This window comes from Camellia sinensis, chromosome 1, assembly GCF_055761805.1.
Source record: "Camellia sinensis isolate YWXY chromosome 1, ASM5576180v1, whole genome shotgun sequence".
Lineage (NCBI taxonomy): Eukaryota > Viridiplantae > Streptophyta > Magnoliopsida > Ericales > Theaceae > Camellia > Camellia sinensis.
This window is the reverse complement of record NC_138961.1, coordinates 201,906,251-201,978,339: the sequence shown is the minus strand read 5'-3', so window position 1 is coordinate 201,978,339 and position 72,089 is coordinate 201,906,251. Positions and strand designations below refer to the sequence as shown.

The following is a 72,089-nucleotide window of genomic DNA, read 5'->3' as shown; positions in this document are numbered from 1 at the left end:
GTGTTCTTGAAGAAAAATCTTGTTTTGATCCGAAAGTTTGCATCTAGAACCATGTTTTTGTGTTTGCTCTCACAAGACCTTTGAATATGGGTGCCCAGGTCCATGTTTTCGAACTCATAGCACGAAATCTCAGACTTTGTGATAACAAGTTATGATTTTAGCATGCATCTTCTCCATCTTCTCCATCTTCATGTTCTTCATATTCCTCAAAGGGAAACCCAGATTTTCCCGACTTCGTTTTTGAATGTGGTCGTCGGAACCACACCTCGGCGAGAAGGTGTGGGACCTCGGCCAAGACCTGGTTGATGCCCAGCATATTTCCCCGAGATGAAAAACAGTGTTTTGTTTTGATTTAACTTGGTTTTGATGAACACCGAGATCATCCGTTTGCATGTGAATCTTGTTTGAAAGTACGTTCAATAGACTTTGCCATGTGTTTGTAGGACTCAGACTTTTTCCTTGACCCCAACGTTTGAAGAACTATGTGAGTGGTATTTCTAATAAAGCTATGTTATCAATGTTTTGATGAGCTTTGCTTTGCTTTGTTTTGAAAAGTATTTGTTAAGCATGAATGATTGTCCCTATTTTGTATATCAAGCATTATCTTGTTTTGATGACATTCTCAGAAAGTCCTTAGTGCCAGGGGACTATAATGTAACTGCACATCTTGTTTTGAAAGTCCTTAGTGCCAGGGGACTATAATGTAACTGCACATCTTGTTTTGAAAGTCCCTTGTGCTGGAGGACTCTAAACTTTCGCAGTACTCTCGTGTTAGGGGGCTACGGGCCTTTGTAACATAGGTCCTTTGTGCTAGAGGACTCTAAACTTTTGTAGCACTCTTGTTTGAGATATCTCCCTTGCTTTGTCTTGTTTTGCCACTGACGGTATTACCGTGTGGGTTTGTTTGTTCGGGATGTCATCATTTGTAATATGTTGATGCTAGTAAGCATCCCTTGAAGCTTTGAAGATTTGTTAGATGGACGAGGTCCATCCCTTGTTATATAAAGTTTTTATATGTATTTGTTTTGAAAAGACTTCGGCTATTATTCATGCAAACCCCTTATTATTTATATCATTCACTGAGTATCCAAGCTCACCCTCTCTATCTATATGCAGGTGATGAGCAAGAAGGCGATGACGCCTAGATGTGATTCGCGAGCTTGTTTTGGATTTTTGTTATGTCGGCTTGACTTGTATTTACGTCGGCAGTCTTGAAAATCATGCTTCTCGACTTGTAATACTTGTATTTTGCAATCGTCGGCTTGAGAAGCCTTTTGATCAGGATGTAATAAGCACTTTACTTCATTTATACTAAGTTGTAACCCATGTGAAGATGTTTGCCATTTCATTTCACTTACGCACAGCGCTTATGGACTAATCTGATTTGTATGTATTGCTTCCGTACTTGTAAGCCCCATATATTTATACTCTGTTGTGTGTGGATTTTGAAAATTGGCCTTCGGTAATCTCGGATTACTGGCCATCACGGCGCCATCCTACTAGGGGCGGTTTGGGGTCGTGACAATAGGCGTATTGCTCATAGCGCCGGATGATTCCCATATCCCCTTAGCTTTCAAACTTTGATTTAGAGTATCCAACAACTAAGCAGAGTATGAGGCGTGCATTGCCAGATTGGAAGTAGCCCTGGAACTAGGGGCAATAAGGTTGGATGTGATCGGGGTCTCGAACTTGGTCGTCTCTCAGGCCAACGGAGATTAGAAAGTTACAAAGGAAAAAATGAAAGTCGATCATCAGACCTTGGACATGTTGATCCCGAGGTTCGAAAAATCGACTTTTATACACCTGGTAAGAGAGAAAAATCAATTTGTTGATGTGTTGGCAACCATGGCATCAATGATAGACATACCGGTCAGGGTCAAGATACGCTCAATCCTTATAGAACAAAGGTACGCCCCCGCGTATAAAATGATAACCGCAACGGAAGAAGTTCAAGCCTTGGTACTTTGATATTTGGTATTTTCTGGAAAGTGGTGCATACCCACAAGGGGCAAACGCTAAAGACAAAAAGGGGATACGGCATCTGGCACTTAGTTCATCATTTATGGAGATAAGCTATACAAAAGAGGGCATCTGGGAATGCATAAGCTATGTGTAGAGGAAAAAGAGACAAAGCGTGTTATAGAAGCCATCCATGGAGAAGAGTGTGGAGCCAATATGAACGGTATAATGCTAGCCAAGCCAAAACAATCCTTAGACAAGGATACTACTGGTTAACCATGAAGAGTGATTATATCAACTTTGTTGGCGATGCCACAAATGTCACATCCACGCTAATCACATGAACATCCCGCCATTCAAACTCTACAACGTGACTTCGCCTTGGCCTTTCTTAGTTTGGGGCATAGATGTCATCAGGGCAATCACACCGAAGGGTTCAAATGGGCATCAATTCATCTTGGTTACCATTGACTATTTTACCATGTGGGTTGAAGCACAGTCGTATTCAGTGTTGAAAGCATCACACGTAGCCAAATTCTAGGAACAACATCATTTACAGATATGAAATACCAAACGAAATAATTTCAGACAATAGCTCACACTTCAGAGGAGAAATGGTAGTTCTACTTGAAAAATATAATGTGGCTTTTCACAAGTCATCAACATACAGGCCACAAACCAATGGAGCCGTTGAAGCTGCAAACAAGAACATCAAAACCATTTTACGTAAGATGGTGGAAACCTACAGAGATTGGCCAGACAAACTGCCTTTTGCACTTTGGGGATACAAGACATCAATCCGAACGTCTACAGGGGCAACCCCTTACTCTTTGGTATATAGAATGGAGGCTGTTTTGCTGATTGAGTTGGAAGTGCCTTCATTGAGGATTATGGCTGAATGTCAGATAGTAGAAGCTGATTGGCAACAAAATCGATTTGAGGAACTGATGCTATTTGATGAGCGAAGATTGAAGGCATTATACCACATTCAGGGGTATCAACACAGGATTTCTAGAGTATTTAACAAAAAGGTCAGATCTAGGAATTTGAAGGAAGGAGACTTAGTGTTGAAGGAAAATTGAGCACCTATCCATGACTCTAGGGGTAAGTTCAAACCTAATTGGACGAGTCCCTACATCATCAAGTCAATTTGGTAAGAAGGAGCAATCATTCTCATGGATTTGGATGGTTTAAAATTCTCACAACCAATCAACATGGACAAGTTGAATAAGTATTATCCTTGAGAGGCTCGTTGGGCTGAAAACCTGAAAAGGCGACCCAGGCAAAAGTTAGAGCAAAAATATAAAAAAAAAAACAAAATAAAAATGAAAAAATATATATAAAAATGAAAAGCTTGCAAGGCTGAAAACCCAAAAGGACAGCTTTAGCAAAAGTTAGAGTACAAAAGAAAAGTGTCAATACCCAAGTGAACCTTAACCGGAACTATGTATGGCCTGATTCCTATCTTTGGGATACGTAAGCAACTTCATCTTGAAGTTCGGCCCTAATCATTTTTTAACTCACTCAACTCGTCCATGTTTGATTGGCGTATCTTTATTCGAATTGGCTATCCATATTTGATTGGCTCGTTCCCATTTGTTTCGGTTGCCCTATTTCTCTTTCATGGCGGGTTCAGATGCAAGATAAATTCAATTGTACATCTCAAGGGTTGATTTCATGTTGATCGGGTAGTGGTCATTGGCGAAAATAGATTTTGAGGACTTTTAATGAAGTTGACTAATTTTCTCAAAAAATTATTCCATTTTTGCAAAACTCAGACCATTCTTTGGACCAAAAAGAGAAAATTTTCAATGCTCATAATTTGGTTCACATGATTTCAAGACAGAAAATAGAACAAGTGTGCTAATTTACCTCTCATGTTGATCAAAATTGCTTTAGCAGAAAGGAAAAACAAAAAATGGGGGGCAAAGTGATGAATTAGGGGCACAGTCGAGTCAAGTTTTCTGTTCGTCACCCGCACTTCAAGTTCTCATCACCTTAATCAAGCAATTGTCGAAAAATGCACAGTAGTTGTCGCCGGCGATGCTTTTCTGTCGGGCAGTTGACAGATATTGCTTTGTTTTGCGTTCATTTTGCTCCAACAAGCGCAAAGGGGTGTGTTTTAGGATGGTTTTTGCTTCATTTTCATCTCATTAAGTTGTGTTTTGTGTTTTGGTCAGTGATAGGCTCAATATTCAGTTCAGAATTCACTAAAATGCAGCCATTTTCAAGTTCAAAATTCAAAGCAAAATGATTTTGATACTCAATGTTGTGCCATTCATGCCATCCGAATTTGCAAAAAAACTCGTTTTATTAAAGTCAGGGATCAACCTCGATCAAAGTTGTACAAAAGAGAGTCAAAAAGAAAAAAAAACCAACAAAAAAAAACAAAACAAAAAAAAAGAAAGAGAAAAAAGAGAAAACGAAAAAGGAAAAACAGAGGAGGCAACTTTTTTTTCTTAGTTTTCCGGCAGCAGCCCAGCGACGAAAATTGCAACCGGATTCATTTGTATGCAGTTTCTTTGCCCAACTTTACCATCAGCTGTCTCACTTCATATTTACTCTCAAGGAGTCCGTGAAGACTCTATCTCAGCATTGGCAGAACTTCTGAAAGAAATTACTCCTCGCCAGCCATCAAATTAGTTGTGCAAAGAAACTCTAAATTAAGCCACGGAGGTGGCCTGTCGTATCAGCTCTTTGTTATGCTTTTTCAGTGCACTAATTTCTACTTGAGCGTCTTTGTACATACATTGGAGCAAGGAGAATTATGCATTTAACTGATGTATATCAAACGTCCTATTCTGCAGCCGACAGGACATGTTGGAGGCCGCAGTCACAATCTCCACATATGACCTCAACGTATATGAGTTAGCTTCGATGTCAGACTGTGCTGCCATTATTTGCTCAACTGACATCACTGGAAAGCTAAAAATAGGGAAAGGAGGAGGAGCACACGGTTGAGGTTTAGGGGAGTTGGAATCAGTCATCTCTATCGTGGACTCGTTGAGGTCTGGAAAAAGAGTAAAAAAACCACGGGAAGAGCCCATGTCAAAGGAGAGTGATGCAAAAAGAAAGGGGTTACAGAGTGGTGGCAGAGAAAGTTTGCAGCCTTTTGCTCTGCCTCTCTCATAGGCCTCAACTTAAGAAAAGAGCGAAGAAAAAGAAAAAGACAAAGAGGAGAAACATTGGGATAAGGTGTTAAAGAATTGAGGCCTTGTCAATTAAGCGCTACGATTGTTGAAATCGCGTGCCAGACACGACGCTCGAAGAAGATGAAGGAAGAGAGAGAAACAAAAACAAGAGATGAGAGAGAGATGTGTATATGTATATGTATATGTATGTATGTATGTGTGTGTATATTTATATACATATATGTCTGTGTACATATAACTATGTATATTTTGTCTGTATATCTATATGTGTGTATCTATATACGTATATAGTTTGCCTGTGTGTATATGTATATGTATGTAATACGCATTTTGTATATCTTTCATGTGTATATGTAACATTCCCCCTCTCTGTATGAGATACGATTAGGTACGCCTACTGGTTACACCAAATTTTTTCCTTTCACGTGAAACGTGTTAGGATTTGAAGTTTACCCGATTAAAACCTTCCCCCTCTCCGTATGAAATATGGTTAGGTACGCCAGTTGGTTATACCACCTTTCCTCATTTCACGTAAAACGTGTTAGGATTTTCAAGTTTACTCGGTTAAAACCTTCCCCCTCCCCGTATGAAATACGGTTAGGTACGCCTGTTGGTTATACTACCTTTTCTCATTTCGCATGAAACGCTTTAGGATTTTCAAGTTTACTCGGTGAAAACATTCACCCTTTCCATATGAGATTTGGCTAGGTATGCTTATTGGTTACACCACTTTTGCTCATTTCATGTAAAACGTGTTAGCATTAGAAGTTTAACCGGTTAAAACCTTCCCCCTCTCCATATGAGATATGGTTAGGTACGCATGTTGGTTACACAATGTTTGCTCCTTTCACGTGAAACGTGTTAAGATTATATGTTTACCTAGTTAAAACCTTCCCCCTTTCCGTATGAGATACGGTTAGATATGCTTGTTGGTTACGCCACATTTTCACATTTCACGTGAAACGTGTTAGGATTGAATGTTTATCCGGTTAAAACCTTCCCCCTCTCCGTATGAAATACGGCTAGGAACGTTTGTTGATTACACCACTATACATCCTCCTGTGTGAAATGCGTTTGGATTTGGAGTTCATTATTTTCTCTTCTCGTATGAAACGTGTTTGGATCTCAAGTTCACTATTTCTCCTCTTACGTGAGACATGTTTGGATTTTGAGTTCACCTTTCTTCTATCAACTAAGTTGTGGCACATTTAATGCAATGATATGACACATTTGTATGCAATGCACTCTCTCTATTGTTTTTGTTGTGGCACATTTATATGCATTATACCCTTTGTTATGCTTTATATCATTTGCACGAGGCTTGTCTCATATGTTACTATCTTCATACCTTTATCATCATTCCATGACAATGCATCCCATTACATAATCATGAATTTTCAAAACAAATGGCTACGCGAAGCGTGTAAGTCTAACTTTGAAGTGGCATTTCGAGCATATCATTTGCATTCTACCCCTGAACTACGCTGGTTTGATTCCTTGCAAGGGGATATGTAGGCAACCTTCGGGGTTCAACCATTCCATCTGCATCTTGTATGTTTGCCCAAGTCTTACGGCCTTATCAAAAGAGTCATCTTTAGGCTTTGACATTCAGTCATGTCATGAAATGAATTCGAGCTCTGTCAAAGATAGACAACTGTAGACACCCCATTTTGACCGACCCTAAGATTTGGGCGCTTTCTTTTGATTACCCTATGATGACAAAACAATAAAGTGTTTCTCACAGAATCCTCAATAAGAAAACTTAGAATTTGAGCCTTATTTCTAACCCCAAACAGCTAGAAATTACCTTTCCAAAGGAATATTCTCCCGAAATTTGAGTTACAGCACAAATATTTGAAACTTCTGGGCCAAATTATAATTTTCAAAACTCAGGGAATATTCTGTTAAAGTAAGGAAATATTCCGTCCATATGCAGAATATTCTGTCAATGCTGATGTGGCGTGACTTGATTGGCCCTTGCTAATGATGTGGCACTGACATGTCTTTACTTAAAAAAATGAATTTAAGGAATGCTTAGAAGGGGGTTTGAACACCCAACCTACTACTCAGCACCCAACACCTTAACCACTCTACTAAAGCTTTGCCTTATGTTATATTTCTCCTCAAATAATATTTGACCATTCCAAACCAACAAGCAAAGAAGGTTTTCTTTTGCATTTTTTTTTTTTTTTTTTGTGTGTATGGGACACTCCCCTACCCCATTGGCTGACCCATATATCACCAAAACATACGTAATCATCCCCCATTGTCAAAAAGAGGTTTTGTTTGCATCCATAAAGGAGTATCCCATCCAACCACCTTGAAAATTTGCCCTCCTATCACATTCTTGTCTCATACCTTCTTTTTGACCTTAACTCTCCCTCATTACCTATATAGAATGATCAAATGGTAAGAGAGAAGGAGGACCACGAAATTGAAGAGAAAAAAAGAGAAAAAAGAGAGAAAATTCAAGTTTTTAGCCAAAAACACTTTCATCTTCCATGTAAACATTCCATGGCTTATACACACTGAAATTCCACCTTTTATACATCCAAAACAACTCCAAAAATTTTGAAATAGCTAAATCTCAGTAGTGATTGATCAAAGGAAAGAGTGTGTATTGTTGAAAGTGAGGAAAAATAAAGGAGTTAGCCACTTTTCCACCACACATACCTAGAGCACCATTCTAGTTTCAAATTGAGGATTGATAACATACTTCCTAAACTTGAGGGTGATCAAGAGGAAGTTTGGAAATCAAGAAATTCAATCTTTCGTTAGAAGGTGAATTTTTAGTCTTTCATTTTCTTATATTTTTTATCTCATATTTATTTTCTTACTTTATATTTCATAGTGTTTTATTATAATCCAAGTTGTTTGTTTATCTCATATTTATTTTCTTACTTTATATTTCATAGTGTTTTGTAATTATCCAACTCATATTTATTTTATTTATTTTTTTGTTTCTTATTTCATAGTGTTTTGTTATAATCCAAGTGGTTTGTTTATCTCATATGTATTTTGTTACTTTATATTTCATAGTGTGTTGTTATAATTCAAGTGGTTTGTTTAGCTCATTATTATTATTATTATTATTTACTTATTTGCTTGCTTTTGTTTTATATTAGTTGTGTTGTTAGCTAACCGGCAGTGGTTAGTTGAGCCACCTACATATTTCTTATTTGTTCATTTTCTTGATTTTGCAACAAGACAGGTTTTGCTTAGCCTAGTTAGTCGGCCGGCCTATTTGGCCAGCCGGCTAGCTTCTTTTGGACAAGATGGCATAATCTCCCAATGTTGACCAATCTCCCTCAACGATTCCAAGGAACATGAAGCTTTTATTTTATTTATTTTTATTTTAAGTGTTTTGTGAGGTTATGTTTTATTTTATTGTAATATTCCCTCATTTCTCTCTCATTTGGTTTGTAATAATTTATTCAAAGTGTTGTAATAATTTTCCATCCCACTTCTTTCTATCCCGTTCTTTTACTTGCTTTCCTTATTTGTGGATATGTATCATTTTTATTTTATTTTATTTTATTTTTTTCATTATATCCATGCTTTGCATCCATGTTTCATGCATCTTGATTCAGTAAGTTTGTATTTGTGGATTTAATCAATTCCTATGTAATTTTGTGCGCTATCTCATGTTCTTGAGATGATTCACGTGTCATGTCTTAGAAGTTGAATCATTAGTTGCATCTCATAAGTGAGTTACATTAGGATTTTGTATATAAGATCATCCATGTTTTACTAACTTTGTTTTGTAGCTGTTCACGGGACGTCGGTAAATATGTAAGTTTTTATGCTTTAGCATCCCGTTTGTATGTGTTTTTCTTCTTATGTTTAAGCATCCTATCGTGTGGCTACTTGCTTACCTGATATAATTGTATGAATGCTAGTGGATGGAGGTTGTGTCGCTTAATCTGGAATAATGTTAATTTTTCATGTTTGTAAACTCAATTTATTTAGGTTGTACATTTTCAAAACTCTTTCAAAATACATGAAATCAAATTATTCCAAAATAAATGACATAGTCTATACTTGTATGCTTCACATAGTAATTTTTACGATTTATTAAATAATCAAAATATGAACATATAAAGTAAATAAATTCATATCATGGTTTAGTAAATGCCGATCTGCTGATCGGGTGAGCGGATGTGCTCAATTAATGACCTTCCCCTCTCATACCTAAGGTTCCGAACCGAGACAACTTTGATTATAACGAACAGTGGCTTTGGTACGAGTCATGGGTTTCCTAATTTCCCAAATTATTAGGTGGCGACTCTAAGATCTGATGATGCAGTCCATTTCTGACAAAATGATTTGCAATAAAATGGATTTTCTAAAAGTTGCCAAATTTGGACTCTCATCTATGTTTCACATTGCACTAGTGAGACTAGATCAAAGAGACCGAAGGTCCAAACTGTTTAATGCGCACGGGTACCCTTCGGGCATGTTACATATGCCCTTACCAATTAAAAATTTGCACAAAATTATTAATACACACCTCACTAAAATCATCCATCAGCTCAATGCGCAAATTAAATTATTTTATCGAGTTGCTTGTGTAAAATTGCTCTTTACTGAGTGTGACCAATTTACAGAGGTATGTATGCAATTGACCAATTTAAAGAGGTACATAAAGCTAAACACTAAAAAATGCAGACATGTTGGGAACTTCTCTCTCTCAAGTACAATGGAGAAAGAAAATGGAAAAAGCTTAAAAAGCATGAGGAATTACAATTTACAAGCAGTCCTAGTCATTACAATTCAATAGTGTAGACATCCCATTTTGACCGGCTCTAAGACTTGGGCGCTTTCTTTTGATTACCCGATGATGAAAATAAGAATATGCTATCTCATAAAATTCTCAGTGAAAAGATGGAATGAAAACTTTAATCCTAGCCTTACATCTATTTTTGCCAAATTATTTTAAATCCATTCTCCATTTTTCTTTTCCTTTATTATGTATGATATATATATATATATATATATTATGTTATATTATTATATAATATTTTATTAAATTTATTCGGTGTCGTGGTTTCACCCACACACCATACTTTTGTATATAAAAAATTCACCACACTCCCACCGTTTGCTTTTTTGTCTTCTTTTGCTTTAGACCTGCTTTAGTCAAATTATGTTAAATTTTGGCCTACTAAAATATATTTTATTAGTCCATGCATTTTGTTATTTTACATATATTTGTGTGTTTTTATATATATTTTTCGGTATTTGTACATATATTTATGCTAACAATACCTTTTATATATTATTATCTTGTAAAGTGCATAGTAATTTTACTGTGCAGTGCACAGTAAAATCACTGTGCACCTTTTGAAATTAGCTCCTTTCACCGTTTGTTCTTTTGTCATGTTCTTGATTTTCTTTGCTATAAAAGGGGATTGGGAGAAGAATTGAACGGGAGGGTTTAGAAAGAGAGAATTAAGAGGAAAAAAGATCAAAAAGAATTGGGAGAAGAATTGAGACAGAGAATTAAGAGAAAAAAAAAAGATTAGAAGATTGAGAGGAAAAAAAAAAGAAAAGAAAAGAGAGAAAATTAGGTTTTGAGAGAAAGAGAAAATAAAATATTTTCTTAGATACTTTATTTTTCTAAACCAAACTTTTATTTTCATTTCATCAATACACCATTCAAAAGCCAACCACTAAAGCTGTAATTCCAAATTTTGAACTGAGAATTGAGAACACATTCTATAACCTTGAGGGTGATCAGAAGAAAGTTTGTGAATTAGAAAATTCATCATTTCCCAAAAAGGTGAATTTTTGCAGACTTTCATTTAATTTAAAATATGATATAACTTGTTTAAATACTTCATTTATATCTTTTTATAACTGTTTTATTGCTTTAACAAGAAGGCTGCACCACCCACATATCTGTTGTAATTTACTGTTTTTTTTATATAATTATTTTATTGCTTTAACGGGAAGGCTGCACCACCCACATATCTACTGTAATTTAGTATTTTGTTTATATAATTATTTTATTGCTTTAACGGGAAGGCTGCACCATCCACATATCTGCTATAATTTACTATTGTAATTTATTGCTTTAAATAAAATGTTGTATTTTACTACTTATAAATTGTTGTAATTTTACAACTTTAAATGGTCAGTCGAACCATCTAATTTGTTAAAGATGTGACCCCACTGGATGAATAGTGATCGGCGGTGAATAGTAACCTCCGAAGGTGAATAGTAACCCTGACGATGAATAGTACCTCCGGCGATGAATAGTAACCTCCGAAGGAAAAAATGTGTAGTAAGATGAATAACGACCAAGAGTGGTGAATAGTACTGTCGACGGTAAATAGTGCCCCGAGATAAATAGTGCTCCTGCAAAATAAGTTTTCCCAGACAAAACAAAGCAGTCTTCCTGCTTCAAGTGGAAAAGTTTCTGGTGGTTTCCAAGGCATATAAAGCTTTTCCTTTTGTTTATTTTATTTTGAGTGTTTTGTGAGGTTTTTATTTTGTTGTAATATTCTCCCCATCCCTCTCTAATTTGGTTTGTAACTATTCTTTCAAGTGTTGTAATAATTCTCTGCCCCACTTCTTTCTATCCCGTTCTTTTACTTGCTTTCTTTATCTATGAATATGCATCATATTTCGTCTTTCATTATATCCATGCTTTGCATCCATGTTTCATGCATCTTGATTTGGCTAAGATTGCATTTGTGGATTTAATCAATCCTATGTAATTATGTGCCCTACCTCATGTCCTTGAGATGATTCACATGTTAATATCTTAAAAGCCAAATCTTTAGTTGCATCTCATGAGTGAATTGCATTAGGATTTTGTATATAAAATTATGCATGATTTACTAACTTTGTTTTGTAGCTTGTTTGCGGGACGTTAACCATGTACGTTGTTATGTTTTAGCATCCCGCTTGTGTGTGTTTTTCTTATTATGTTTAAGCATCCTGCCATTTGGCTACTTGCTTGCTTCATATAACTGTATGAATGCCAGTGGATGGAGGTTATGTCGCTTAAATTGGAATGATATTGATTTTTCATGTTTGTAAAACTTAATTTATTTGGGTTATACATTAAAACTCTTTCAAAATGCATGAAATCAAATGGTTCCAAAATGAATGGCACAATCTATACTTGTATGTTTCACATAGTAAATTTTAGGATTTATTAAATAATCAGAACATGAACATATAAAGAAAATAAAATTCATATCATGGTTAGTAAAGGCCAATCTTTTGATCGGGTGAGCGGGGGTGCTCAATTAATGACCTTTCCCTCTCATACCTAAGGTTCCAAACTGAGACAACTTTGGTTACGATGAACAGTGGCCTTGGCACGAGTCAGGGGTTTCCTAATTTTCCCAAAATAAATATTATGTGGCGACTCTAAGATCTGCTGATGTAGTCTATTTGTAGCAATAATTTTGTAATAAAATAGATTTTCTATAAAGTTGCCAAATTTGGACTTTCATCTATGTTTTACATTACACTCGTGAGACTAGATCAAAGAGATCTCAGGAGTCCGAACTGTTTAATGCGCGCCGGTACCTCCTGGGCATGTTACAGTTTCTGGCAACTCTGCTAGGGATTTTATGAAACCTTGACTCGAACTCCATGATATGACTTTTTTTTTTTTTCAATTATATGTTCATTGCATTGCATTCATTGGTGCACTTCAAGTCCCTGTGTTGCCTAGATACTGGTGGGAGCACAGGCATACTTTTTGTGACACCACACCTATCTCTACGTTACTTTGGAGGCCTTGTATTGTAATCTTTTGAGATCTGAAGGTTCTCAGACTTTGAAGAGAGGCTATATTAACTCTTTTGATTTCCTAAGATCTTCATTGGTTATGACCCAAAGGACTCTTTGGTAATGTCACCTTGACTTCAACCCCTAAAGTAGAGCCAACCTTGTGCATATAATGAGCTATAGTACCTTTCAAAATGTTTTCCTATTTCTAGGATGTATGATGCCGCTTGTTTGAATAGTGAACCCTAGATCTTTTCAAAGCTAGGACATGATAACCCTAGCCCTCATAGGGGTGTTTGTTCTCTTTTCTATTATGTGTTATGTGCAATGTATTGATTCTATACAAGGGTTCTCAAATTTGAATGAGTGGTTTAGGCATTTTAGTTTGTGAGGTTGAGTTTAGCTACCAGAATTCTAATTTGAGGTCCTATTTTTGTTTTTGCAAGCTGGTTGTAGCACTATAGCTTCGGAGTAGTCTATTATCCCCCAAGTTATGTAAGACTCGCATCGGTAAACTGTTCAAAGTACCCTTCCTTCGCCAACTAGATCATCCCCAATCAACTCCCTAGAATCAGTAATGGCTCAAATTCTAAGAATATAGCAAACATGTTTTTATCCCTCCAAAGAAGCATAGATGTTATCGCCAATACAGTTGCCACTCACAGTGATGCTCTCGCTAAATTGTAACACCAATCAAGGATGTTCACTGTCCAACCACCTCTGGTGACTCAATCCAATCCACCTCCACTTGCTAATGCCAACTCCTCAAAAACCAACACAATCGTTGCCGCCACTACCACCATTGCCAACCCCTTTGGCAATACTGGTCCACAAATAGTCGAGTCAACCTGACCCCCAAATAAACCCTTTCATCCACTCCACATGTCCCTAACTCATGCCATGGAAATCCTCGTAGAAAAGGGGCACCTCAAGCTCCTTGATCCCCGACCTCTCTCTGATATCTTACTAACCAGACATGACCCCAATAAATACTCTGCCTTTCACCAATAACATGGTCATGAGACTGATCGTTATTTTCGCTTACGCCATGAGATTCAACATATCATCAACAGTAAAGCCATAGCTCTGCCTCAACCCCAAAGACCCAAGGTCATCACCCCACCCAAAAACCCACAAAATCTATCGATAATGGATCAATAAACTTGGGGGATAATGCAACTAGCTCTGTGATCGATGGATGAACCACCTGCTGATTGCACACATTTCGTTCCAGACGTGGTAGATGACATGCACTATTTTAGCAATTTGAGAATGATTTCATTTTACTTTATGAATTGAGTGTTGAGTCTAAGTTTGATTCCACCAAGTTTGTAGAGTTGGGATCAGGCTCGAGTCATTCTAGTGAGTCAGAGTCTGTTGATTTCAGGGATGCTAACCTAGACATTTTTGTCCTGTCTAGGTCTTCTTTGTCATTTTCTTTTGAGTCTATTGTCATCGTTGAGTCATAGTTTCTTTTCAATAAAAGTTCCATAGATTCTGCCTATTTCTCTATGCCTTTAATTCATTGCATTGACCAAAAATTACAAAAAAAATTTCCAAAACTCTGATAAAAATAAAAAGGAAGAAATTCCTCTGGGATTTGTAAATTTTGATCGACTGAGAGGAAGAGAGGTGTGCTGAGCCCTTAATGACTGAGATCATTTCTATTAATGTGGGTACTAAGAAGGATCCTGGCTTGGTCTAGATTGGTTTTATATTGTCTTCGTAAGAGCACGAGCGATTAGTCACTTTGTGAAAAGATTTCAAAAAATGTTTTTGCATTAGGATTTTGTATATAAGATCATGCATGATTTACTAACTTTGTTTTGTAGCTTGTTCGCGGGACATTAACCATGTAAGTTTTTATGCTTTAGCATCCCGCTTGTGTGTGTTTTCCTTATTATGTTTAAGCATCCTACTATGTGGCTACTTGCTTGCTTGATATAACTATATGAATGCAAGTGGATGGAGGTTGTGTCGCTTAAATTGGAATGATATTGATTTTTCATGTTTGTAAAACTCAATTTATTTGGGTTATACATCAAAACTTTTTCAAAATGCATGAAATCAAATGGTTCCAAAATGAATGGCACAGTCTATACTTGTATGTTTCACATAGTAAATTTTAGGATTTATTAAATAATCAGAATATGAACATATAACGAAAATAAAATTCATATCATGGTTAGTAAAGGTCGATCTTTTGATCGGGTGAGCGGGGGTGCTCAATTAATGACCTTCCCCTCTTATATCTAAAGTTTCGAACTGAGACAACTTTGGTTACGACAAACAGCGGCCTTGGCACGAGTCACGGGTTTCCTAATTTTTCCCAAATAAATATTAGGTAGTGACTCTAAGATCTGGTGATGTAGTCCATTTGTGGCAATAATTTTGTAATACAATAGATTTTCTATAAAGTTGTCAAACCTGGACTCTCATCTATGTTTCACATTGCACTCGTGAGATTAGATCAAAAAGATCTCGGCAGTCCGAACTATTTAACGCGCGCGGGTACCTCCCGGGCGTGTTACAAATAGTACCCTCCCCAAAAAATTTAAATCTAGATAAAGAAAGCTTTTTTCTTTCAATAGCAGGTACACATAGAGAATATGCACAAAATGAAATTAAGAGGTCAATAGAAATTTAGACACATGAAACTAGCAAGCCAAAAAAGGGGTGATTGAAATTTTAGTGTTGACAAGAAGGGGAAAAATGGACTATCTAGAACCAGAATGCACCAATGTGATCAAACTTAGAATACTTACCGTCGTGTATGTATTCAGCCTTATGACCTTGAATCCAAGATTAGACAGGCTTTCTTCTGGAGAAAGAAAAAAAAAATATGACAAATATCAAAGGTAACTGTTAGGTCCCTAAGTCTTGTCAATCCCGCGAACAAACTTGTGTAATCAAATTGTAATTTCTGTGTTGTTTTGTGTTGTTCGCTGAGCGACGAAGTCCTCGCTTGAGCGAAGGACTACGTCTGGCTTAAAACCTAAAAGAGGTCATTGTGCGCTCGAGCAAAGCATTGGTGGCTCGAGCGAAGGCACTTATGGAAGTCACGCCAGATAAGCTTCTCGCTCGAGCGAGAGAAGCTTCGCTCGAGCGAGCTTCAAAATCCGGATTTCTATAAGTAGTTGGTTTTCTCCAAACTTTAGGATTACTTTTTTAGATCTACTTTGAGGTTTTCTAAGGTTTTCTTATAGAGAGATTTTTGTGAGTTTTCCTTGATGTTTTGAGAGAGTTCTTCACTCATGATTTAAGGTACATACATCAAGGAGTTTGTTACTTTATAATTCAAGAGAGTTCTCTTCGGTGGATTCCGGAGATTCAAACGTGGAGTTTCAAAGGAGTTTGATTCTGTACGTAGTCGTTTATTCGACAAACAAAGTTGCGGATTCAACTTCAGATCAATTAGTTCCGAGACGAAGGCATGGTGAAAGAGTTACAGAAGGTGTGAAGACAAATTGACTGTGTTGGGTAATTTGTGTATTATCTTTGTAATCTTTCTTTCTTCAGTAGTGGATTGATTAATAGCGGTTCGCCCGTGGTTTTTTATTACAATTGAAGGTTCTTCAATTGTGATTTTTTCCACGTAAAAATCGTTTGTGTCGATTTATTGTTTATTCAGAAAAACAACAATCTAAATCACTTTCGTAAGTGCTTGATGATTTAGATTGCGTGTTTTGAATAATTGGGATTTGAAATATTTTAATCTTGATCTAATCACGAATCACTTAGGATTTTGAATTGGTATCAAAGCAGGTCACTCTTTGTTTTTATCAAAACTATAGGAGTGTGATTTTGTGTGGCTAGTGATATGGATTCTATTCGTGAAGGTAACTCGATTCATAGACCTCCTTTACTCGATGGTACAAACTATTCTTATTGGAAAGCTCATATGAGAGCGTTTTTAAAATCCATCGATGAGAAAGTTTGGCACTGCGTGATCTATGGGTGGAGTGAACCTACTGTCACCATTGATGGTGTTGATATTCCTAAACCCCTTGATAAATGGGACACAACTGATTACCAAAACTCGAGTTGGAACAGTAAGGCTCTCAATTCCCTATTTTGCTCTGTCACACCTGAAGAATTTCGTCAGATCTGCACGTGTGAGGTAGCAAAAGAGGCTTGGGACATTCTTGAAACGATTCACGAAGGTACTACCTCTGTCAGAAGGTCAAAACTTCAACGTCTCACCTCCGCCTTTAAAACCCTTTTTATGCGGGATGATGAGACGTTTGATGATTTCTACGCAAAACTTAGTGATATCGTAAATTCCTGTTTCACGCACGGTGAAAAAATCCCAGAAGCTAAAGTGGTTGGAAAAATTTTGAGGTCTTTACTCGAGAGGTTCCAATCAAAAGTGACAGCCATTGAGGAGGCTCAGAATGTTGATACCCTCAAGCTTGATCAATTGGTTAGAAACTTGCAGACTTATGAAGCCCACCAGATTTCTAAGAAAAAACAAAAAGATAGTGTGGCTTTCACTAGTGCTCATGAGACTGCAAAAACTCCAGAGACTGAATTTGATTTAGAGTCTGAGACGACGGCTATGTGTACTAAACAATTTTAAAAAAAAATTGAAGAAAAAGAAGCCTAATTTCAGAGACCCTATTTCAAAAGACAAGAGTAATGAAAAACCCAAAACTTTTCCACCAAAATTTGCTCCTAAAAGGGGCCAAGTGCTATGAATGTCAAGGGTTTGATCATATTGCCCTTGAATGCCCTTCGAAAAAGAATCGAAATAAAGTCTACACTGTGACTTGGGATGATGAAAGCGGGTCGGAACAAGAACCCGAAGAACCTGAATCCGGAGAAGACGGGGATAGTGCTTTCATGGCATTTTGGTCCACTTTCACTCAACCTCTTCCAAAGCCAGCGGAATTAGCTCGTGGTCAGAACCTGCATCATGCTCCCACCTTTGATGGGAGTAACTACCTGTATTGGAAGATCAGAATGAGAGCTTTTCTGAGAGCTTTTGACTCAGAAGGTTGGCAAGCCATTGAAGAAGATACAGAAAGTGCAAACAATCCGGGCAATCAGAGAGCCCTGATTACTATTCGTGGAGCAATTTCTGATGAAGAACAACAACGAGTTGTTCACTGCACAAAGGCTAAAGATGCATGGGAAATTCTGAGCCAATTCCATGAAAAAGGAGATTCACCTTCCCCACCATCCAGCAACTTCCCTGTCTTAGTTGCTAGACTGGATGAGGTCAAGGAGAATGAAGAGCAAAAAGAGGATGATGAAACATCTGAAGACAATGATGAGATCAATGGCGATAAACTACAACATGCTTACGAAAAGCTGTACGAGGAATCTCTAAATTTGTCCAAAATCAACGACAAACTCTCTCTCAAGCTCAAAACATGTGAGAGTGAGAATGTCAAGCTAAAAGGAGAACTTGTAGTAGCAAAACAGAATGTCATCAAGATCTCAAGTGACAGGCAAGACTTATGTGGAAAACTTCTATCCTATGAAACTGAAAGGAATGAACTTCTGAAAGTGTATTCCACATATGAAGAAAAGCTTGAAAGCTTTGAGATGTCACAAGCTGCATTGGAAGAGATAGTCTGTCAGAAAGATGGAGAACTCCGTATTGCTAGAGCAACAATTGCTGTGTGGAACAAAGGTTCCAAATCTCTAGAAAACATCCTCGGGTCTCAACAAATGGGTTGTGACAAAAGTGGGCTAGGCTATGGTTGGACAGCTCACAAGGGACAGGCCTCTACCTCACATAACCTAAAGACCCAAGCAAAGGGAAACTTGAAGGTAAACCAGGATGATTCCTCTCTTCATCTACCAAAAGTGGGTAAGATCAACAAAAATGAGGTAAAACCTGTTTTTATTTGTCATCACTGTGGTAGGTATGGCAACATTCGTCCTTATTGCTATGAATTGTTTGGTAAAGTGTCTCAAAAGGGTAGAAATTCGAATACTTTTTGGGTTAGGAGACAACCTTACATGTCTAGGCGGAATACCAAGATTCATGAGGGTGTTCACAACGCCAAGACATTGACCAAGACCAAAAAGATTTGGGTAAGAAATGATGATTTGACTTGTTTAGTTGTTCACACTGCCCTAAAAGCACGTGACTCACACATATGGTATCTTGATAGTGGTTGCTCTCGTCACATGTCCGGTAACAAATCCTACTTCACCTCCCTTGAAAAATATGAAGGATGAATTGTTACCTTTGGAGATGGTGGCACTTCTAGAGTCATTAGTAAGGGCTCTATAAGTGTTGCTGGTCTTCCCAAGCTCGAAAATGCTCTTCTTGTTGATGGTCTGAAAGCAAATCTTTTGAGCATTAGTCAAATGTGTGATTCCCATCATGAAGTATTGTTTTCAAAAAATAAATGTGAAATTTTGGATAAAAAGGGAAATATTGTCTTGCATGGGGTTCGCACATCTGATAACTGCTATGGGATTGTTACGACTAATGATCTCACCTGTCACTCTACTATCATAAGTAACATTGAATTGTGGCATCAAAGATTAGGTCACATGAATTTCAAAGACCTAACTAAGACAGCCAACAGAGAGCTTGTGAGAGGAGTACCTAAATTGGGTAAGAATCTGAACCATGTGTATGGACCATGTCAACTTGGAAAGCAAACCCGTGCCCCTCATAAAAAGGTGAACAACTTTACAACCAAGCGTCCTCTTGAATTGGTTCACATGGACTTAATGGGACCCACTCGCACTGAAAGCATCGGAGGTAAAAGATATATTTTTTTAACTGTTGATGATTTTACTCGATTTTCGTGGGTAAATTTTTTAAGGGAAAAATCTGATACGTTCGATGCTTTCTAGGCCTTAGTCCTTAAAATTCAAAATCAACAGGGTGTTTCCATTGGGCGTATCATAAGAATCCGAACTGATCATGGTCGTGAATTTGAAAATAGTTCGTTTTCGGATTTTTGTGATATGCATGGAATTAAGCATGAATTTTCTGCACCTATTACTCCACAACAAAATGGAGTTGTTGAGAGGAAGAACAGGGTTGTTCAAGAAATGGCTAGGGTCATTCTCCTTAGTAAGAAACTTCCTTCAAAATTTTGGGCTGATGCCCTAAATACTGCTGTTTATGTTATAAATCGCGTGTATTTAAGGCTCGATACTTTACAAACTCCATATGAATTGTGGAAGGGATTGAAATCTAACATAAAATACTTCAAAACCTTTGGGAGTAAGTATTACATCTTCAAAGATAGAGAGCCTTTGGACAAATTTGACTCCCGAAGTGATAAAGGTATTTTTCTAAGGTATTCAACCACCAGTAGGGCTTTTCGAGTCTATAACTTGCGAACTTCTTCTTTAATGGAATCTATCAATGTGGTTATAGATGATACAGGTTCCCCTACTCCAGCAACAAATGAGGATAACAATGGTGAGTCTCCAACCTTGGATACTGAACCACAAAGTCAAAGAGAAGCTGAGGTCCAATCACAAGAAACTGTTACAGTACCATCCTCACAGGTAAGTTCAAGTCCAAAGAGTGCTCAAAGGGACATCACTCCTGATGCTTCTATCACCGCAAGTCTTGAGTTCAAACCATCAGCAAGGGTGAAACTGAATCATCCAGCTCAACAGGTGATTGGAAGTGTATCGGATCGAATGAAAACCCGAAGACAGATTCGGGATGAGGTATCACATATGTGTTATGTTTCATTAATTGAACCTAAGAATTTTAAAGAGGTCTTGCTAGATGATAGTTGGGTTAATGCTATGCATGAAGAATTTGGACAATTTGAACGAAACAATGTTTAGACTCTAGTTCCCAGATCTAGAGACATGAATGTGATAGGCACCAAGTGGATCTTTAAAAATAAATCTGACGAGAATGGTACTGTGATTAGGAATAAAGCTAGGTTGGTTGCTCAAGGCTACACACAAGTAGAGGGTGTTGACTATGATGAGACATTTGTCCCAGTTGCACGTCTCGAATCTATTCGTATCTTACTTGGTGTTGCATGTTTCCTTGGTTTCAAATTATTTCAAATGGATGTGAAAAGTGCCTTTCTGAATGGGTACTTGAAATAAGAGACATATATTAAGCAACCAAAAGGGTTTGAGGACCCTAAATATCCGAATCATGTCTACAAGTTAGACAAGGCTTTGTATGGGTTGAAACAAGCTCCTAGGGCTTGGTATGATAGACTTACTACCTTTCTTCTTGATAATGATTTCCAAAGGGGTAGTGTAGCTAAGACCTTATTTGTAAAACATACTAAGTCTCATATTCTTGTTGCTCAGATTTATGTTAATGATATTGTGTTTGGATCCGCTGCTGATCATCTTGTGAAATATTTTTCAGATTGCATGACACATGAGTTTGAGATGAGCATGATGGGAGAGTTGTCCTATTTTTTGGGTCTTCAAATTAAACAGTCTCCTTCTGGAATGTTTGTTTCTCGGACTAAATATGCAAAAAGTCGTGTGTCTAAGTTTGGTCTTGAGTCTGCCAAACATGCTCGTACTCCCATGAGCACCAATCTTCACCTTTCCAAAGATTCCTCTGGTATTGATGTTGATCCGACCCTTTATAGGAGTATGATAGGGAGTCTTCTTTACCTCACAGCCAGTCGTACTGATATTGCCTTCAGTGTAGGTGTTTGTGCCCGTTACCAAGCCAGTCCTAAAGAGTCTCATCTTCTTGCAGTCAAACGCATCATCAAATATGTTAATGGGACATTGGGGTATGGGGTTTGGTTTTCTACTGATACTACAGCTGAAATTACTGGTTTTTCTGATGCCGACTGGCAGGGTGTGCGGATGATAGGAAGAGTACATCCGGGGGTTGTTTTTATCTTGGGAATAATTTGGTTTCCTGGCATAGTAAAAAGAAAAATGCCATCTCTCTTTCGACTGCTGAGGCTGAGTACATTGCTGCAAGGAGTTGTTGTGCACAAATGCTGTGGATGAAGCAAATGCTTCATGATTATGGGATAGAACAGAACACTCTCACTCTTTTCTGTGATAACACAAGTGCCATAAACATTTCAAAAAATCCTGTCCAACACTCTCACACCAAACACATTGACATTCGTCATCATTTTATTCGAGAGTTAGTGGAAGAGGGCCTTGTTATTCTTGAGCATGTTCCCACTGAGCATCAAAAAGCTGATATTTTTACAAAACTCCTTGATCTTCTTCGGTTTGAGTTCCTTAGAAAGACCTTGGGTGTCATGCTCGATCACTAGAGTGTTACTTGTTCCTTGAGTAGGTGTAAGTGTTTGGCCTTATGTGTGCTTGGATGCTATAACCTCATTGTCGTTGATATCTGTTCGTCTTGCATCCAACTTTTTATGTACACTACTCATTCTGCTTACAAGATCTCATTGTTCATTGTTCATAGCTCATTTTGAATGCCCATGCTCATTAACCTCATGACCTCATTCTGTACACATCCTTGAGATAAATTATTGCAGGGGTTTCCGCACAAGTGATCAAAGTTCTCTATGGACCACTAACAGTGTTTCTTGTACTTTTACAGTGGAATTGACCGATACTAGTATATCATGGGTGATGTTGAGTCTCTTAACCGTCTACCATCTATTTTCACTTCCACGGTTTCTCCCTCAGTTCCTTGAAGTCCGGGCATTAGGAAAATGCTACCTCAGAGACACCAACCAAGCCATCATTGTTGATTCCATTCTTCTCTGGTTTGGTTTCCATACTCTTGAGCGTGAATGCCACCAGTGAGTGCCCACAAGAAAGAAAAAGTCTAAAAATAAAAATAAAAAAAAAGGGTGGGGGGGACTAATTGATTGAGGGGGAGCCTCCGCATTTACTCAACAAATACCCCATGATTCCTAGTGGTTTGACTTTTCTCTGTGTTGTTAAGTTCCTCTTGGTGAAGGTCCAGCCATCCGATCACTATGAGGATTAACTCTAGCTCAGTGGACTCTCCTGGATTGCACACACACACTTTATTTTGTGAGATCTCATGTTGAATTTTGAGTTGTCCATTCTCATGTAGCTTATGATCACTGATTATATTTTATTTGCTTTGCTCATGATTTCCAGTGTCATTGTTTTTTTAAAATTTCAAGTTTACAGAATTCATGAATTGCGGATTATTTCATCTTAGTATTCATTTTGGCTACATGTGATCATCTACTTTTGTTTCAGGTCTCATCCCTTGTTTTTTAGTATAATGTTGTTTCAAAAAAAAAAAAAAATTATTTTGGTTTCTGTTTTTCTCTTCTTGGCTCGAGTGACGAGTTCCTCGCTCGAGCGTGCTTCTGCTACTACATTAGACCTGAGAGCGTGTGTTTTTGGCTCAAGCGACAAGTTCTTGGCTCGAGCGAACCCTTGCGCATTATTGACCTCGCTCGAGCGAGAAAGTATTCGCTCGAGCGACTTGTCGAGGTTCATATTCTGAATCTATGTCTTTTCAGTTCATTTTTTCCCACCTCTTCGTTTTTTCCCTTTCTCTCTCCCCTAGGGTTTTCGTGGTCGTCTTTGCTGCAACCTTCAGTTGGTTCTCTCTTGGGATTTGGGCATTTTTCAGTTCCTTCATTCGCATTCTTCGCAACAGGTAAGTTTTTTTTTTTCTTTTTTCTTTGTTTTTTTTCTTCTTCTCATTTTGTTATGTGAATGTGAAGATGCTCTGTTCACATCTAGGGTTCCTTCTTTGTTGTTTTTGGTCCTTCAATCGTGTGTTAGAGTTCTCTCATTGCATCTAGGGTTCGTCCTTTGTTTTTTTTTTTTTTTTTTGCTAGGGTTTAATTCGTGTTTTTTTTTGGGGTTTACATTGGGGATTTTTTTTTCCTACCCTGCCCTGTGAGAATGTGATTTGTTTTCATTCAATTGCTGATTTACTCTCTTCACATACTATAAATGGTTTTCATACATTGTCCCAATACATTGATGTTTTAATTCAGTAATGGCTTTCATATATTGTTTTTTCTCTGTGGCTGCTTATGGTTACTCTAGCATTGATATTTCTTTCATTTCTATTATGCTAATGCTATGACTTTAACTGTTTTTTTTTTTACCCATGTTGGACTAATGTGTTTTGATGGTTTACTTTGGTTTGGATTTGGGGGTTTTCTGATGTTTTTTTGCTGGGTGTCTTGGACTGGGTTTTGTGCCTATCTTGGTGGTTTTGGGTTTGGGTTGTTGGTTTCTTTTGTTATGGGTGGTTTCAGTCATGGTTGAATCTTCCGTTCCTTCCAAGCGTCGTAAATCTACCATGTCTCACCCAAGTTTCAATTAAAAAATTTTAGTCCAAAGAAAAATCCAAACAGTTTAGGGAGTCTTATGTTTCTAGAAAAGTCCATCTTGAGAGAACTATTTTGTCTAGTGTATTTGAGTTACTTCCTATTCGCTCCTTGTTTTACTCTTTAGGAGGTGATCAAGTGTTGGTTTTTTCCGGGCCTCAAAATCTAAGTCTAGTTCGTGAATTCTATTGCAACATACATTCGATTCAGAAAGAAACTCATTACTTTCGTACTTGGGTTAGAAGGAGCCCTATAAAGATCACTGGTGAGGCTTTTCGGTTATTTCTTGGTCTTCCCGAGGTTCTGGATTTTAGGTATCCTCTTCTTACCTGTTCCGGGATTGATTTTGATCAGGTAGCATCTGAACTTTGTGGTTATGACCGGATTTGGATCACCGGGGCACTCATTCAGCAGAATGAGCTTGTTCCTAGGTTTCGTCTCCTTAATCTGATTGTATGTGTGAATATTCATGTCACCTCCCATTCTTCACACATTACCCAGGAGCAAGGGTATGTGTTGTACTGTATTGACCATAGGCTACCCATAAATCTTCCGGCCATGCTCGTTTCGAAAATGATTGCTGTTTAGGAGGGTCGTAAATTTTTGGGTCTTCCTTATGGGTGTTTTCTTACCCGTTTTCTTACTTCTCTTGATATTCCTGTCTCTGATGATGATAAGTTTGCCCATCTTGTCAAACCCATTACCAAGCTCACTGTTTCCCAGAGTCAGGCCCATGTAAGGGGGAGTGTGTCAGGGGTTGGGAGTTCTGGTGCAGGTGATGATGATCCCATTACCGAGGATGAGGAGTTTGAGACAGCCACTGCTGGTGTTCCTGATATACCCAAGATGCGCCCTCGCTCATTTCGTGGCCAGCTGTAGATGTTTGAGCAGTCAGTCACTCGTCGCCTCGATCATTTGAATGCCCACCTTGATACCCTAGACAGCCGACTTGATAAGCAGAGCACCATGTTAGCTCAGATTCTCTCTATGCTTCAGATGCAGCATCCATTATCTCCTCCTTCCTAGTGCTTTTTGCCTATGGTTCCTTGTTGGACAGTTGTATTTACTTGGACAGTTTTTGGTTTATTCTCTTGGCTAGTCTTTTTGCAGGTGTATATGACTGTTTTTTGTCACTTCCGGCCAAAAAGGGGGAGTATGATTTATATGGGATATGATTTGCAGGTTGGATATGTTTGGGATATGTTTTGCTGTATATGGGATATGATTTGCAGGTTGCAGGAGTCTATCATTTGTTTTGATGTTTTGATGTATATGGGATACTTACATGATCTATTTTGATACTCATGATATATTTACATTAATAGTTGTTAGATTTTGACAGGTTATTGGGCTTCTGCTTGTTTTGTTGTCTTGATGGTTTCTTGGTTTGAATAACTATTTTTTCTATGTTTTTTTTTATGCTGACTTTTTTTCCCATCAAGATTGGGTTCATAGTTGGTTTAGCTAGTTCATGTGTTTTAGCTAGATCTTTGAGTTGTAATTGTTTTAGCTCGTGCAGTTGTGTAGGAAATTGTGTTAAAAAGTTTTGTCCGAGTATTGACAAAGGGGGAGATTGTTAGGTCCCTAAGTCTTGTCAATCCCGCGAACAAACTTGTGTGTAATCAAATTGTAATTTCTGTGTTGTTGTGCGTTGCTCGCTCGATCGACCAAGTCCTCGCTCGAGTGAAGGACTGTATCTAGCTTAAAACCTGAAGAGGTCATTGTGCGCTCGAGCAAAGCATTGGTGGCTAGAGCGAAGAACTGCGTCTGCATAAAAACCTGAAAAAGTTTATTCCTTGCTCGAGTGAAGACTTCATGGCTCGAGCGAAGGCACTTATGGAAATCACACGAGATAAGCTTCTCGCTCGAGCAAGCTTCAGAATCCGGATTTCTATAAGTAGTTGGTTTTCTCCAAACTTTAGGATTACTTTTCCAGATCTACTTTGAGGTTTTCTAAGGTTTTCTTGTAGAGAGATTTTTGTGAGTTTTCCTTGATGTTTTGACAGAGTTCTTCACTCATGATCTAAGGTACATACATCAAGGAGCTTGTTACTTTATAATTCAAGAGAGTTCTCTTCGGTGGATTTCGGAGATTCAAACGTGGAATTTCAAAGGAGTTTGATTCTGTACGTAGTCGTTTATTCGACAAACGAAGTTGTGGATTCAACTTCAGATCAATCAGTTTCGAGACGAAAGCGTGGTGAAAGAGTTATAGAAGGTGTGAAGACAAATTGACTGTGTTGGGTAATTTGTGTATTATCTTTATAATCTTTCTTTCTTCAGCAGTGGATTGATTAGTGGCGGTTCGCCTGTGATTTTTTATTACAATTGAAGGTTCTTCAATTGTGGTTTTTTCTACGTAAAAATCGTTTGTGTCGATTTATTGTTTATTCAAAAAAATAACAATCTAAATCACTTTCGTAAGTGCTTGATGATTTAGATTGCGTGTTTTGAATAATTGGGATTTGGAATATTTTAATCTTGATCTAATCATGAATCACTTAGGATTTTCAGTAACAACTGCAAAAAGTAAATAAATTTGGCATCATCGCCAGGTTTTCATATGCATATCCAAGATAAATTTTTAAAGAAATTATTTACTAGTTATAGCTTTAAAAATTAGGGCCCTAATGAATCGCTTTTTTTGTAATTTAGGAAAAAGATTGGCAATGGCATGTCGTTCACAATGATCAGCTACTTTCAATGATATTAAAATAAATTGGAGGAAATCAAACACAATTTGCAAACATGGACCAGTGTGTCCTTAAAAAAAAAAAAATTTGTGACAATAAAGCAAACATGTATTATTGAAAGAAGCAAAAGTACATAAATAGTTAGATGAGTGAGAGGTTACACATCTTTAAAAATTCTCAATAAATTAAAATTGAACTTTCCACAGTTTCACATGTTACAAGCTAAAGAGAACACCCATATGCTAATTGAACAAAAAAACCAAACTGGAATGTTCATATCTTAATACTTCATGCATAACAATACAAAAGAAATCAATATTAAGCCATAGAATACATTTAAAAAAAAAAAAAAAAAAAATCAATTTGAAATGCAAGTCTTGGATTTGTGATGGAAATTTTTTCAAACATAACAACTCAAACCTTGTGTACTAAGGATTCTCCACACAAGATAATGAAATGACCCTTCAACTCTAAAATACACAACAATATGGCAATGTTTCACAGAGGTATTTTATAAAACACAAGAAGGGCTTCTATACCGTCTCCTTTTCCCAACCCTCTTCTGGCTCCCCAACCTCTTCATTCCCCTTAAGAACCCTTATCCCACCTGGTTACAGTTCGCCCCTTGCCATAGCCCCTTCAACCCTCTACTACCATAGATCCATTGCCTCCTTCCCTCTTATCCATAACCACAAGACTACTCTTTTCTCTACCACAAATCTGAAATGCCTGTTCTTTCCCTCCCTATTATAGCACCGCTAGCCCTCCTCCTCTTACACCGCACCTCTGTTACATCATTCTATCCCCACCACAGCGCCACCACGTTACTGAAAACCCTTACCCCACCATTAAACAACTACGAGAGAGAGAGAGAGAGGCCATGCCTTTGTAAGAGAGAAGGGATGCCGAGTTCACTGTGAGGGAGATTGGAAGAGGCTAAAGAGATGTTGACATTGAGCATACAATGAGGTGCTAGGGTTTTATTTGGAAAAAGTTTCAAAACGACGTTTTTTGTCCTCATAAATTCAACCTTCTTTGGAAATGAAGGATCCATGCCTACATAAATTCAACATTCTTTGGAAATGAAGGATCCATGCCTACTGAGAGTCATGGAAGAGAAAAAGTTTGGAATATATTTTTTATATAAAAACAATATATTCAAAAATATGTACAATCACATGTTAATTAAAAGTTGTGATTAAAATATATATATAATCACACTTAATTAAAAAGTGACATAAAAAATAAATAGGGCAAATTACAAACACCCCCCTCGAGATTTGATAAAAATACAGATTCCCCCCTGAGGTTTGAGAAATTATAAATTGCCCCCTGAGGGTCAAATTTTCATAACAAATTAGGGAAAATTAGGAGGGAATCTATATGAAAATAAAAACTACAGGGGGCAATTTGTTATGGAAATAAAACCTCAGGGAGCGGGATGTAATTTTTCAAACCTTAGGGGGAAATCTGTATTTTCACCAAACCTCGAGGGAGTGTTTGTAATTTGCCCAAATAAATATTATCGCACTCAATCAAATTAAATGTGATTAAAATATCAATCTAATTTTTTTTATTACACTTTCAATAAAAGTGAAATATTTTTATTTATTAAAGTGTGATCTTTAACTGTTTTTGTAGTAGTGTGGCTTTGACTATTCATAGAGATCTATGGTCTTTCAAGCGATGTTTGGAAACTTCTGCATGCTTGCAAATTTTTCTTATGTACATTCAATGATGTTAGAATTGTTTCACATAGTCCTAGTTAGTGCTCATACTTTATGAAGACTTATTTCAGCCCTACCCCAGTTTCTGAAACTCTTTCTAGGGGCTGCATATATCATGAAACGTATGGATGTCAGATGAATATTAATGACATGGAGATCGTCTTATCTATTATGAATAAAGTTGGATACAAGGATGTCGTGGAGGTTCCAGAGAGTGCAGAGAATTTTTTATCAATACTTGTGCTATTAGGGACAATGCAGAACACAGGGTGCGGCAGAGGCTTAATTATTTTTGGTTTCTAAAGAGGCACTGGAAGAGCAATGTCTCTATCGGGAGGTCACAATCCCTCCATCCACCAAAAGTTTTTGTGTTGGGGTGCATGGCTGAGAGGTTGAAGGATAAGATATTAGATGCAGATAAGAAGGTTGATGTGGTCTGTGGTCTTGACGCTTACCGAGACTTGCCACGACTATTAGAAGAGGTAGACTATGGTCAGAAGGCGATCAACACTATACTTTCACTTGAAGAAACTTATGCTGCTATCAGTCCTGTGGCCATCTCCAAAAATTCAATCGCTGCTTTTGTCTCTGTAATGAGGGGCTGTAATATGTGTTCATTTTGCATAGTTCCTTTCACTAGAGGCAGATCACGTCCTGTTGCATCAATTGTGAGAGAGGTAGCAGAGCTTTGGAAAGAAGGCATGAAAGAGGTAAGTAACACTCGTTGGTCAGGGTGTAAATAGTTATAATGACGCATCTGGGGCTGAAATAGATGTTGAACCAGGAGCCAATTGGAAGTTTAGTGAAGGTTTTTCCATCACGTGCAAGGTGAAAAAAATGGGTCTACACTTTGTTGATCTCCTGGATCAACTTGCCAGATGTTGGGATAAGCAGTGACTTCATATGTGGTAAGAGGCTCTTGAAATCTTACGCTTTTAGGATTTATGCTTACCATTTTATGGTGCCTAGACCCTACACCATTGATTGGATAATTACAAACATCTTGAAAACATTTTTAGGATATGTTTGGTATTATTTAATTCTTGTTTGCATTTTTCACTTTTGGGCTGTTGGATGTAAGAATGACAAAAAAGTTTGAAAAGGTAATTCTTTGCTAATCATTTTTGTTATCGATGGACCTGAATATTTGAAAAATCAGAAAGTATCTAGCATTGTTTCCTGATAAGTTTTTCCGTTTTTTTTTAGGCAGTTCTTCAAAATGATTTCATAAAAGCCATTTAGCCTTTGTTTCCTTTCCATTTTTAACGTCTTTTAAAACAGAAAATAATTTTTAAAATGGTTCTAAATAGACCCTAATTTACATAAACTACTTCTGTATGCTCATTGCATGTTAAAACTTTCAACAGAACTGATGGCCAATCGATATTTCCTCTGTGGATGACTTGCAGATACTATATGTTATTGTGTGTGAAAAAGCCAATTATCTATAGTTGTTATTGTCTGCATTCATATGTTCCTTGATACTTGTGATTTTCTTTCTGCAGGCTTCTGTGGTGAAACAGAGGAGGAACACGAAGACACACTAAGCCTTATAAAGGCCGTTGGTTGTGACATGGCATGCATGTTTGCATATAGCATGAGGGAGAAAACCCATGCCCATAGGAATTATGTCAATGATGTTCCTGTTGTATAAATTGTGGGGTCACATAGAACAAATAAATTAATATTTCATACTTGCAATTATAGACTACAACCTCATGCTAGAAATTACAAGTAGAAGAACAGAAATACATAAAATAAAATTGCAGAAGAAAGCAAACCGAAACTTGTACTAGACAGTGTCCTTAAAACAGATTCACCGCCTCACCGGTTGAGTACTAGAGGTTGTTCTATGTCTGTCTCCCAGGATACGACGGTTGGACCAGCTATGCAATGCACCGACTGAATAGCTTCGGTGAAGAGAACTTTGAAGCGCTCTCTTTCAGGAAGAATATAATATAAACTTAAGGAAATTTTTGACAGGAAGAGCAATACAATTTTCTGGTGTTGAAGAATGAAGGAGAGGGTCTCCTTTGAGAGAGAAAAAGGCTCTTGCAACAAATGCAAGAGATTTAATTTTGCAAAACTCTCAATTAATGGCAATTCAATCCATCATCATTATATTTTGCAAAACTCTCAATTGATGGCAATTCAATCCATCATCATTATAAAGGAGTTACACCCATTTTATACACATGTGTAATGTGTATAATTCTGCAGCCACCTTTTCCGACACCTCTTTCATGAGGCCAACTTAATGAGTCAATTTCTCATTCAAATCTTAATGGTTTTTAGTCATTCTTTTTGTGGTGTAAAGATTTTATTACAAAGAATCTAAACTCACTTTACTCCACCTCAATTGAGGATTGGCACCCACTTTAATATTGCATTAAAGTTACCAAAAAATCATTCTTTTTCCAACAATCCCCCACATGAATAAAAATTGACCAAATAACAACAAACGGACAATGCTTAACAACAAAGACTCGGAGAGAGTGCAATGGAAGAACCCCAGCATCGAAAAGGGTAGCTTTTGGCTTTGAACCCCTCCTAGTGAAGTCTATCGGATTTACTGGTTGTCCAGTGAACACAAAGTCTTGAACTGTTCTGCCGTTTATGTAAACCAAGACAACAGACCTCACATAGGAATTACTCCAACCATTGTTCTGTTCTCACTGTTGTGTCTGGTTTGGCCCTGGAACACTAGCCTGGTTTTGTGAGTGGTTTAAAGATTTAGGCCCTGTCAATTCTTATAGAAGCGGCACCACTTCACACTCACGTAGGTGACTCTACTTGAGTATCATGCTATACTCAACTCAACACATTAGAGTCATTAAAAGCTCAACTTAACCTTTATACTTGCAAGTATCACTAATAAAAGGAATGGCTGGAGGTTTAACCTCCTCAATGACATACCACCGTTACACACAATTAGGTTGTCCCATTGAACCTAGTTCTTGGGATCTCCAGTCAACTAGGTTGGGTTTTCCATTCCGGTAGCATTACTAAAGGCTTTAACCTCATTCCTTTTAACGACGTTTCTACTAACTCTCGAGTTAACCCTTTGGTTAGCGGAAATGTTGTCCTTAGACTTTACATAGTCTAAAGTGACATCTCCGTTCGAGAGTGGTTGCCGTATGGAATTATCTCTACGATGAATATGTCTAAACTTTCCATTATACATATTACTCTGTGCCTGTTCAATCACCGATTGGCTGGCACAATGAATACAGATGGCAGGCACAAGTTTCGGCCAACGTGGAATATCCTTAACGAACTAACGAAGCCATTTAGCTTCTTCAGTTGCTTTATTCAAAGTAATAAACTCAGATTCCATCGTTAATCTCGATATACACGTTTGCTTAGAAGATTTCCAAGACACGGCTGCCCTTTTGAGGGTAAACACATAACCACTAGTGGATTTGGAGTCTTTTATATCAGATATCCAATTAGCGTCACTATACCCTTCTAGTACCGCTGGGTATCTGGTATAATGCAGCCCATAACCCTGGGTGTAGCGTAGATAACCTAACACCCGCATAATGCCCCTCTAATGAGTAGCATTCGAATTACTCGTGTATCTACTAAGCCTGCTAACAAAGTAGGCTATATCCGACCTTATACAGCTCATCAGATACATCAAATTTTCAATGACTCGAGAATATTCTAGCTGAGAAATACTCTCACCATTATTCTTGGTCAAATGTAGACTCACGTCTACCGATGTCCTAGACACACTTGTATCTAATTTACCAAAGTTCTCAAGTATTTTCTCAATATAGTGAGACCAAGAAAGTACAATACCCTTAGATGTTCTGGCAATCTTAATACCCAGAATGACATCTGTAAGGCCTATATCTTTCATATCAAACTTAGAGTTTAACAACCTCTTGGTAGTTCAAATCATTTCATTATTACTACCAACAATGAGTATGTCATCAACGTATAGACACAAAATAACATAACTCTGTCAATGTCTTTGACATATACGCATTTGTCACACCTACACCCATTGATTTTGAACCTATTTGACAACATAGCGTTGTCAAACTTCTCATGTCATTGCTTAGGAGCTTGCTTCAAACCATACAATGATTTGACAAGCTTACAGACTTTCTTTTTTTGTCCTGGAGCTGAAAACCACCCAGGTTGCTCCATGTAGATTTCTTCATTCATATCTCCATTTAAGAAAGTTGTCTTTACACCCATCTAATGTATCTCCAGACCACATAAAGCTGCTATCGCAATCACCATGTGTATGTGTTAGGTTTTATTCTTGGCAACCCCGTTTGACAAAACTCCTTTCAGTTGTATTTGTTTTCGCACCTTTTATTTCAGTGAGGCTATGAGTTTATTAGATACGAATCTAACCCGAATCGTGCCTTTGTCAATTTCCATGGATCAAAATCGAGGTTGTAATAGGATTAAGTTTTCCAGATTTTCCAATTTTAGTTGTCCCGTTCGAGCGGGGAAAGTGACGCTCGAGCGGGGATTGCAAGCTCACAGCATCTCTGCTTCGCCTGAAAAAGTACTAGATGGTGTGATTCGACGCTCGAGCGTGGAAACTTCCGCTCGAGCGTGAAGCCTATGTGAATCACACAATTTTGAAGCCTCCGCTCGAGCGAGAATTCCCACGCTCGAGCGGACCGCGCGAACACAGATTCTTGGATTTCTATAAGGAATTGGTTTTCTTCCAAAACTAGGATTACTTTGGATTTCTATAAGTAGTTGGTTTTTCTCCCAAAACTTGGACAAGTCCTCCAGATCTTCTTTTTGGATTCTAAGGTTTATATCTGGGGATATTTTGCTAGTTTTCTTTGATGTTTTCATTGAGTATTCAACTTATGGTTTAAACAGTATACATCAAAGGTTTGTTTATTCATTCTACACAAAAAAGAGAGTTGTTCTTTGGTGGATTATGAAGAATTTGAGCCTGAAGCGTTGGTGGATTCCGGAGTGGCTCATCGTCAAGAAAAATCCGAGGTGAAGACGGGGTTGGAAAAGGCACATAGAGGTTGGTTCAATTCGAGCGTGGATTCGCTAGGTAATTGAGAGTATACCTGTGTAATTCCTTTATATCTTCTTAGTGGATTGTTTTGTGGCTGTTGCCCGTGGTTTTTTTTATCACAATTAGAGGTGTCCAATTGTGGTTTTTTCAAGTAAAATCATTGTATCGATTTGTCTTGATTGTTTGATTGGGATTGTTATATACTGCTTAAAATTGATACATAATCACAAATCAACATCTAGGGGATTTCTAGATTTTTCAATTGGTATCAGAGCAGGTTGCTTGTTTGTTTTTTTTTAAAAAAACTTTTGAGCGAGATCTTGTTTGATTTGTGATAATGGATTCAATTCGTGAGGAAAATTCTATGGTTCGACCACCCCTACTTGACGGATCCAATTATTCTTTTTGGAAAGCTCGGATGAGATCGTTTTTGAAATCTATAGATGAAAAAGTTTGGCAATCTGTCATGAATGGGTGGACCAAACCAACAATTACCGTTGATGGAGTAACTTTACCCAAACCAATTGAAAAGTAGGACACAATTGATTACCAAAATAGTAGCTGGAATAGTAAAGCTATCAATTCTCTCTTTTGCGCTGTCACACCTGAAGAGTTTAGTCGAATTTGCAATTGTAAAGTCGCAAAAGAGGCTTGGGATATCTTACAAATTATTCATGAGGGCACTCCTTCTGTTAAACGCTAAAAACTTCAAAGGCTCACGTCTAGTTTCGAAAACCTTTCAATGAAAGATAGTGAGACATTTGATGAATTTTATGCGAAGTTGAGTGACATTGTAAATTCCAACTTCAATTTAGGTGAAAAAATATCAGAATCCAAAGTTGTGGGAAAAATTTTGAGATCCTTGCCCGATCGGTTCCAACCAAAAGTTACGACTATTGAGGAGGCTCAAGATGTTGATAACCTCAAGCTGGATCAGTTGGTTGGAAATCTCCAAACTTATAAGGCACATAGGAATTTCAAAAAGAAACAAAAAGATATTGCTTTTAGTAGTGCTCATAGAGTTTGAGAGGATTCTGATGAGGATTGTGAGATAGATTCCAAGATTACAGATACTTTTATAAAACAATTTAAAAAATCTTTTCTGAAAAAGAATCCTAAACTTTTGAAATCTACTCATACTTATAAATCTAAAGGCAAAGATAAACTCAAAATTAATCCTATAGTCAAGAAGGAGAAAGGAAAGATACAAGGGAACTCTAAAAGAATCCAATGCTATGAATGCCAAGGATTTGGCCACTTTGCTTCAGAATGCCCCACTCGTTTGAAGAAAAAGAAAACCCTCGCCATCACTTGGGATGATGAACGGAATCTGATGAAGATGAAAGTGACAATGAAGATCAAGGCGAAGAGGGACATAAACAATTCCTTACTTTCATGGTGGCTTCTGAAACTGAAGGACAAACAGAGTATCCGAAGAGCCCGGTTGAAAATACCACTGATGATGAATCCTCGGGAAGTGATGATGAAGAGCTTGAGCAAGCTTATGAAAAGTTGTATAAGGAATCTCTTAAGTTATCCAAATTAAATGACAAACTCACTACGAAACTCAAAGCAAGTGAAAGTGAGAATGTCAAATTAAAATAGGAGATTCCCGAGGGTAGGATTGATGCCATCAAGATAGCTAATGATCGACAAGCTCTTTGTGCAAAACTCTTGACTTGTGAGACAGAGAGGAATGAGCTACAGGAAATCTATGCAACATATGAAGAAAAAATTGAAACTCTCGAGATATCTCAAGTTGCTTTGGAAGAACTAATGATCAAGAAAGAGGAAGAACTCAAGTGTGCCATGGTTACCATTGGTCTTTGGAACAAAGGATCAAAGACTTTGGACAATATCATTGGGTCTCAACAAATCTATTTTGACAAGAGTGGCATTGGGTTTGGTGGTAAGAAATAGCAAAAACAGAGTGCTTCCACATCTCATGATACAAGAACCCAAGGAAAGGGGGAACAAAAAATTCAACATAAGGATGGACTTCTCAAACTTCCTAGAGTTGGTAAGGTAAAAGAAAAGAAGGTACACCCTGTACACCCTGTTTTTATTTGTCATCATTGTGGTATGCAAGGTCATATTCTCCCTTATTGTTATAAGTTGCATAGGAGAGTGTCTTTGCCTAGACTTAAAAGTTGGAAGTTGGAAGCCAAGTTGAGACGGGTTCCCATTGCAGCGGAAAGGAACTACAACGTCAAGACACCACCCAAGAACTGTAATTCTCACAACTTTATTCGTACTAAAACAGTTTAGGTGAGAAAACTTGACTTGTGTAAATTTGTTTTTTCATTTTAGTTTTTGGGTTTCTGTGTGTTTTTTTTTTTTTTTTGTCATTACATATGTGCTTGTTCTTTTTTTGCCTTGCTTTATTTTTGAAAAAAAAAATCCCAAAAAGATTTTCTTAGTATGGTTTTGCAAGCTTGAAATTTTTGAGTGGTCCTTGGTGCATATTGGAATTGATGGGAATATCCATTACATATTAATATATGTGTGCTTTCTGTGGTCATTACTCATTTTGGAGTGCGTGTTTTTTGATTAGTATGTCTCATTCTGTACACACTCTTGGATTAGCAAATTTTGGAGTCTTCCGCCTTAGTGATTTTTTTTCTATGGACTTCTGTCATTGATCTTTTGCATTCCTAGAGAAATTGACCTATACTAGCATATCTTGGGTGATGTTGAGTCTCTTAACCACCTACCATCTTTTTGCATCTCCACGGTTTTCCCCTCTATTCTTTGTAGTCCAGCCATGAGGAAAAGGCTACCTCAGAGTCACCAACCAGGCCATCCTTATTATATTCATGCTTCTCTGGTTCGGTTTCCATACTCTTGAGCGTGTCAGCCGCCAATGAGTGTGAAAAAGAAAAAGAAAAAGAAAAAGAAAGAAAAGAAGAAAAAATTATGCAAAAGAAAGAAAAAATGTGCAAAAGAAATAGTGTGAAAAAAAAAAAAAAAAAAGATTCATTGATTGAGGGGGAGCCTCCACCTTTACTCACCAAATACCCCTTGATTCCTAGTGGTTTGACTTTCCTTTGTTGTGCTTAGATTCTCTTGTCGGAGGTCCAACTTTCAGATCACTACTAGGATTGAATCTAGTGTTTGTCGAACTCCAAGAGTCACACACACACCTTTCTTACGGGATCTATGCTTTTCACATAATACATCACTTTCTTTCATGAGGAATCTTCTACAGACTGTGCACATTGTGTTTACTAGTAATTGTACTTCTTGGATAGTCTTGTGTGTTTTAAGGTACTAATCTGAAATTTCTTGCTTGCTCCACCATATTATTTTTGTCGTTTTCTTCTTGTTCACTGTTTTCAGTGTTTGTGGTTGCTTTTAGTGAGGGGGAGTTTGGTTCATCTTGACTTGGGTTGGTTTATGATCTTGCTTTTGTTGTTTGAGAGTTGTTTCAAGATAATCGTGTCATATGTCTATTGCTTTTTCATATACTCTTGTGGGACTAATAGTTGTTTTGGAGATTGTAGCACTAATAGCTGTTTTACAGATCATGACCTTGAGAAAGAAGTTGGGTTTTTTTGGCTGTAATGGGTTGGGGTGTTTAGGATTTTATTTGTTAGGTGTGTTTTGTCATGGCATTGCCAAAGGGAGAGATTGTTAGGTTTTATTCTTGGCAACCCCGTTTGACAAAACTCCTTTCAGTTGTATTTGTTTTCATACCTTTGATTTCAGTGAGGCTATGAGTTTATTAGATGCGAATCCAACCCGAATCGTACCTTTGTCAATTTCCATGGATCAAAACCGAGGTTGTAATAGGATCAAGCTTTCCAGATTTTCCAATTTTGGTCGTCCTGTTCGAGCGGGGAAAGTGACGCTCGAGCGGGGATTGCAAGCTCACAGCATCTTTGCTTCACCTGAAAAAGTACTAGATGGTGTGATTCGATGCTCGAGCATGGAAACTTCCGCTCGAGCGTGAAGCCTATGTGAATCACACAATTTTGAAGCCTCCGCTTGAGCGGGAATTCCCACGCTCGAGCGGACCGCGCGAACATAGATTCTTGGATTTCTATAAGGAATTGGTTTTCTTCCAAAACTAAGATTACTTTGGATTTCTATAAGTAATTGGTTTTTCTCCCAAAACTTGGACAAGTCCTCCAGATCTTCTTTTTGGATTCTAAGGTTTATATCTGGGGATATTTTGCTAGTTTTCTTTAATGTTTTCATTGAGTATTCAACTTATGGTTTAAACAGTATACATCAAAGGTTTGTTTGTTCATTCTACACAAAAAAAAGAGTTGTTCTTTGGTGGATTATGAAGAATTTGAGCCTGAAGCGTTAGTGGATTCTGGAGTGGCTCATCGTCAAGACAATTCCGAGGTGAAGACGGGGTTGGAAGACGCACATAGAGGTTGGTTCAATTCGAGCGTAGATTTGCTAGGTAATTGAGAGTATACCTGTGTAATTCCTTTATATCTTCTTAGTGGATTGTTTTGTGGCTATTGCCCGTGATTTTTTTATCACAATTGGAGGTGTCCAATTATGGTTTTTCCACGTAAAATCGTTGTGTCGATTTGTCTTGATTGTTTGATTGGGATTGTTATATACTGCTTAAAATTGATACATAATCACAAATCAACATCTAGGGGATTTCTAGATTTTTCAGTATGGATGTAATCCTTGTCACATGTGAATACGTATAAAAGTAATGCAGGCCTTCTCGCTGCTTGTATCCTTTGATAACTAGCATAGCTTTATACTTATCAATTGATCCATGTGCTTTGATCTTTCTTCTAAAGATCCACTTGCTCCCCAAGGCCTTACTGCTTGAGGGTAGATCAACCATACTTCCCAAGTATGGCTTTATAAGATGGAGTCAATCTCACTCTTAATTGCTTTTTTCCACAAAGGATTTTCAGATGAAGTCACAGTTTCATGAAAAGTTCGAGATTCGCCCTTTAACATAAAAGTCAAGAAGTCTGAACCAAAAGACTTTGCGGTCCTAGCCTTTTTACTCCTTAGCTCATCTACTTCCTTATCTTGATCATCGACTTGATCATCTATGTGATCATTGTCACCTTCAATTTCTTTCATGGAACTCGGAACCTTTTCTTGGATACGACAAGAAAATACATTTTCAAAGAAATACGCATTTCTGGATTCCATGATAGTATTCTTGTATATATCTGGAATAGCAGACTTAAACACAAGAAATCAATATGCACCGTTATATTGTGCATGACCGTTGAATACAAAGTCAATGGGTTTTTAGGCTTATCTTAACCCTCTTGGGTTTAGGTATTACCACTTTTTGCATGATACCCCCACATTTGTAGAATTTATACAAAAGCTTTTGGTCTTTTCTAAAAATTCATACAGGGTCCTTAAACAATTCCTTATGTCACAATGATTATAAGACTTTCATAATCATGTCACAGTAAACATATTCCCAGACTGTCATTAACCGAATTAGGTCTTTCTTAAATTCAAGGCATCAAAACAAGTTTGGTCCAACATATCACTCTGAAGTCAATAGCCTTACTATTTGAAATCACAAACCTAGTGATCAATAGTCTACTATTCGGAACTTCATAACATGCAAGTAGTTTTATCACTAGGAATCACTCATTTCTTATCATGTGGTTAGTAGACTCTCCACTACTAAGAATCATAATGTTTTGATATATGATCAGTAGTCACTCCACTACTAGGAATCACAATGTCTTGACATAAGATCAGTAGACCATTTCATTACTAGGAATCATCAGTCTTGATATATGATCAGTAGACTCTTTTACTACTAGGAACCATCATGTCTTAACGTATGATCAGTAATGTATTTATTACTAGGAATCACATTCTCATAACTGTGTAGCCAGTGGTTTAACACCTCCTAGGAACCACCAGTTTCCCATCTTTGTGATCGGTGATCTTGCACTCACTAGAAGCCACTAATTTAAGAATATACTTGGAATTTTAAAAATTCAAAAAATATATTCACCCACCCTATTGGGTTGTCTCATTTTTCCTTTCAACCAAAGTCACATAGCAATCATATATGTTATGATTGACACAAGGATAACATACTAATCGCCTCTAATTAATTCAGAGATATTATCATGCAATTTTATGATTTTCTTTAATCACATTTGATCTCTCTAGATCTTCCTTTAAGAACCTCGCAAAGTTTAAGGTTGTCAAGTGGAACAACATTTCCTATTGTCACCTCTTGAAGCCATTTCTGAAAAATCACAACAAAATTTCATTATTTTGTTTTTCCAGAAACTACACTTAACACTAGAAAATCCCGAAGTCTGAAATTCAATTCAAAACTGATCTCACCACTTACCTTATAATCGAACATGGTTAAGAAAGTTTCCAAGAAGACTGGAGGGGTCACATCGATCCTACTTAAGACCCAATTAACCTTAGACAAAACTTTCAAGAGCATGTTAACTCTTAATTTATGAGAAATAAATTAAGTTTTTCAGGGAATAAACCAGGTTAAATAAACCATTTCCCAAGCAAATAAAATTTGCTACCAGAATTACACCACTCATAAAAGTTAACTGGTACTCCCGGAACTGAGCCCATTATTTCTGGAAAAAAAATCGCAAATGGTTTAGCCAATGCTAAAATTTAGTTTCTTTTCTCAACACCAAAATACTTTGGAAATAATCAGATTATAACCAAAAACTTTCTCTGAACTTGGTTTTCCAACACTTTGGGAATAAAAAGATTAAACCCAAAGAATTCCTCAAACTCCAAAAGTTTGAAACCAAATCCGTCTTAGTTGTCATTTTTGAACAAATAAGAACTACTCTTTAGCCAATGCTAAACACTTTGGTTTCTAATTCAGAAAGCCAAACCAAGTTTCAAACTTACAAGCAGTGTAAAAAATTGCTACAGCAATGATTAAGCAAATAAAATTTGCTTTTACATAATGGTAAAAAACCATACCAAAATCTCAAGCAAAAATTACTTCAAAATAAGACAAGTAAACCAATTCAATAGACGATTGTAAGTAGTTCAAAAATTTCTTTCCATTCGGATTTATATATATATATATATATAAATATATATTTCCATTCCCTTTTGCATAGGTATTCCTACAAGGAAAGTTAGTAGAAAACCACAACATAATACAAAGAAACTAATCTAAAGAAACTGTAACAGAATAAATTAATTTAATAGCCAAATTAAATTAAATTAAAATGCTAGACAAGTTATACAATTAAAAGTACAACTCCCAAATAAATGACAAACCTTATAACTCTAAAATTAAATTAAAAAATTAATAATCAAGGGTTCTATAAAATTATTACAAATGTTACAAACCTTATACCTCCTAAATAATTAAAATTCTAGTCATGAGTTACAAATCAATTTAATTCACAATAATAAATAAATTAAATTAAATTAATATGCAAGAGTTACATATAAACCTATAACTCTAAGCATTGAATTATTTAATAATTGTGAGTTATGTATGAAATTAACACATAATAAATTTGAACATAATGCTGGCAATTCACATGTAAAATTGCAAATAATTCTAAAATCTAGAAAATAGGTAGCATGTCAAAAAATTGCAACACCCATAAGCATGCACATTATATGATAAAATTAAATGACATGCAAATCATGATAGGGAATTAACACAACATAATACACTAGAAATCATACAATAAGCATGTAACAAAAATTAAAAACTAGAACATTTTTTAACTTGCAAATTGAATTATAAAATTATCAATTATAAGCATATAATTTTAGGAAGCAAGTGACATGTAAATAATTATAGAAAATTAGAAGCAATTTAACATGCAAATTATATTGTAAAATTAGAACCATGCAAATGTAGTTTTGTTCCTAAACAGCAACATGCAATTTGTGTATACAAATGAAACAGTGCGACTACATTGTACAAACATGAAATTGTTTTGATGGCACACAAAATAGATATATTCATTACTAAGAATGAACCTATACAAAATGGATTTATTCATTAATAAGAATGAACCTATACAAGAAGGCATGAAGATATTTGTATGTGCAAGCAATAAGTAGAATTTTGAATCATGCAAATAATTTACATAAAATCGTATAGTAGCATTTCCATAAAACAGTGAGCAATTGTAAATAGTCTACAATCCTTATGAATTTATAATTGATCAATTTCAAGAAAACATGATAAGCAACAGTAGACTACTGATTGTTGGTTTTTTTTTTTTTCCCCCAATACAATAAACCTTATATCATGCAATATAGGAACTCATAGAAACAACACATCAGCATGCAAACCAAATTGCTTTACAATCATGTTCAGTGATATACAAGAAACAGTAACCTTAATTAAACAAAAAAATGAATCTGTGCAATAGAAGCAAATTTATGGGACACGAGGATGACTTAGAATTTCTACACATGATCCACATATGTGTTCAATTACATAAGACACAATTCCTATTCATGAAACAGTGAACAATCTTATAACAGTGTACAATCCTAGGAAAAATAATTAATCCAATTACATATGAAATTATTTGTTCCAATTTCATGAAAAAATACTAATCGATTTTAAATTTGTTGTATAAATTGTGGGATCACATAGAACAAATAAATCCATATTTCAAATTTGCAATTATAGACTACAACCTCATGCTAGAAATTACAAGTAGAAGAATAGAGATACATAAAATAAAATTGCAGAAGAAAGCAAACCGAAGCCTATACTAGACAATGTCCTTAAAATAAATTCGTCGCCTCACCGGTTGGGTGCTGCAGGTTGTTCTACGTCTGTCTCCCAGGATACGACTGTTGGACCAGCTATGCAATGCACCGACTGAATAGCTTCAACGAACAAAACTTTACAGCACTCTCTCTCAGGAAGAATATAATATAAACTGAAGGAAACTTTTGACAGGAAGAGCAACACAATTTTTTAGTGTTGAAGAATGAAGAAGAGGGTCTCCTTTTACACAGATGAAGGGAGAGAGAAAAAAGCTCTTGCAACAAATGCAAGAGATTTAATTTTGTAAAACTCCCAATTGATGGCAATTCAATCCATCATCATTGTATTTTGCAGAGTCCAGATCCTCTCCAGTGTTTTCCTGCAGTGGTTCCTGCTGTGGTGCCAAAACGAAAGCTTCTCGCTCTAACACTTCATTCCCAAATCTGAGACCCAAGAAATCTGATTTTGACTCAAGAAATGGGCTTCTCTAACACTCTTAACACTCGTTCTTTTTTCCAGCTGCTCTTCGGGTTTTGACTCAAGAAAACAACCCAAATCTGATTTTGATTGGCAAAAATCTGATTTTTTCTTTTGATTTCTTTGCTCTGTGACAATCACATTGTTCATCCTCTTCACTACACTCTTTATTCTTTCTCTTAATCGAATTTGGGTTTGGGTTCGGAAACTAACGAATGAAGACGAGGAGAGGATGAAGATGTTGAATGTAATCATATACTTGAAGGTTTTGAACTAGTAATGGCTGAAAGATGTAAATCCCAATCTTTCTCTATGGCAAAAATCTGAGCTACCACTATATATATATATATATATTTATATCATAACTCTCTATTGCTCCAATCAATCACAATTTCTCACCATGAGTCTGCAACAAACCACTCTAAACACAAATTAAACTCAACCCATCAATTTCACCTGGCAATACACCAATTTCTTTTAATGAAAACACAAACTAACAAAGAAATTGGCCTTTTCAATTTCTGGGTTTCATAGTTTTAGAAATTGGTTTTGCCTTTTGTTTCCATTTTGATTGTTCATGCATCTAAACCAACTTGCAAGAGGAGATTGAGTTTTTTCTATTGTGGAGGTGCCATATCTCTCTTCCTTGTGCAAAGAAACCCTAGATTGAAATCATAGTGACAACATTGTACTCCCAACGAAAACGTAAATGCGAGAAAAAGATGAAGCCCCTTTTTTTCAGAGGCTTAGGCGGCCATGACGGCGGCGATGGTAGCATGAGAGTATTCCGACGAGGTAAGAAGGCAAAGGATCTCGTTGGTGATGTCGGTGATTCCCCTTCCTCTTCCTTCCTTCTTCTTCTCTGTCGTCTTTGTGGTCCCTCTCTGATTTGGGTCTCAGATTTGGGAATGGAGTGTAAGAGCGAGAAGCTGATAAAAATAAAAATAAAAAAGGTACCAAAACGACATCGTTTTGGCACCACAGCAGGATCCACTGCAAGAAAACACTGCAGAGAATCTGGACTCGTATTTTGCAAAACTCCCAATTGATGGCAATTCAATCCATCATCATTACACCCATTTTATACACATGTGTAATGTGTATAATTCTACAGCCACCTTATCCAATACATCTTTTATGAGGTCAACTTAAAAAATCAATTTCTCATTCAAATTTTAATAATTTTTTATCATTCTTTTTGTAGTGTAAAGATTTCTTTACAAAGAATCTAAATTCACTTTACTCCACCTCCATTAAGGATGGGCACCCACTTTAATAATGCATTAAAGTTACCAACACATCATTCTTTTTCCAACCGTTTCTGATGCCGTCAAGCAGAGGAGGTTGGTAGAACTCATCAAGGCTTTTCGTGAGAGCACAGGTCAATGTTACGACTCCCAAATCGATACTGTTCAACTTGTGTTAGTTGAAGGACCCAACAAGAGAGCTTTGGAAACAGAGTTCATCGGTAAGACTGACAGAGGTCATAGAGTGTCATTTGCTAATCTCCCAGTCCCAGATCGGGATGATGATTATAATGGGAAGCAGAATCCAGGGTTGGAGACTATGTATAGAAGTTCGGATATCAAATTCAACAAAAGCATCTCTATTTGGATAAGCCCTTGCTATAACTAAATTAAGCTCATTTTATGACAAGGGTGCGGTTTGGTGCAACTTATTGTAATCTAAAGTTGATAATCAGAAAAAAGAAATTAAAAGTACTCTTTTTCCAGCTTCTAAATAATCATTTTTTCTCAATTTATTTAAGTTATTTCTATCTAAAAAATTATAAACAGAAGTTATAACAAATAGTCTGACACACATTCCTAAATTAAAATAAGTTATAATCACCCCTATAACCCACACCTAACACCTCCAATGCAGTAGGTGATGAAGCAATTGCTTGTGTAAAGAGAAACTGCAGTTGCTTAAGAGGTTCTTTTACATGCTGACTGTTTAAAATTTTTGGCACTTGTGGGTCGCCACCACCACCTTCGTGCCATTTTGGTGTCCTGATTTATGGGGAGAGGAACTCCAAAAATAGGATCAAAATTAGTTTTTTTGGTTTTGATTTTGGTTTTTTTTTAAATATTTTTTAGAAAATTTTACTTTTTTATTTTTCATATTTTTTGTTTTTGATGAATTTTTTTAATATTTTAAGTAATTTTTTTTTTCATTTTTAGATACACCTAACATAAATACACTTAAAAAGTAAAATATTTGTGAAAAAAATCTTTGAAAAATTCATTCAATACCAAAAATACAAAAATATATATATATATATATATATATATGAAAATTCAGTACATTTTTTTTATATTTTTGTGTATTTATTATTCTTTTAAAATATTTTTTCATAAATATTTTATTATTTAGATATATTTAAGTAAGGTGTGTCTAAAAAAGTTTTTTAAAAAAATTACTTAAAATTTTTAAAATATTCACTAAAAATGAAAAAATTCAAAAACTAAAAAACTCAATTTAAAAAAAAAAAAAAAACTAAATTTAAAAAACTAAAACCAAACGCACTCAATGATATTTGACCGGTTGGTATAGCTCTTGTCGAAAAACCTGTCTGAGACATAGAGGATACAACTCAAATAAGTGAGCTATTGCAAATTTGTTGATTACAAGCTGCAATTCCACGTAGAGTTGAAATGCTTGATCATTGTTGATAAATCTTCTTCTTTTTGTTTTATTTTTAAAATTATATTTGTCGTTCACTTTTTAAAATAAATATGATTTAAACCTATAATTATTGATATCTAATTATCTTATTTTTTATATAAAATTTATTCTGAACATCTAGTGAACGGTTTAGATTACCGAAATTGATCCTAAAATGAGTTTACCAAACCTAAACACTCTTTCAAATTATGATCAGTGGCGGAGCCACGTACAGGCTAGGGGGATCACGTGTCCCCCTTGATTATGGATTTTTTTTTTATTTTTTTTACATGTGTATATAAATAAAATTTTAAACAAAAATAATATTTATAATATTTGCCAATGGCATTTCTAAATTTATGAGAACAATAGTGATTGTTTTATTGAAAATAAAAAGACTACAACGAATTATATTTTTATGTATAAAAATTTTGTAAAAAAGTCTCAATATAAAGGTAATATCTATCATTATTGACATATAAATATAATTAATCTCACTATATATATGTAAATGTTATTAGAATGTTAGTTATATTTACATGTGAAATTCACCCCTCATATATTGCTTCATTATTGGTTGGTGATATCATACGTCAATAATAACATGATATCACTATTATATGAAATTTTTACTCAAATTTTATAAAAAATTAATTTATCTTACCATTATATAATTTATTTTAAGACTTAAATATATGACTTTTCACATTATCCATGATATATTAGTTATACGCAATATTTTTCCTATCGATTTTACTCGAAATTAATTGTAAAATTTTATTTGAAATACTTTTGTAATAATTTATTTAAGGTTTTGTACTTAATATTAATTTAAAAATTATTAGTATCTTCTTATTGTTGGTTATGGGGAAAAATTTGAAGTTGTAATTAATAAATATTCTTTCTGATTTAGTTTTCTATCTCTGCCATTGATTATGATGACATGAGAAATTCAACCCTTTACAAAAATAAATAAATAAATAAATAAAAAGATGAAAATTGCTTCATAGCTTGAAATTTTAGAGGCTCGAGTGGCCCAAATTGCAAAATGACGTTGTTTTGCAAATCTTTTTTTTTTCCTTTCTTCTCTCTGAAACAAAGAGGTGAGAGAAGAGGAAGAGAGAGAAGAAGAAGAAGAGGGGAACAGAGAGATCTGTATACATAAATCTGTGTATACACACAAAGGAGGTCGCGAAGGGCGACGGTGATGGCGGAGGGGTTTGTGACGGTGATGACGGCGCTGGTATGTGGAGGGTTTGCGACGGTGATGGCGTCGCCGGTGGATAGGAATTCCGGCTTTCTCTTGCTATTCTCCTCTCTTCTCTCTCTATGTGTTCCCCATCCCTTTTCTCTCTTTTTCTATTCTCTTTCCCTCTTCTCTCTTTCTTCTATCTTCCTCCCTCTTTTCTCCTTCTCTCTTCTTCATCTTCTCCTTCTTTTCTCCTTCTTTTTGTTTCAAAGAGAAAACAGATAGAAAAATCGAGATGGAAGAAGAAAAGAAAAAAAAAAAGTGAGTCGTTTTGGCACCTCGAGCCATTCGAGCCAAAAGTTATTTGAGCTACCTAGCGAGATTGTAAAAAGATATACACAATAAGCATAGTATATATGATTTTGGGTCCAACTTGTCTCATGCTTGAGATCAAGACAGTCCAATCCAGTCTAGCCCATGGGCCCATGTTTTGGTTTCATTTCGATAATCTGAACCGTTTAATGTGTAGAACTCGTCGAGTACTATATCTCTGTAAAAATTCACGTTGATCGAATATCGATAGCTATTTGATCAGATCAAATTTTTGTCAACCGTTTATTTTTTCACAATCTATTTTTGTATACAAATCTAATCTGATCATATAGCTATCGATATTTGATCAACGTGATTTTTGCAAAGATATAGTACTCGACAAGTTTTACATATTGAACGATTCGAATTATCGAAATGAGACCCAAAAATATGTCCATTGACCAGATTAAACGATCCAATCTTGATCTCAAACATAAAACACTACAAAAAAAAATACTTTTTGCGACCGTTACAAACAGACGCAAATAATAAAAATACAGTCACAAAAGACTTTTTGCGACTACCCAAGCGACGGCAAATGGGGGTCGCAAATGTAGGGGTCGCAAATACTTTTTGCGACCGCAAAACAGCAATCGCAAACTATTTGCGACCACCTAACCTACTTATGGCAAGTGATGTTTTGCCGTCGCAAGGAAAAAAAAAAAAAAAAAAAAAAAAAAAACACCCTACAATGTATTAGCGACCATCTTACTACCATCGTAAATAGTTTTCAATGACATTTATAAATAGTGCATCATTATGATTTAGGATCTTTCCAAAAATCTGACTACGTTGTACAAGCCAAATCCAAGTGAATTTCTATTTATTTTATTTTTTTTTGTCATTTTTTGTGCTTGAAACTCTTAATGTTCTTCACAGTCATTCAACTAGGCTAAAAAAAAAGTGTTGGATTAGAACAAAATAATTCTTGTTATAATCCAATTTACTGAGAAATGCTTTTTGCTGCCTCTGAAACTTCCCAAGCAGAAGATCAAACCTCAACAGTTTTCTTTCTCTAGCCATCGACATTTTTTGGGCCTACGGAAACAAAAAGCAAAATGAATTGGAAAGTCTCAATATGAATTTTTTTCATAAAAAGGAAATAATGAGCAGGGCCAGTTGTCTAAAGAACTAAGGCCTAGTTAAAGAGATAACAGTAAAAGTAAAACAACGATTCAAAGGCTTCTCAAAGTCATCATATAAAAGGAACACAACTCACCGAACAAAAATTTAAATATATGTTCCAAAGGGTTAGCATTCTTGGTAAAAAAATCCTCCTAGAAACATTAAGTTGAGGTGGCATGTTAGTACACGAAATTGGAGCAGCAAAATAAAATTTTATGGATGACGTGCAGTTCCAAAAAAATTCAAATGAAAGTAAAACTAACAGGAGTGCAGAATTTTTCTAACCAGGGATAGGCAAATGACATATGGTAGTAGAAAGTAGAATAAAAACCAAAACAAGCAAGAACAAAAACATATATAACATAGAAAAATCAGGGAAACCACTAAACTTGCAAAGGTGCTATCACAAACAAGGATACATATAAAAACAAGCTTCAATGGAGGATCAAGGGCTTAACATTACGAGGACATGGCGAACAAGGCATTGACATATGTTTTCTTTTTAAGGATTTGGATCTCCCGAATAAGGCTTTTTATCGCATTTATAGGTCCGCATACCCAAGATACCTTCTACAATTTCAACTATTATCAGGAGTTTATTTGTTGATTATGGTGATGTTCCTATGAAACCACAATGGTTACTTGAACAAAATAATTTGAATACAAAACATGAGCAACATAGAAAAAAAAAAAAAAACACTTGCTCTTACATGAATAACAAAATTTCTTTTAAGATAAAAAGTAAAAAGGCAGGCAGTTCCTTTTACAGTTTTGAATTCTTCATGATAATTATTTAATTGTTTAATGTAGCTAGAAGATGATACAAAATATCAAACAAAGAAATTTTGTGTAACTAAAGGAACCAGCATAATGTTTAGTTGTTTCATGGAAAATATTGGAATCTTCTCCGTAATAAAAGCATATCAATATCATATGAAACTCATGTTCTATTGATCCATTAACAACTATTTGTATCCCCTAGATAAATTTAATCAATATTCAAAAAATCAACAACCAATTAAACAAAAGTTAGGAGTTGATGGCACCTTCATAGATTTATACACAGAAAGGTACGGTACTGCACTAAAAAGAACTAAAGAATATCAGAGATGCATTACAAACTTAAGATTTCAAACTTAACTCAACTTTGAGGAGCAAAAACAATTAGAAGAAACATACATCATTTCGAGCAAGAATTGTTGGCTTGAATTCTCTTGTGCCCTTGTTAACACCCTATTTACATTTGATAAAAAGCTAACCAGTGCCTTTATCTTTCCATGCATCATTATCTGCTGGATCACTTGACTAATATAATAACCACAAAAATTGTCCCATTTCCAACTTCTCAATGTTGAAACTCAACCAAATGGATGCTTTATTCTTCCACCTTTGCAGCAGGATGCTCAACATCTAACATATTGAGTATTATAGCACCATCATTAGTAATTGTTACATCACCAATATCATCAACTAGCATCTTAAACACAAAATCGATAAATGAAGTGTCAAGCTTCATATATTTCATTTCATCAATTTGATCAAAAAAATAAAAACTTGAAAATTGTTACATTAATAACAAATTAATGGTCATGTGATGCCTATTTCCATATTAATGCAAGGGAATGTACTCTTTACCAAAATACCAAGTTACCCCACTTGCTAGTGAGATGGATAATAAAGCAAAAATGTTAAAAGATGCGTACTAGGCGATTAAATTATCCCATTACCATTATGGTGTAATCTTAATCAATTGCACAAAAGATCTACCTTTTCACTAAACTGACCCAGGGAAAAAAAATGTTTTAAGACTTTCAAAAACTCATTACCAATACTGGTAAGCTTAAAATATTGAAATTGCTGATCTAATAGTAAAAGTTGAACTGAAATTAAAAGTTTAAGGGAGAGATAGATAGACATAGAGAGTAACTCCACAAACTGTTAGAATCTGCAAATCCAAATTAGAAATAAAGAAAGAACATTCAAGCATACAGCACATAACCAGTCCTTACCCTTTCCAAATTTAAATTGGAGTTGAAAATTTTCAAAACCCTCTTCACTTCTTTACTGAAACTAGAATGAAAATGAGTTCTGCTCAAATCAAGAAAAACTCTCATATGTTCACTCAAAATTCCTAAATGAAAGTGAGTTCTACTCATTCTTTTACTCAAATCAAGAGTCATAATTTTACTCAAAATTTTGAAGGCCACTTTCAAATTTGTTGCTATGCTATTAAAAAGGTTTTTTTACTTAAATTTGAATTGAAATTTGAACAAAGGCAGGTGATGGGGAACCTAAAAATAAAACAAGAAAATGAAAAGCAATTATGAATCCAATTTTCTAGAGAATCAGTTGCCTCCTCTTGAATGTCGCACAAAATATTAAGCCAAATGAAGATCAAATTCCAGAATTTACACCTATTTTTCCAATGATTCCTCCCTAGAGCATGATAATAACAACCCAGAATGATATACATGTAGAGAGAGAGAGAGGTGGACAGATAATTTTCTACAGAAACATCTGTCTTCACTCAAATTTTGCTCACTATTAAGCTAAATAAAACTCAAATTCTAAAAATAACACCTAACTTCTCAATGATTCCTTGCAACACCATGTTAAGTAGAGATAAAAAGAGAGGTAGAGTGATAATTTCCTAGAGAAACTGAAGTTTTCGCTCTAATTTCACACATAATTAAACTAAACAAAGCTCAAATAACAGAAATAATTCCCATCTTCCCAATGATTCCCCGCTAGTGTTAACAACAACCTAGAATACAATACATGTAGAGAGAGTAGAGAGAGACGACTGATAATTTTTTGGAAAATTCTACTATACACACCCTTTAAAGTGGTATACCACCTAGTTATGCTATTTACTTTTTTTGTTATGATTAATTTTTTTTTTTTTTAAGTTATGACAATATTTTAATTATAATTTATGAGATTTTAGCTATGGTTTATGTGTTGTTTAATTATGATATATTTTTAGTTATAACGTGAAAAGTATGGTGTTATACTATTTTTTTCTTTTTTCTACCCACAATTTCCCTAATTTTCTGGAGATACAGCAATCTTCGCGCGGATTTTGCACCTAATTAAGCTAAATCAAACTCAAATTCTAGAATTACATCTATGTTCCCAATGATTCCTCCCTAGATCATGTCAACAACCATATATATGTACAGAGGGAGTAGATAGAGAGAGAGAGAGAGAGAGAGAGAGAGAGGTGAATTGATATTAGTTTAGAGAAACAGCTATCTGCACTCAAATTTCACACATAATTAAGCTAGACAAAACTCAAATTCTAGAAATAACACCTACCTACCCAATCATTCCTCTCTAGATCATGTCAAAGCAACCTATAGCGATTCTGAATTTAAAGAGCTTGAATACAAGAGAGAGAGAGAGAGAGAGAGAGAGAGAGAGAGAAAGAGAAGCTACGCACCTTCGCTGGTTGATTTTGAGATCTACAACAAAGGTTCAAGTGAAAGAATCAACATAATAATCACAAGGAGAAAAAAATGAAGAATGAAGAAGTTCGGGAATATTAAGTTTATGGTCCCCTTTTTCTTCTTGTCTCAAAACAATGATCAATTTCAATTGGTATGTAAAGTGAAGATAGCTATAGAATATTGTATTTAAGAAGCTTAATCATAAGGGGACAAATAGGCAAATGACCCTGAAGTATGAGCATTATACAAGAAAATGAATGTCTAGTACTTACTTCTTTTGATAGTCTCTCGATCTCAGACGTATAAAAATCAATTGCGTCTGCACTCTTCCCCGAAAGGCCAAGAAAACCAGTATGTTTAATGAAAAACATTTTCCTGACAAGATGTTAGTATTCGTAATTAATAGTGAGATATAGCATGATGTAATTTCCTTCTAAATTTGGCAAATTAATACCAGTTTCAAAATAATCAAATTTTCATAGTCATTGGAATACCTTCACATAGGGACTTTTTGATTGGTTTCTAGCATACTTGAGCTGATAGTAGTCAAGCCAGTTGTGCTTACTTGACCAGGAAAAAAATGCTTCACAAGCTCACTATCTGATTCATCAAGGTCTGGTGGCATATTTCTGAGAAGTACCTACATAAAAATGTGTAAATTCACAAATTAGTAAAAGACACAAAGTTAGTGACAACTTCAGATTGAAATACGAAGTAACATTACCTATTATTATTACATCATGGCCTCGTTTGGAAAGTGGTTTTTTGACTTTTTGGCTATTTAGCTATTTTAGTTTTTGTGTTTGAGAAGATGGATTGAATTTTTTGTTTGATTGTCGTATAGGAAAATATGTTTGAAATGATATGGGAAGGGCAATGACAATCTTTTGAGAGTTAACTGCATGCCTTACCTTTAGATAGTTTTGACAATTTTGTGCGAAAAAATGTGTTTCTAAATCAACATTGCTGCCTTAAAAAAAGGATGCAAATCGACAGAAGCGAATGGATATAACTTAATCATAAAACTTCATGAAAGCCTAAAAAAGATGAGTTAACCTGAAAGAAAATTTAATTACTTCCTATTCTAAGCTAAATGCTACATGTCACGGAGAAAAATTAATTATTAAATTAAAATATGCGAAGAAACTGTAATTTTACTTTTCCCTTCTCTCTCTCTCTCTCTCTCTCTCTCTCTCTCTCTCTCTCAATATTGTCTTGTTTCCACCAACAAAAAACAAACTAAAAACCATTAAATTTTTTCCATAAACTAAATAGAAAAGGCAATTCCCACAAAAAGCACTCAAGAGCAAATATAAGGATCAAAGTTCTATGGAGAGGATTCAGCATATTTATACCAAACCAAACCAAACCAATATATTTATGGCAAAAGAAAAAAGTAACTTAAAATATATAGCAAATTTAGCACAGTCTTGCTTACCTATGTGATCCAATTGGAATGTTCGAGATAGAAAGCTTATCTACGTTGCTGTAAGTTAAATTAGAATGCTCTAAAGTTCCATTGGTATAATTAACTAGCACCATGACTGTGAAAGCAAGGAATGCAATAGGAACACAAATTTTAAGTCTACATTGGGAAAAAAGGAAACATGATCAGCCCAAGAAAGCAGAAAGAAACTAACATTCTCAAACTCATGAAATTATCAGAGAAAAAAAATTCATATGTGAATTTCAAAAGAGTCTGCCACATAGGACCAAAATCAATCCTCTATAGAACACTAAAGCAAAATAGAGGAGTCATAAAATCAACATCTCTATCAATCAAATATAACTCGAATCTTCTGAATATTTCATAGGTATATGTATAACTCAAATTTCAGATTCTACATGAACATGGATCTCAGAATAACACAATTCGATTAACACAAAAAACAATTGAACAGTACTAATTTGACATTAAAAAAAAATAAGAAAAGAAAATTTAGAAATTGACAAACTCAAATCCATCTAAAACAATTCCACAACCTTGAGCAATTAGATTCAATTTTCAAAATCCAATTCACAAAAAACTCAATCAAATTCACCGGCACACATTTATATCAACAGCAACACAATCTTTGCTGACTAACATTTAAACTTCACACTACACAATCTGAGTCATACTTCATAGATACCCGTAAACATGTATGTATAGTTGAAAAGCCTAACCCACACTTCTCCTTAAAACTCAGGTATTAAGGAAAGGGAAACTAAAGCCTTATAACTAACACAGATTAAGCAACTCTAAGCGATGTGGAACACATTCCAACACACCTTCCTAAACCACAACACACACTAGCTAGACACATAGCCCACCAGTCACAGGACCAACTGAGCTTTGATACCAAGTTGAAAAGCTTAGCCCACACTTCTCCTTAAAACCCAGGTATTAAGAAAAGGGAAACTAGAGCCTTATAACTACCACAGATGGGACAATTCCAAGCTATATGGGACATATTCCAACATGTATAGGCACAGAGAGAGAGGGAGATTGAGAGAGATAGAAATTGGGAGAGAGAGAGAGAGAGAGAGATAGATTCATACCGTCGAATATCTCAGACGACAATGACGAGTGAGAGAACGAGAGAGCAGAGCTATACAAGTCTGTGATGCGTGAGAGAGAAAGAGAGATTAGTGTTTGAATTTTTCTAAAACTATGACAAATATAAGGGAAACAAGTAAAAAGGATAAAATAAATATAAATTTTAAAAAAAATGAATAAATTAGTTATTTGCGACTAAGGCCTTGTTTGGGAACAGGCTATTTTAATAATTTTTTGGCTTTTTGGCTAAAATATAAGATAAAAAAAACTAGTATGTTTGGGGTGACTTTTTAGTTTTTTACGAAAAGATGTGCAAAAAGTTGAGAGAAAAAGAGAATCTTTGCCTTTTTGGTATAAATTATATACTTTTTGACTTTTTTAGTAACTTTTTAACTAAAATATTAACTTGTCAAACGAGACCTAATAATCAAATAGTCGCAATCTATATAATAAGGCAAAAGGGTTTTTGAAAATGTATAAAATGTATCAGAGATACATTTTAAATCAATGGCCTATATCAATCTGAGTATATATCAATGGCTTAAATCTATGGAGTTCCCGCCCAAACATTTAGGCTTCCACTTGCCCACGTCTCCTCTCCCACCCACGTCTCCTTTCTATTCTATCTTTATCTCTCCCTCTCTCTGTCTCCCTCTCTGTTCCCACCCACGTCTCCTCATTCTCTCTTTATCTCTCTCTCTGTCTCCCTCTCTCTTCTTCTTCTTCTGTTAGTAATGGGCGCCCATGTGGCATGACCATTAAAATTTGATTTTGAATCCTTATCCAAATAGGTTTTGATTTTGAAATCAAACCTATTTAGGATAACCACTCTTGAAACAGACGTTATCAGTTTGAACTGATATAGATAGATATAATATATTAGATATTATCTGTATCTTAACTGATATGGATAGATATTATAATATATTAAATATTTGTTATATGGTTATGGGTAATCCAAGAGAAACAACGTTGAGTCTGTTTCAACCCATATTCTGACTCTCTCCCAAGAAACAACGATCAAAGTCATTTTGCACTGTGGTTTGTGTGGGTGATATTCACCATTGTAATATCACCCCACTGCTGGGATTGATTGATCTGATTCTGGAAGCACGTGATTTATCCACGAGGTTCAATCATCAAAAGGTATGATCTGATGATTTTATTCCGCTGCATGTTTTGTGTTTTGATTTACATTGGTATCAGAGCCATTGATGGATATTTTCGTGCTTTCTTTTATCATATGTATATTTATAAAAGATAGTGAGATCCAAAATATTTCATTTTTATGATCATTAATGTCATTTTTTAGAGCATAAATGATTTTATTTTGGAAAAAGGAGTCCGGCAGTACAAAAATCGGAACTGTCAGTACCCTGGAAGGCGGCGCGTGGCATTCACGCGCCACCACGTCGAAGCCACGCGCGCCCACGCGCTTCCACGCGCCTACACGCGCTGGATGCCCTTCTGACGCGCCTGCACGCGCCATCACGCGCGCGTCGGCGGTGCTGTCTACGCAGGCGCGCCGTCCGCGCCCGCACGCGCGCCGCGTGCGGAGCCGAGCGCCGAGCCGAGGCTGAGCCGCGGGCCGAGCCGAGGCTGAGCCGCGCGCCGAGCCGATCCTTGAGCCGACTTGCGCTGAGCGGCGCCGAGCCGAGCCGAGCCGTTTTTTCCGCGCTGGCTTGGCTCTAAGGCTCTGTTTGTTTGTTTTTTAATTCTGAATTGCGTTAATTGGCCATAATTTATTCGTTATAGCTTTGTTTTAAGCATGGTTGGTACCCTTAGACTCAGAATTAATTTTTCTACATTCTATAAAATTTTGAAAATTTTACGAAAATAAAAAATATTTTTTCTGTGTTAATAATTCATTTTTTATGCTTTAAAATGATGCTGGTATTGCATAGATAATTTTCTGGGGTTGAAATTTTTATTATGGACTTCTGAAATGTTTTAATATCTACTGGTAATATTGTCTCATTTTATCAGTTTCTGGATTTTTTATTTCTAATTTTATGTGTATTTATTAGTCATTTAAAATTCCAGAATATTTCAGAAAAATTTCAGAATATTTCAGAACAATGTACATTTTAATTATGGCATAATCTGAATATTGTTTCTGTTTACTAGTTTCTGGATTTTTTATTTCTAATTTTATGTGTGTTTAATTAGTTATTTAAAATTCCAGAAAATACCAAAAAAAACCAGAAAATTTCAGGATGATGTACTTTCTGTTATGGCATAATTTAAATATTGAATACAGCATATTTTTTTGGGTTTGTAATATGTTGTAATTAGAAGAGCATGATTATTTATTTATTTATTAGAATTCCATTATTAAATAAATATAGCATGAGTTATTTGTAGATTTACATTAAAATGCTATTGTATGGAATTTATCATGCTTTGTATATGCCATAGTCAGTGGGAGGTTATTCGGTTGAGAGAAATCTTTGTAGATTAACTCCCGAAAACCAATATTTTGCGCATAAATTAAACTAAATTTTGGATAATTGTCACTTGTGGCGCAAGAGATGATTACGAGCATAGCGGATTTTCGATCTTGCGACTTGTGTAATATTGTCACTATTTAATTTAGATTTTTGCGGCAAAATTATATTATGCTAATCAAATTAATCCCAATGCGAATTTCTCTCTAAATTGATTTAGCTTATGGAAGTTAATTTGGTTGACCTAGACTTAGTAGAGATGTTCAAATGTGAACAAACTAATCCCATTCTTTAGATGAGAAAAAGTCTTGGAGACTTTAGGTCAAACCTTAATTGAGCCAAAGTAAGGAAACATGACTCAAAGTCGCCGTGTTTTTGTTGCCTTGTTTGGCACAATAAAAACTAATGTGTGCGCTATAGTTAGCGGCACGCTACATAGTTTTAGTTGGCGAGTTTTGGAGTTATGAAATTAGTAAGCCCTCAATAGATCTGTATATGATCTTGACTAATGAGTTGCGCGGATTGACTTTGTAATTTGACTTGTAAATAATGTTACATCATTGGATGAAGTAACATTCAAGAGTCACGTCATCCAAGAAATGCGAGCTTAAATAAATTAGTCATTAAGTGTAAGACGAGTAGCCAGTACGAGCAGTGTTTTGCTCTCTACCCAATTATTGGGAGTGGATTGAGCGAAATTTCATGCACTATAATAGTGTGCGTTGAAATATCACGTGAAGTTAAAAGATTAGCGCTTAGAAGCTGCAAAATCTATTAACACTAAGTGAAAAGATTAGCGCTTAGTGGCTGCAAAATCTATTAGCATTGCCAACTTGTCTAAGTGTGGACACTTACTGTTTCCACACTTGAGTGTGAAACATGGATGAGGTGCTTCTTTGTGTGATTCCTTTACAAGGCTAACGTTTTGAATAACATTTACCACTAAGCGCAAACGTTGCAGCATAGTAATGAAAAGGTTAAGGCTGACAAGGTTGTTATGACTCTAAGAATTTAACGCATCGCTTGTAAGAGCATTGTGTTGAATTAGACTCTTTAGCCTAATTCGCGCTTAAGTTACTTCAGGAGCTATCATAGTTGATAGCTTATTCTCTCCTTCTTGTGGATAGTAGAATTAATTGCAAGTAACTATGAAGCGAGAAATAGAGATGGCAACAGGAGTATCGTCATCTTTCAACTAGATGTATTAAAGTGTATGGAGAATAAAATTGACTTGAAGGTGCAGGGGATTAGCACTTACTAGTTAAATTTGCGACTTAGGCGCAGTTGATATCTCCATGACATCCTTTTTATGATCTAGTGAATATGACTTAGTCGTGAGTCATTACCTAGTTGGGCCTAAACCTTTAAAACTTGTCTTCGAGAACTCACACATTAAGATGATTGGAATTAGTTTATGACATTGGTCATGAACCAGTGGCTTATTATACTTAATCACATTAATGAGATGATGACATGATGGTTTGAGTAGGCCTTCTCGGGCCCACTCGCTTATGACATCCTGCTCTCATGTGAATGTGTAACTTTGTTCGCAATGGGTGCGCACAAGTAAGTAGGAAAGCCGCAGAAGGTCATTTGTTTTGGCGCATTTAGTCCACTATGATATTTTGTGACTAGATATGTGTGAGGGTACAATAGCTAAGCCTCAATCTCAACACATTTATAGATTACGATACGCATCTGAGTCAAGACTATTTGATCTCCCATAAGTCAAAAGTTTTGAGATGATTTTTGACATTGCACATATGAGGTCGAGATCAATTAGATAAGAGTTTTTTGTGCTTTTAGTTTTGACCAAGGTGGCGAGTATCTATTTGAGTTATTTTTTCAGAAAAACTCTGTGAAGAGAGATGGATGCTTAGAACATTGATTATTCCTAGTACTCAACAACACACTGGTGTAGTAGAGATAAGGAATTAAATATTGTTAATGTTAGGTAGATAATGGCGCAAAATGTTTCCCAATTGGGAATTGCACTAGTTTGTTGCCTATATCCCTAACTAAGTGCCCTCCATATCAGTTTTTACACTCCATTTTGAGTAATGGGTTAGCAGAGAGCCATCTATGGGCGATCTGTAACCATTAAGCAGCTTATCTTTATTCTACTTCTCATAAGATTGCGAAGTTAAGACCTAGGGTTCTATAGCGCATTATTGTATGCTGTCTTGTAAACACAAAGGGTCGTGTGGCGCATTATTGTATGCGGTCATGCAAACCCTCCGGGTCATGTGCATATAGGTAAGCAGCTTTGTGGTAGTGTAACTAAGTCACATAAAGTTTTATTAGTAAAGGTGACGTGAATAGAGTTTTCGGAACTCTATAAGATGGAGAATTCCAAGCATAGCGCTCTATGTAGCCTAGTTGAGAATGGAAAGAAATTTCCAATATCCTAGGGACAGTGGGAGCGATGTGTCTACTAATGGATTACTCCATTAGAGCAGAATACTCTACATTTTTAGTTGCGTGGTAGCAAATGTGAAAATTTTCCACGTCATCACTGGGTGATTGAGAGGGAAACATTCATGATTGCTCCGCAAGATGATAAAGAGCCTAGGATAATGCCTAAGGCTCTAGTCCCCTATTTTTTGAAAGTGGATCAATGCTGCGCAGTTTAAGACAAAGTCTTTGAGGATTAACCATTTTTTATAATTTGGTTGACTTTCCATTATGACGCAAAACTGTTATAAAGTTATGCGTAATTTGGATAGTCATTTTTGAGGCATAAGGCTCGCTAGATACCGAATGGTCGCACCATTGAGGAAAGTGTAGACCATGAGAAGACTTCCTCCTGGGGAGTGAGGTTATTTTGACTTAGGCTATAATTGACATAAGTTCGGAACATTGATTTGTGGACACTGTGACCCGATTTCTCATTAGAGAATTGGATAAGTAGATCCGTAGGGATTTACCTTCTGCTTTTATGGTGAAAAGTTAGGAGCGCAAAAAGGTTGCTAGTTCCAATAAATCTTTTACAAGCAGTTATCCAAACAGTGGTTCTTAGATTTCGTCAAGCCATGATAGGGCAACGATGATCGATGAAGACCACTGAGGCATGATCAATGGTCCAAAAGAAGTTTTTCCTTACTTAGTCATTATGAGCCAGGAATTTATAAGGTTGTCGCCACCTAGGGTGGGCAGTCCTCCATTTTAGATATGATGGACATGGGTGATGTAATTCATATGCTCGGATGTACGATCCTTAGGGACTGTTTTAGGAAAATTCTCGGTTTGTCTTCAATGACTTACATAAGGAATATCCTAGAACGATTCTAGATGCAAAATTGCAAACCCATTGACTTACCTATCGGTAAAAGCCAGAGCCTTAGCTATTGAGTGAATCCTCAGATTGTCTTTAGGAGAAACAGATGACCTATATTCCTTGATTTTTTTTCTTTGTTGTGGGAGCCTAAAGTACGCTATGTGGGCGTATTCGGCATGATAAGTTTTATCTTTGATAAATGGTTAACTGAGTTGTTTAGACATTGACCTTGCTCATTAGACTGTGGATAAAATGCTTTATTAGAAGCATATTAATTTGCTCCTTGTAAAATTCAATGCGCTAGTTGGGCGCATCTGCGCTAGTTGGGCGCATTAAGAATGAACGCAAATTGGTCACCAAAAATATCTTTAGAGAGGTTATTGCGCAAGAGATAGTGATCTTAAATCATTTCATGTGAGGCGCACATGGTGGATTCCGTTGTATATACTTATCGCAAGAGGTGCTGATAAGGCTTATGTTTGGAATCTATAATTGCGCAAGCTGTGGTCAATTTTTTTTAAATCGATCACTTATTTTGAGATGATGGGATGTTGACACTATTATGGTTTGTGTCATAATGATTAGCAAATGATGATGTCAGCAGGCAAGATTGGCTCACTCACACGAGCAATCGCCCTTGGCGCTTGGGAGCGAGCAAGGATGAGACTGGTGGTTTATTTTTATTCGGAGCCAAGAGAGGCTTAAATCATCCACTATGTATGTCGCCTTGGTTATAACCAAGATGAGGTCGTGTTAAGGACCAAACATGGATGTTAGTACCCACTTTCCATGTTGTGCCTGTTATGATTAGCCAGATTCGAGATCTCATTTGACGCCTAGAAGGCGAGCAAATAGAGAATTCGGGTTAGGCGCTAGAAAGCGACTAGACTAATATCTGTACGGTGTATCGAGTATGACGTCACTCTTTATGGAAGAGTTACTCCACCGTAACATATATTCATACTATATGTGCTTAGCGACCGAGTAATGAGGTGAGAGAATGGATCCCTGCTTCCTCACCGTGTGAGTCTTACGAGTCATTATTGATATGACTTTCATTTATGTACCCTTTTGTGACTTTTGACTATGTCATAAGGTAAGGGGTTGATGTTCTGCTACTTTGGTATGTTGCCTGCGGTCATGCATGATTCGGCCTTAAGGGACATCACTGGGAAAGCGGTCAATCCTAAACTAAATGGCATGAGTGCAAAGGGAAGATCATCTAGTATTACACCACTGTTGTATATTCACTGCCGGCAACTCACATCGCTCTGTATGAGAGGCGAATTGAGTGTGAATATATTGCAAGAATTGAGAGGGTCAAACATGCTCTTTTTGAGGGATTAGAGATGTTTTTTGGACCGGTGTAATTAGATGGGTCTGGGGTATATGAGACACTATTTCTTTTCTTTTTGGGTTGATGTCTCTATGCTGGCTCATTTTGAGTTTCTAGTATAGAGCTCCCACATGCAGGTGTTCTCAGCAGTCGCACGGTGCAGTGGCTAGTATGAGATTGTTCGTTTTTGGGGAGATTGAGATAGAGATGTGGCAGTGTCATGCCAACTCATGTGCGAGTGGGAGATGTTAGTAATGGGCGCCCATGTGGCATGACCATTAAAATTTGATTTTGAATCCTTATCCAAATAGGTTTTGATTTTGAAATCAAACCTATTTAGGATAACCACTCTTGAAACAGACGTTATCAGTTTGAACTGATATAGATAGATATAATATATTAGATATTATCTGTATCTTAACTGATATGGATAGATATTATAATATATTAAATATTTGTTATATGGTTATGGGTAATCCAAGAGAAACAACGTTGAGTCTGTTTCAACCCATATTCTGACTCTCTCCCAAGAAACAACGATCAAAGTCATTTTGCACTGTGGTTTGTGTGGGTGATATTCACCATTGTAATATCACCCCACTGCTGGGATTGATTGATCTGATTCTGGAAGCACGTGATTTATCCACGAGGTTCAATCATCAAAAGGTATGATCTGATGATTTTATTCCGCTGCATGTTTTGTGTTTTGATTTACATCTTCCATACCCTCCCTCTTCGCTCACTCCCGACGCTGCTCTCCAGGCTCGGCTCGCAAGGTAAGATTTCTGCTATCTCTCCTTCTCTGTCTTTATTTCCTACCCTCCCTCTTCGCTCGCTCCCCTTCTCTGTATATTTCTCTAGCATTTTTTATCTTCCTTATCTAGGTTTATAACCTATTTATCTGGGTTTGATAGTTTAACTATGTTTAAAATGGGTTTGATTGTACACAAACTGATTTTGCTTCTTTCTTACCCTCCCTCTTCGCTCGCTTCCCTTCTCTCTCTGTTTTCCTAGCATTTTTTATCTTCCTTATCTGGGTTTATTTGGGTTTATAACCAGTTTATCTGGGTTTGCTAATCACTGGGTTTGTTTAACTAATCAATCAATTTTTTGCATATTATTTGGCTTGCTAATCAAACATCTTCTGTGAACTGGCTTGATTGGGGTAAATGATTTATTTTCATTTAATATTGTTGGGTTTGATTTATATCTCTCTATCTAATTGATTGGGGTAAATGATTTATTTTCATTTTATATTGTTGGGTTTGATTTATTGATTGGGGTAAATGATTTAATCTCCTTTGCCCAAAAAAAATTCTGCACATACTTACCTTTTTTCTCTCTTTCATTTGAGGTACTCAATGTTACAAATTGATTAAATGTGGTGACTATGTATAGGTACACACTTCAAAGGTAAATGATTTCTTTTCATTTTATATTGTTGGGTTTGATTTATATCTCTCTATCTAATTGATTGGGGTAAATGATTTATTTTCATTTTATATTGCCGGGTTTGATTTATGTGGTGCTTCTGGGTAATCTCCTTTGCCCAAAAAAATTTTTTGCACACACTTACCTTTTTTCTCTCTTTCATTTGAGGTACTCAATGTTGCAAACTGATTAAATGTGGTGACTATGTATAGGTATGTGGTGCTTCTGGGTAATCTCCTTTGGCCAAAAAATTTTTTTGCACACACTTACCTTTTTTCTCTCTTTCATTTGAGGTAGTCAATGTTACAAACTGATTAAATGTGGTGACTATGTATAGGTATGTGGTGCTTCTGGGTAATCTCCTTTGCCCAAAAAAAATTCTGCACACACTAAGAATTCTGGGTAATGAAACTTAGAATCTGTTGGTTTCAGATTCTAAGAATTTTTTTGGTTCATTTTGGTGATTTCGAAGTTGATTGCTTTTAAACAAAGCAATAATAAGTTTTTCCCTGATTTATTTTCTGAATCTGTTGGGATAAGATTCTCAGAATTTTTTGAACTGCTAATCGTTGGGTGTTTGTTCTATTGGGTTGTTTTTTTTTTTAACCATTTCCATGCTCTTTTTTTTTTTTTCTTATTTTGTATTCAAGGTTAGTTGTTTTGTAATGGAAAAATATTTGATTGCTAAGCTTTTTAGTTTCATTTGAGATTTAGCAGGTTGAGTTTACTTATTTTGGAACTTTGGATTATTGACTCTTCAAGGGAACAATGCCTTAACCTTAGGTGCTGAAATACATGTGTATGCATTATATTCTTTTAGATATTACGATTGGCCTTAAAAATTTAATGGACAAAGCTTGCATAGTTTTCATCTGCCTACTTTCGTGGGCAAAATACACATGCACATGCATGTATGCATTACATATATATCTCATTGGATATGTGACAAAAAAAGTCCATTTGTGTTCATATATATATATTTTTTAATTTTGTGTTCAAAGTTTGATTTTTTGTAATGGAAAAGCGTTTGATTGCTAATGAAACTTAGAATATGTTGGTTTCAGATTCTAGGAATTTTTTTGGTTCATTATGGTGATTTCTAAGTTGATTGCTTTTAAACAAAGCAACAATAAGTTTTTCCCCGATTTATTGTCTGAATCTATCGAATTAAGATTCTAAGAATTTTTTGAACTGCTAATCGTTGGGTGTTTGTTCCATTGGGTTGTTTTTTTTAACCATTTCCATGCTCTGTTTTTTTTTTTTTTCTTTTTTTAAATTGGTATTCAAATCAAAGTTAGATGTTTTGTAATTGAAAAGCATTTGATTGCTATGCTTTTTAGTTTCATTTGAGATTTAGCAGGTTGAGTTTACTTATTTTGGAACTTTGGATTATTGACTCTTCAAAGGAACAATGCCTTAGCCTTAGGTGCTGAAATACATGTGTATGCATTATATTCTTTTAGATATTACAATTGGCCTAAAAAATTTAATGGACAAAGCTTGCATAGTTTTCATCTGCCTGCTTTCGTGGGAAAAACACACACGCACATGCATGTATGCGTTATATATATATCTCATTGGATATGTGAAAGAAAATTCCATTTGTGCTTATATATTTTTTTTTAAAAAATTTGTGTTCAAAGTTTGATTTTTTGTAATGAAAAAGCATTTGATTGCTAAGCTTTTTAGTTTCATTTGAGATTTAGCATGTTGAGTTAACTCTCATTGGATATGTGACAGAAAAGGTTTTTTTATTTTCTGAATTTGTTGCGTTAAGATTCTAAAAATTTTTTGAACTGCTAATTGTTGGGTGTTTGTTCCATTGGATTGTTTTTTTAACCATTTTCATGCTCTCTCTCTTTTTTTTTCAAAAAAAAAAATTGTATTTAAAGTTAGATGTTTTGTAATGAAAAAACATTTGATTGCTAAGCTTTTCATTTGAGATTTAGCAGGTTGAGTTTACTTATTTTGGAACTTTGGATTATTGACTTTCAAAGGAACAATGCCTTAGCCTTAGGTGCTGAAATACATGTGTATGCATAATATTCTTTTAGATATTACTATTGGCCTTAAAAATTTAATGGACAAAGCTTGCATAGTTTTCATCTGCCGACTTTTGTGGGCAAAACACACATGCACATGTTATGTTATGTGTAGATATCAAGACATTCCTATTTCTTGCACTCTCCGCTTCTCTCTCTATTTTTTTTTTTTTTTTGTGGCTGTGTTTGTTATTGTGTTTCCATTCTTCAATTCTTCAATTAATTATCATCGGTAAAATAGCATCGGTACCCAATTTGTCTACATATCATCGGTATCCAATTTCTTGCTCACTGTAGAACTGATGAGTGTTTTTTTTTTTTCCCTACAATCTCTTTCCCATTTTTTCTTGACAACCAAATGGAAGATTAGTTCAGCAACATTGCCATCAATGACAATAATACAACACTGAATCCACAATTCACATGGAATAAATTGTAAATAAAAAGTTACTAACTCACCTATTGACTCTAATTTTTGCTCATCCCCTTTCGGTGCTTCCTTCTTATTATTTGGGTAGAAATTCTCATAATCTACAAATAAGAGACCCATAAAAAAACAAAACACAAAAAAAAAATTGGTCATTTGTCCATAAAAACCATTCAGTAAAGAGAGAATAAACAGAGTGAAAATTCTTACCCTTCTCTCCCTTTCTCTATTTCTTTTTGGCTCTCATTAAGGGTGTTTCCATTCTCCATACTGTTATTATTTGTCATTTAGTTTCCATTCTCTCTCAGCTTTTGTCGTTTCCTTCTTTTCCCCCATTAGAGATCACTCCAGTAAGTTATTTATCGTAGATTTTGTTGTTTCACTCATCTCCTTCTTTCTCTCTCAACTTTTGTTGCTTCAGCTTTTAGTTTTATGGTTTGGTGTGTTATTGTTATTGTTCTTTTAATGTTACAGTAACTAATTTAAGGCAGCAAGAAGTGGGACTGATCTCATTTCATGTTTGGGCTTTGAGAGCATCCTCTCCCGTTAAATTTATATTTTAAAGTTTCCTTTTCCCCTCCACATTCTGCCTCTGTTACATTATGATTTACTAAATGAAGAATTCTGTCCGAAATTAAAATTACAACGCTGATAGAAAATTTACTAACTGGAATATAGGGACAATTTCCCTTGCTGCAATTCAAACGACGCTGTTTTTCCTTCGGCTCCCTTCGAACTCGCTCTCTTTCTCTGCTCTTCATCGCTGTGTTGAGTTGTTTGAATTATTTGAATTTGTTGTTTGAATTTTGTCCGATGTGAGTCATTGATATTGGTTTGGAATTTTAGCAAAACTCTGATTGCAGTGCCATTTATTAAATTCCCTTTCTTCTGTTGTTAGTGGAAGGTTGGATGGCATTGTGTAAAAGGAAATTAGAATTTTGGAGGGGAAACAATACATGTATAAAATTATGATAAAACTAAAGGAACTTCTAAAATGCCTTTTATTTTTATTGGTAATTCATTAGCCTTAAGACTAAAATGGCTTTGCTGCAATTTAATAGCTACGTTTCAAAGTTAATCAAGTTTGTTTATGTAGTGTTGATTGATTTTTTTTTTCCTTTAATTTCTTTATGAATAACTGGAAGAGGAGTGCAGAGAAGTTAGACATAATTGTTTGTGTTTCTTCCCTTTTCTATTTGGTAACTTCTGAACATATTTACTGTGTTCACTGTGTTTTGTATGTATTTTGCATTTGTTCCTATGTGATTGGTTGTATGTTTCACTTTTGTAATTAGTTTTAATAATAGAATAGATGTGCGTGCGTTATATTTTTTGTAATCAATTTTTTAGTCTCTATTATTTATTAATCTTAATATTATTTACATAGTATATTTAGATACATATATACACTAGTTATATAATAAAAAAAAAATTCCATTAATAGTAAATTTAAAATCACTAAATTAATGATTTCTAACATGATTGCTTTTCTAAGAGTGAAACAAGCTCACCTATGATTCTATACTTGTGGACAAATACGATAGGGTCTGTAAATGCAACTTGATGGAAATTGTGACCAGTTTGTGACACTTTTTGCGTAGATGATGGGAAAGAAGAAAGGACAGTAGTGGAGTGAGGAAGTTAGGCAGCGGAGGCAATGGGGTTTTGATTCAATTCAACAAAAGCACGTGGGTAGGTAGGAAGGTACTACTACTTACTAGTACTTGAGCAGCAAAGTAGAGTAGAGCTTTGATCAACGTTATAGACTTGTAGGGGGGTGGTGAGTAATTAGTGATGAAGAAGAATGAAAAAGACAGGACCAAATGGTTTTTGCATTCATTTCCAGAATTTCTCGATCAGACAAAGACACAGACACAGAAAATAAAGAATACTTGCTGACGATTTCGGCTTTGATTCCCCCCCCCCCCCCCCCCCCAAAATTCGATGCTGGAAAATAAAGAGTATGTCTAGTTTGGTTTTAGAAAATAAATTTTAAAAAAAAAATTTGGAGAAGAAATTTTATTAATTTATTTAATTATATATTTTGAAAATAATTTTAGAATATGAAAATTTGAAATAATTTGATATTTTATTGTAATTGAATAGAAGTGTATAAGAGAAAAAGTGATTGAAAATGAAAGAAGAGAGAAAAAAAAAGTGATTGATTAATGTATAAAAGATAGAAAGTGATTTTAGAAAAAAATTTAAAAAATTTCTCACCAAATAAAATTTTGAAATTTTTTTTTTCAAAAATTGTTTGAGAGTTAAACCAAACAAGGCAGTGTGTTTAGTTTTGGTTTTTTGAATTCAATTTTTATTTTTTATTTTTAATTTTTTTAATAAATATTTTTAAAAATTTTAATAATTTTTTATATTTTTTTAGATACACCTTACTTAGATATATTTAAATAGTAAAATATTTACGAAAAAATATTGTAAAAAATTAATAAATATAAAAAAAATACAAAAAAAATATACTCAATTTATATATATATTTTTTTAGTTTTTGGTATTTAGTATATTTTTTAACGATTTTTTTTTACAAATACTATATTTTTTAAGTGTATTTATGTTAGGTGTGTCTAAAAATTAAAAATATATATTTAAAATATTAAACAAATTCATTGAAACATTAAAATATGAAAAATAAAAAAGTAAAATTTTCTGAAAACTAGAACCAAACAAGCTGAATAAGTTTCAAAATATTAGTTCATTATTCTATTTTTTATTATCCCAAAATATTACTTCCTTTTCAAAAATTAAGAATTAAAATAATATAAATTTTATATTTTATCATTCTTTTAAATTTATTAACAACACAAAAAGTACAATTATACAATTAATATTCTCGAAAATATGTATTATCAAAGGATAATTTTGAAAATTTAACATTTTTAAAGTGCAATAATTGTACTATCAAAAAAAGTTGAATTTCCTAAAATAGACTATTATTTTGAGACAGAAGGAGTACTCCATTTGATTTAGTTTTTTAAAAGAGTTTTGAGTTGTATTTTGAAAAGTAGTTGTTGGAAAAAAATTTAAAAATTGAATATTTGTTTAATTATGAGTTTAGAAAATAATTTTGAGATGATTCGTAAATTTTTTTTTTTTTTATAGTTGAACATATGGATGTAAAAGAAAATTTAATTGATTGATGGGTAGAATATGAGAGAAAAGATAAGAAATAAAAAATAATTGATTAATTTATTAATAAATAAATAAAAAGAAAAAGAAAGGGGAGAGAAAATATATTATTGAAAGAGTTTTAAAAATTAGTAAATCAAACATACTTTTTAATTTTTTAATCTAAATGTTAATTTAAAAAACGGTACCAAAGAATTCTTCATTGCTATCTTCACTTTTATACTACTACTCTGTTTCGTTTTAGTGTTTTTAAAAAATCATTTTTGAATTTGTAATTTTTAGTTTTAATTATTTTTTAATATTTTAATTTTTTTTATTATTTTAATCTATTTAATCTGTATAGTTTAAAAAGTATTAAATTTTTAACAATTAAAAAAATAAAATTTTAAAAATCAGGACTTTTTTTTTGTATTTATTGAATTTTGTAAAAAAAATTCACAAATATTTTACTTTCTAAGCATATCTTAGTTAAATAGATGTATCTAAAAAATAATAATAATTGATCAAAATATTAAAAAAAACGAATTAAAAACTCAAAATCTCTGAACCAAACAAAATTACTACTGCTTACAAATGTAGACAGAGATTGAAATATTAATAAATAAATAACTATCAGCAGGATTTATAGACCGGATTTATTTACTCATAATTTTTTAGTATTTTTTTTAATGTATTTGTTCAGCCTTTTGCTAATGAATTTTTTCTGTCTACAACTCGAGTTAAATTTAGGCAACTTCTCAATTCAATTCGCCTCAGCGCCAACCCTTCACATGGAGCTATTTTATATTTTATCAAATATTATATCAAAAAAACATATCAATTAATATTATTAAAAGATATTAAATATATTTTTTTTTACGATAATATTATATGCATAAATTAACGTATCAATATATATTATAACATTATTATTTTAAAATTATGACTCCACTTATTATATAAATTATAAGGGTTGTTTGGAATGACCTAAATAAGTGTACTTTTTGTATTTTTATGAAAAGATGTGCAGAAAAGTAGAGAGGTGATGTAATGAAAAAAAATAAAAAGATTGATTATTTTTTAGTTGCCAAACTTGGCCTAAATACTCAACTTCTAAAATTAATGTTTTGAAAAGTTAGTAAAAAGTTGATTTTTTTTTTATTTTTTTAGCTTATTTTATCTTTTTATGGGTAAGTTATATAAGAAATGATGTGACCCAAAATAGGTAAAAAGATGAAAGCTAGCTTTTTACCTGTATATAACATTATTCCTTCTCCTATTATTAGATTATTGACATAAAAATCAATCACAAAAATAAAAGGGCATTTTATTCATAAATTTCATTTAGAAGTGTTCTAAAAATTCATGAAGGAATTTTTTAACCAACTCAGTTCCATGTATTTATACTTTTATTTCATAAAGTCCTCTTTTTCTTTATTTATATTATTTTCTTAAACTCTTATACCCTTATATTTAAAATTGATATTTAATATTAGAAGAGAAAAGAGAAGAGAAAGGACCAAGGCATAAGAAATTTCATACACAAATTAACTGATATTGATGTTTTTATTTTATATTATTATATAATGTGAATATATTTTTAATTGACAATATATTAAAAATAATGTGAATATTCTCTCTCATCTAATATGAACGTTCACAAAACCTTTTCGAAAAATTTTCTCTCAACTAATGTAGTGATGTGAACGTTCACAATATGTGAACCTTCTTATTTTTAATTAACACATTCTTATTCACAACATGTAGTGATGTGAATATTCACAACATATGAACATTCTTTTTCATCGAATGTAGTGATGCGAACGTTCATATTCGTATATTTTAATATGAATATTCACATTATGTAATTAACAACATAATAACAAAAATTCATTTCAAATTAATGTGAATATAATGATGTAAATATTCATATCATGTAATTAACAACACAATGATAAAAATTCATTTCAAATTAATATGAATATAATGATAGTCAACATCCTGATGCATAGAAACTACCAAAACATAATGACAATTAACATTAAATATTAACATTAAGAGGAGATCGAAGAGATTGAGGGTGTTTTAGTCTTCTTATCTCAAATAGGACCTAATGAAATAGTCAAAAATAATATAGGTTGAATGGAATAAAATTTTTAAAAAAAAGAATTTATCAAAAAAGCTCCCAAAATAGAACTCATCCCGTATTAAAATAAATATTAAAAAAAAAACTATATATATCTTAGAGCATCTCCAATGGAGCTGTTATATCACTTGCCAAAGCTAAAAAATGACAGGAATGGCAAAAAGTTCTCTCCAACGGTCTGCTATTTCACTTGCCAAAGATGACAGATGTCAAATGTGTTCTCAAATTTGACAAGTAAAATAGCAGATGTCAAGCTTGTCAGATCAACAAAAATCAACTAGAATTTAGCATCAAATTCAGTTGAAATGATCGGATTGGGTTTAAGGACTAAAAAATATATGGTTTAATAATAAAATTGAAAACTTATGATCTATATTATTATAAGAGTCAAACATTGGACTTGTTTTTGTAATTATTCCAATTAGGAGGTTAGGGTACGGATGGAGAAATTATTTAAGCCTTGTTTGTCATCTACTATATAATCCATCTTTTTATCTTTTTTTCATCACATCACCTCTCTACTTTTCTGCACATCTTTTCGTAAAAAGACAAAAAGTGCACTTTTTTAGTACACCCCAAACCAACCCTTAATGTTTCTAGAATAAATCTAGATGGTGCTCTAAATAAGTTTTTATTTGTTTAAATTATGAGATCCACCACTTTTATGTTAGAATTTTAAAAATTAAAATATTAAATATAAATATATAAATATAATAGAATATAATAGAATATTGTTCCAAAAATATTGAAAAACTTCACATTGGAATGACAATGGAGCCGAGAGGGTTAAACTAAGGACGTGGCGGGTTTAGGTGGAGTTGGATTATTTTTGTAACTTTATGAATTTTAATCTTAATAAAAATGTGAAATAATATAATATATTATGAATAATAACTGGGTAATTTATCAATAGATTTTAATAGTTGGAATTAATTTTTATTAAGTCCTATTGAAAGTTAGTTCTAATAAAATCATTTGCTAAAAATAATTTTTTGTGACTTTTTTGCATATGTCGCTAAAAATTAATAATTAGTGACTTTTTTTATCACGATTATTATTAATTGTTGCTAAAACTTCCAATTAACTTCTTTTTATGTGACGAATTTTTTTAATTGTAGTTGAAAGTTGAAAATTATTAACTTTTTTTGCGACGATTTTGTAAACTGCCACTAAAATTTATAATTAGTAATGTTTTTTGTGACAAATTTTTTAAACTGTCACTGAAAATTAACATTTAGTGACGTTTTTTAATAGTGTTTAATGAAAAACCTATTAATTATCATATGACCAATTGAACAATATATCTACTTATTAAGATCTATACATAAGTTCCTAATAATTTATATGTAATGATAGTTGTGACGTGACCGAGGTAATGCTGACGTGTTGACCAGAGTGCCACATGGCTTAGTCATGATGCCGAGGTGATCTCGGTTAGGCCGAGGTTATCTGCAGAGATATCGGAACCCGAGATGAGCGGATAAGGGACAAGAGTCCTAGAATGGAAAAGGACCTCAATCTAGATAAAGATAAAGCTCTTGGGGAATTTATCTCTATCTAGTTGAGAGTCCAAGATGAGCATTGAACAAAAGTTCATTGAAGCTAGGCTTCTACAGGGATTAGGTTAGTGTTGGCTATAAAAGTAAGGCACTCTCGTGGGTCTAAGGTATGCTTTTTGTGCTCTGTCTAGTGAGTTAAGCACTATTGGCTATCTTTGAGAGATAATTACTAATTTGATCGTCGGAGTGCCCCCGGGTGGACGAACCACCGTCGGATTCTTATCTTTCTGTAACAGGTTGTTCAGGCTTCG

At 35.0% G+C, this 72,089-nt stretch overlaps 1 long non-coding RNA gene and 1 pseudogene across 3 annotated transcripts; one reads left to right on the top strand and one right to left on the bottom strand.

Moving 5' to 3' along the window:
* The first annotated feature begins 28,571 nt into the window (after positions 1 to 28,571).
* LOC114279003 (CDK5RAP1-like protein pseudogene) lies at positions 28,572 to 44,393 on the top strand (annotated as a pseudogene).
* Positions 44,394 to 47,668: 3,275 nt separating this feature from the next.
* LOC114279030 (uncharacterized) lies at positions 47,669 to 52,070 on the bottom strand. Of its 3 annotated transcripts, XR_014342912.1 has the most exons (5): positions 51,381 to 51,472; positions 49,242 to 49,539; positions 49,109 to 49,140; positions 48,157 to 48,214; positions 47,669 to 47,975 (listed from the first exon to the last, which is right to left on the bottom strand). It is a non-coding gene; the product is annotated as an uncharacterized LOC114279030 (long non-coding RNA). The 3 variants fall into 3 exon arrangements; XR_003635137.2 differs by lacking the exon at positions 49,109 to 49,140 and having other exon boundaries at positions 47,670 to 47,975; XR_014342913.1 differs by lacking the exons at positions 47,669 to 47,975; positions 48,157 to 48,214; positions 51,381 to 51,472 and adding exons at positions 51,505 to 51,526; positions 51,784 to 52,070 and having other exon boundaries at positions 48,221 to 49,539.
* Between the last annotated feature and the right edge of the window lie 20,019 nt (positions 52,071 to 72,089).